This window comes from Mastacembelus armatus, chromosome 15 (assembly GCF_900324485.2).
Source record: "Mastacembelus armatus chromosome 15, fMasArm1.2, whole genome shotgun sequence".
Lineage (NCBI taxonomy): Eukaryota > Metazoa > Chordata > Actinopteri > Synbranchiformes > Mastacembelidae > Mastacembelus > Mastacembelus armatus.
Genome location: NC_046647.1, coordinates 15,505,956 through 15,569,385, shown reverse-complemented (window position 1 = coordinate 15,569,385; position 63,430 = coordinate 15,505,956). Strand labels below are relative to the sequence as shown.

Genomic DNA, 63,430 nt, shown 5'->3' with positions numbered 1-63,430 from the left:
AGCCTTTAGGGGGATATTGAAAAGAAAATTTAAGGTTAGATTTAAGGAAAACCTAAAGTGAGTTTAAGGTAAATTTAAGGAGAAATTTAAAGGAAAATTTAAGGGAAAACTAAGCTGAGTTTGAGATAAATTTAAGGGGAACTTAAGGGGAAATTTAAAGGAAAATTTAAGAGAACGTTATGGTGAGTTTAGGACAAATTCAAGGGGAAATTTAAGAGGAAAGTATAAAGAAAATTTAAAGGCAAATATAGGAAAATTCAGGTGAGTTTAAGGTAAATTCAAGGGGAAATTTAAGAAAAATTAACGTAAGTTAGGTAAATTTAGGGGGAAACGAAAATTTAAGGTCAACTTTAAAGAAAAACTGAGGTGAGTAAGATAAACTTAGGGGGAAATTCAAAGGAAAACTTGAGAGAAAAGTAAGGTGAGTTTAAGGTAGATTTAAGGGGAACCTAAGGGAAAATTTAAAGGAAAATTAAAAAGGAAATTGAGGTGAGTTTATGGTAATTCAAGGGGAAATTTAAGGGCAAATTTAAGAGAAAATTAAGGTAAGTTAAGGGGAACTTAAAGGAAAATTTAAGGGAAAACCAAGGTGAGTTTAAGGTAAATTTAAGGTGAAATTTAAAGGAAAATTTAAGGGAAAACTAAGCTGAGTTTGTGATAAATTTAAGGGGAACTTTAAGAGAAAATTAAGGTGAGTAAAGTAAATTTAGGGGGATATTGAAAAGAAAATATGAGGTTAGATTTAAGGAAAACCTAAAGTGAGTTTAAGGTAAATTTTAGGAGAAATTTAAAGGAAAATTTAAGGGAAAACTAAGCTGAGTTTGTGATAAATTTAAGGGGAACTTTAAGAGAAAATTAAGGTGAATACCATAAATTTAGGGTGAAATTTAAAAGGAAATTTAAGGTTAAATTTAAAGAAAACCTAGGTGAGTTTAAGGTAGATTTAAGGGGAACCTAAGCAAAAATTTAAAGGAAAATTAAAGAGGAAATTGAGGTGAGTTTAAGGTAAATTTAAGGGGAAATTTAAGGGAAAATTAAGGTTAATTTTAAGGTGAACTTGTGTTAAATTAACGGAAAACCTAAGGTGAGTTGAAGGTAAATTTAGGGTGAAATTTAAAGGCAAATTTAAGAGAAAATTAAGGTGAGTGTAAGGTATTTTTAAGGAAATTGTAAGGGAAAATTAAGGTGTGTTTAAGGAAATTTTAAGGGAAAATTTAAAGTGAGTGTAAGGTAAATGTAAGAGGAAATTTAAGGGCAAATTTAAGATAAACCTAAGGTGAGTTTAAGGTATATTTAGGGTGAAAATTTAAGGGCAATTTTAAGGGAAAATTAAGGTGAGTGTAAGGTAAATTTAAGAGGAAATTTTAAGGAAAACTTAAGGGAAAATTAAGGTGAGTGTAAGGTAAATTTAAGAGGAACTTAAAGGGAAATTTAAAGGAGAATTTGAAAGAAAGTTAAGGTGAGTTTAGGACAAATTGAAGGGAAAATTTAAGAAAAAAATAAGTTGAGTTTAAAGTAAATTTAGGAAAATTAAAATGTAAGGTAATTTTAAGGGAAAATGTAATTTTAAGGGAAAATTAAAATGTAAGGTAATTTTAAGAAAATTTAAGGGAAAATTTAAAGTATATATGTGAAAACATATGGGAAAATTAAGGTGAGTTTAAATTTAGGAAATTTAAAAGAAAATATAAGGGGAAATTAAGGTGAATTTAATTAATTAAAAAAAATTACCTTCAGTTAAGTTTAATTTAAATTTTAATCTTTTAAAAGATATAGGTCCGATCTGTACAAAAAAATTGTAGCACCTGTACAAAAGCATAATATTTGAAAATATTTTCATTTTTGTGTAGTTTGGGTCACTTTAGGAAAAGTCATCAAATGTAAGGCTAAAAGAATGACATTTAGGGTATTTTCTATTGCTGTCTAATGTCAAAATGGGTCAAATTTGACCTGAACACTATGTAAGGGTTAAAGAGGCAGCACAACCTTCACAGTGAGATCAGCTCAAAGAAAAACAACACAAACATGAGAAAGTTTTTAACTGTGACAAACTAATTATGTCAAACAAATGTATAGCGCTTTTTACTGCATTACAGCATTTTCTGTTGTACTGTAACTTTTTTAGGACCAATTAACTTACTTAGATAAGTTACACTTTGTTCCCTTTATAGAAACCAGAATGTACAAGAAATGCTCCTGGCACAAAACATTACGAACAAGTTTAAAAGTCATTGCATTGTTTAACAGTTAAACTGATTCTAAAATGAAATATATTGCTGCTGCAATAACTATCCATTTGCTGATTCAGATTGGACAGATTTGTGTATAACCTGTTTTAAAGTAGGGTTAACAGTTATTATGAAAGTATTCTATTTGTTATGGCATATACTGTATAGCACATTGAGTGGCAAAGACAGGCTTGATGAAATACACAGATCTGGAACTAGAAGCCTTCCTTCATCTCTTCGATATTGCAAGCTTTCATTTGATGAGAATCTGGTGATAAGATTTACTGATTGTACAGAGCTTAATGAATCCGTGTCCCTCACTGTCTTACTCAGATAAGCTATTTCCACATAGTTAAAGTAAACTTCACAAACACAAGTCCAAAGAACAGAAACAGGAGCATATTTTGAAATATTATTACACATTACTTCTGTTCTGCTGTTTGATATTTTCATATTTGAGCAGACGCAGCTGTAACCAGCTAAAGCAAATGCCTTTTACTTCTTCCATTATGGATGTACACTATTTACATACAAAGAACAATGTCCTTGCAAAAATACAAGTATTTTCAGTCAAAAAGTGTCCCTTTTTCAAGAAGCAAGTATAAATCTGTACAGTCTCCTCAGAGATTAGGCAGCACAGTGTGAACTGGTCCATCCATGCATGGGTAGCAAAACACTCGAGACCATTCATTGTGACCGTGGTTTCATAGCTTGCTGGAAGTAACTGCCAAAGAAGATGTATTGCTTTCGAGTCGGTCATAGACTCTCAACATTAAAACACATGGGGCGCTTCATCAGAGAGCTTGATGTCTGTGTGAGATGGCAGGTAGCCTGGTAAAGGAGAAGAGAAGAAAGAGACAGAGCAGGAATTTTATGTAGCTATTTGCATATGGGTGTATTTTTGCAGGCGAAGACATTTATCTTGGATGGGTCGATTGTTTAGCTATGGGTAGAGGTAAATCAACTAGAACCTCATAGATATTTCTTGATGAAAATGCTTTCACCACTCTGCTACTTTCCCAATGCACTAATTATTTTATTGGGTCAAATAATTCACCTAGACATTCTCATCACTTTAGCTCAACTTGATTGTGCTTCACTTACCTATGAATACTAATACCTTGCCATGACAAACAGGTTGGCAAATCCATAAATAAACAGCACATAATAATAATAACTGTATTTTGGCCTCTCATATGATAATACAGGGGGAGGAAAAGTAGAATCACCACTTAACAATGAGTGAATATCAAGTATCTCCATCACTGAGCTTTAACTTCACTGTTCCTCTTTGCTAGTTTTTTTTTCCACTATACAGTCTCAACTTTAGCCACAACTTTCTTTACAGCAAAGTGTCACCTCACTCAGTTTTCTAAGACAGATTCTCACTTAACCCCTATGGCAGGGGTGCCCACCCTATGTTCCTCGATGACCACTGCCCTATTTGTTTTCCAGCTATACCTACTCTACCCACTGCCGATGGACCACGTTCTGATTGGCTGAACATATCTGATCCAGGTAGTCAGCAGCAGGTAGGGCACCTCTGCCCCTAGTCAGATGTGGCAAAGGTGCCCTACCTCTGACTAGGTAGTTAGTTTTAGTTCTACGTGCGGCCACAATTTAAACAGTAAGTGTTGTCTGTGGTGCTCACATTAAAGGAATTGATTTTAAAAATTTCACAGATCTAACAGGCTTTCCAGAAATCACATTCCCAGTTAAGGTCCAGTCACATTAGCCTCCCTGAACTGAGCTCCAAAAGGTCTCAGTTTAAGTGCTAATAAGCAGAATAATCATCAGATATAAGTTAATGATGCAAGTTGCAGTGTAGTTTTATACTGAATATGTTAATTGTGCATTGCTTGTTTTTTGCTGGTTTCTAACTCTGTGTACAAGTTAAAATAGCATACAGTCTAATGCAGTAAATCCTCGCTTCATGGATGTTATGATATTCAGTATTTTTCAAACTGTTTTATGGAGGTGTGGATTCAACTGTCTATCCTCTTGGACAAGGTAGTTTGTGGAAGCCAGCCATCATTGATATAAATGGGGTGGACAGAATGATAGAAACACCTGACAGACTGCAACTGAGTGTGTTTATGTGCAAAGCCTCAAATGACTATCAGGAGGACAAAACCTAAAATTATCCTGATAATGGGATTTTTTCCCCCATATCCAGTGCTTTCTCCCAGTAACTGGTTAATTTAAATGTTTGCGAGGTGAATAGCCAACTTGGTGTACCTGTCAGCTAGAATAATGACTACATTTCAATACACACAGTGCATCACAGAGTAATGGAAGAAACTGTTCCAGGAAGAGACGGTTGTTTTGAATTTTCTAAATATGATTTCCCCACCCCAATTCTGTTACCGCAACTAATGAAATTCCACCCGCCTCCACTGTGTTGGTGTGGCAGTTGAAACTTGGGCAAACAAAACCACTAGCACTGAATGTTTTTTGTCATTTGAGGGAATTGACCCTTTAAGTAAATCTGCAGTTTTTAATGACACCAACGTTTTGGTCGCTTTGGAAGCTGCTACTTTTGTTTTTAGGAAGAAATAAACACACTAGTACCTCTGCTTTTTGAGTCCAACTGTACATCTACATGATCCAGTGAGGTCTGCTTGTCTCCCTCAGGGTTTGGGACAGCTATGGAGGCCACTGTTGGGATGACCTCTTGTTCTTTGTCTGGTTGCTCTGCTGTGTATGTGTTGATGCCTGGGATTTTCCTGCAGATTGTGCAGAGGAAAAAAGAAATGCGATTTTTAAAAAAAAGCCAGTTAATATAGAGACCTCCCATCAGGTCCGTTTCTCTAATGCTTTCATGAAGCATAATGTGTTGCACACTATTTTTAACTGTTAAGGATGGGAGAGGACTGCTTGAAAGCTGAAAACTAGGGCATTTTGCATTCCACTGGGCATTACTCTCACATTCATATTGTTCACCTCAGTTTTCAATCAATTTTTCATCCCCTTAGATGCACCCACAATTGTGCTTAAAACTAACATCTTGCATTCCTAATTTCAGATTCTCCCCCTGTGATTTTACGCTGCAGCTGCTGTGGTGACATTTTAGAAAGTTGATTTCTTAATGTAGAAATTATCCTGATAATTAAAGTGAAATCACTTTTCACTTCATAATGAGTACAATTCTACAAACCACCAAGGAAGTAAACCTGTGATGGGCACTTGGATTACCTGCTGCAGAGGATGCTATTTACTGTATGTCCCTCACTGTATAATATATGTTGTCTCAGGACTTATCTTCTCAACCTTTCCTGCCATTCTGCAGAATATGCCTCACCTTGAATGGCTGTGTTTAGCATTTCCGAAAGGTCAACCCTCACATTGTCAGATAGATGAATATTGATAACTGCAGGACTCTGACACCCATTCAGCACTCTGGGAGAATTGATTAGACTGTCATTCCCTGTAATATTCTGCAGATTGAGACAGAGGGGAATTGTCTTATTCCTTGAGCTATTATTGTGTCGTGGACGTCCATAACTCACAGATATATGGAGTCTGAATACTTCTGGAAAGTTTTAGGAGTTCAGCGATGAGGTGCTTGCTTGTAGTTAATAGGGCTGACTCTAAATAGGGCCATTATGCAAACACACATACAAAAAAATGACATTAACTTCTATCTTATCGTAGGTATTTGCAGCGACAACAGTCTGAAAATGTGGGGATTCATTTTCACACATCCTTCCTAACAAAGCTCCTTAACAGACTCCTCTACAGTATAGTGGTTATAATATCTGATACACGATACCTTTTAAATTTATATATTACAAAGATGGCCAAGCCCATCAGGACGACTGACACAAGCATGATGACTGCAGTGCTGCTGTGGCCACTGTCGCTGCTGTCCACAAGAGGAGCTTTAAAGGAGAAAGAATAAGAGAGAAAGGCAGTGCACATGAGAACAAATGCTTTTTTTTTAATGTTATATGAATGTGAATTACATAACAGGTCCTATAAAATAACACTGGAGAATGAGGGCTTTCTTGCTTTACTGACAGAATGTGAGAGTTATGAAAAGAAAATATCCAATCAACACTGTAATCTCCTTTAGTTCACCAGGATCATTCACTCATGATCAATACTTCTTTCCAGTATTATATATTAATGCTAATGTATTCCAGGGTATTCCAGACCTCAAATAAGAGACAACCACCTGAAATGCATCTCTTAGATAGGTGTATGGCAGACACATCAGACTCACCTGGAGACAGCCGTGTGGAGTACACATTCACTTGCACCCCCGGTTTGAGTGTGAACTGGATGAGGTCTTGGTTCAGAGCACTTAGCAGAACCTGAGAAAGCTATGAGGAGGAGTGACAGAGCAGAGAAGACTGTTAGCAGTGGCTGCACAGCAATATTCCAGTCATCAATATTTCAACGACAGTCATTTCATCCAACAGCTTGAATTATGAATCAGAATTTTTGCTTCCTTCTAAAGAGGAGCAAATGTTGATGTGACACATAGAAAACCAAACCCTCCGCACTGAAACCTGGCAGGTTTTTAATGGCAGTGGAAATCCTATCAGGTAAAAGGGCATTCTGTTTATGATGTGGCAGTGACATTTATAAAAAAAAAACAAATCTTTTGCTTTTTCTACAACAAAGGGGAATTTCTGTGGTATACTCTACCTATTTTCAAGAAAACACGATCTAAAAGTTCAGTGAGGCAAAGCTACTGGAAGTCAAAGTATGTACTAATATCATAAAATTGCAGTTTTAATTTTTCTCCCTGAAGTGCCTCAATTTCCCCTGCTTTTCACACCTAGATGAAGCAGTCATTTAACAAGAGACCAAAATGCCTTCCCAGAGCCCATTTGAGTCCTTAGCCATGCCTCACTAATTCCATCTAGTTCTTTCTAAAATCTTTCCACTGGTTAAAATTAGACTGCTCTACACAGTATGAATAATTACTTTTTGTTCTAGTGGCATATCAGGGTCAGTAAATCTATTACACATTTTAATAAGCTGCTCCACACATGCACTCGCCACACGTGCATATGTGTGGGTACACACTCACTCGGTGCATCCACGTTGCAAGTCATTCACTGGAGATGAGAAGAGTGAACTGAAGATTTATTACCCTATTGTCTGTGAGGTTCTGCCAGGTAATCAGACAGGCTTTAGATAAATACATCTCTTTAATTCCCAATCCAGGCCGCCTGCCCCAGTTTGTCTCCTTTCTCGCTAGTGCCAATTATATGATGCATCAATGTAATTAAATACCTATTAACTTAGTTCAAGACTGACTGTGAGCCAGCAAAATTATGTTTACTTGTAATACATTGAGGTCCCATTCGTTATGATGAATAAATGAGTTTTTCTAGCTGTGCTTTAAAAAAAAAAGCCCTGCATTATTGTTTTGTTTACATATTAATCTGCCTTCTGTAAAATAAAATGATAAAAACTCACTTTTCAAGATCCAGAAATATTATTTTACTGCAAAAAAACAAAACAAAAAAAACAAACAAATCAATAAAATATGGTAGATCGAAATGATTATGGTTTATGCTTGTACTGTACAAGTCTAAGTTGGTGGCAGCGGGTCTGTAACATACTGAGATGCTTGTGAGCACACTATAATATCAGTTCTCTAAAGGATGCTGGTTCACTGCTTTAACGTGGGAAGACATTGCCCTCTAGTGTTCATATTCTGTATTACTCTTTCTGACAGCTCGAAAGTACATGTGTGGAAACATTATATCGTGTAGCTATTAAAATATAAAGACAGCGCATTTCAAAAAGCTGGAGCTGCTGTGAAACAATAGTGCAATCAGGGTTGAAAAAAGAAAACAAACACAAATTAAGTTTGTATTGTATGGTTAGACCATTATAAAATCATGAATGCAGTAAAATTAAGACGTAGTTATGTGATTGAATGACTCCACAGGAAATCTGGGGTTTATTCTACAACCTGGTAACTGTGTGGAGGACGTCATATGGAGTTGTAGAAGATGAGATGCTTCCTAAGTGCTACAGAAAACATATTTTTCTTCTTCTCTTTATTTTTACTAAATGAACCACACCAGTTTTACATCTTTTACCCCAATTACCACAAAAATGCAGTCTTCATTACTGCTGACCTTTTCCAAAAAACAATATAGCATTTCCCTACCTTCCATGCAGTCAGTGATGTCCATTCATTTCTCTGCAGTATGAAAATACATTTGCAGACTTTAAACTTGGCTGACTTTGGCAATCCATCACAATGAGGATCATGTCTGTATTTATTTTTGTCAAAGTTAACCTTATTGTTGCATGGCAATGGGGTGCAGACTTTCCAAATGAAGTTGCACTTAAAACTATGTTACTATGCAATGACAATGTACTGTAACTCAGGCTAAAGAAATGCAGACATGATGCCCATTTTGATGTATTCCTCCACCCAAACCCAGTCCATAAGTTGATTTTCATACCAGAGTAAAATTAGGGAAAACAAAGAAAGGAACTGGAAGGTTGGGAAATGTATGTCTCAAATGTATTTAAAATATGAAATCAACTGCAAAGGCTCAGTGATAATGGAAAGTACATTGGATTTTTAGTCTTTTGTATAAAATAATGGTATTCCAAATAGAAAAATGAAAAGAGAAAATGAAAACCAAAAATAGTGTAGCTCTGTTGAGCGCATATTAAATACAGTGAACATATTTTAAGTCCTATACACAGGAAAACAGTGCATTTAAGATGTAACTCTCAATTGCATATAACCTTGAAGAATTCTTTATCTCTCTTCAGATCAGACTTTAGTAAAGATTTTAGTAAATATATTAGTAATATTATAGTAAATACATTAAACATTCCAAGGATATATGTAGGAAAAAACAAATTAAAAACAAGCATCTAATTTTATTATACAATGCAACACAAATCGGTGTCAAGTCAATCAGAAATGGGAGAAACAATCAGAGATAAATGAGGATGATTGCAATTATATATTGGAATGCAAAGCTGAAATTCATATGAGTTTCTCAGGGATAAAACAAATGCCGGAGGCAGAGTGGATTTGTCCCTTAACTTTTTCATATTGGAATGAGATTACAAAAGATATATTAAAAACTGACTGCTTCTGTTACATGATACCTGCATGAAATCTTGGCTAATTTGTCACAATTTACTTTGGGCTATGAGCAAGAAAGCTGTCACACAGCTTGAACTGATAAACAATAGTTGTATCACATAGTAAAATGTATATTCTCAGGGACCTTCTCTTTAAAAGCAGTCTCTTGACTGCCTCAGCTAACTTTGGTGTAGTTTTAATCATCACAGTAAACCACATTACACTGAGCATCTGCCAGGGGCCATTAAAATAATTTGATGAGACATTACCTGATCAAGGTGCGCCCACTTTTCATCTGTGGCTCCATTTCTTGATTTCTTGACTGGTACGATGAAAACCTCTGCTGTAGTAGGTAAACCTGGTAGCACTGTGACCAGGAGCTGATCCTCACTGATTCCAGTGACCTTTAATGATAACCAAACCTCATTAGAAAGCTTTTTAATTGACACAGTTTGGTGGACATTCTACACTTTGGCCCTGAAAGATGATCTCTTGGGCTCACCTTTATTAATGAGTAAATACTCTTGGCTTTCTGCTTCAATGTATCATTTGCCTAAGTACCAGTCACTGTCAACATATAATGCACGGATCACCTGAAACAAGTAAGTTCAAGTTGACAACCTTTGGTAAAGGCCAGGGTTGTTAGTGCATTTATGCCATAACCAGAGGTCTGCTGTCAGTTTCCTGGTGTAAACCATGGTAATATCTGACAAGACAGAAGGTCAAATTGAATGTTTCATACTGAGGGGATCTGTAGGATACATACATATATATATATATATATATATATAGCTCACTTTGCAGATCTTTTGCATAACCTGTTTTGTTTGACATCCCTACAGCCTCTGGAAAGGAAAGCCTGAGGCACTTAATTACAATTAGGCTCTTGTTTCTTGAGATTTTGGGTCCTCTTGAGGCAGTGGTTTTCAGCTCTTTAGAAAGCAAATGGCAACTGTCATAGAAGCACTTTTACTGCCCTTTAGTGTTCTGACAAGTTCAGCTTAAAGCTTGCAGTGATAGTAATGATTTCAGGCCATGTCAGCATGAAGAGGCTAACAACTAATTACACAGCAAGTGAGGTTAAAGCCACCGCAAGTAGTGAAGTGCAACACTTGACACGAGGCCACATGCATATAATACAAATGCGACTTAACCTAGAATGAGCATGTTATTGGCTCAGTACATAGGGACCTGATTTTTTTCTCTCTCAGATAGTGCACAGCTACTAGTTGCCCAAAACTGAATGAAAACTTCTGGTGTTTAATTCATTAATTAATAGGCTTTATAATAAAGAACTGACCTGAACCATGGAGCTCTTCACCACTCTGCCGATGTCTTCTCTCCACTCAGCCACCCCAGGGTTCAGCTCATCCAAATTAGAAGAGAAGGCTAAAACATGTGATTGGAAATAATCTGAAAAAAATCAGAAATAAAATTAGCTATTGCACTTCAAATAACGATACACTTAATTTATCTAATAAACCCAACTGTTGTTATGGGGCTCCCTGCACAGTCAGTTATGTACCCTACTTGAAAATTTAGAGTATTTTTAACAGTTAAGAAGAATGAAAATATTTACATTAAGGAAAGATTTAATGCATGAAGGTAGATGTTTTTTATCCTTGCATTATGTTACCAACTGCTGTCAAAACAAGAGCATGAAACTTAGCTGAGCTTTTAGCCACATCTCATGGCCTTCACCAGCAACTGCAGTTTGCACCATCATTCAGCAGAAATCTCAAGACCCAAATATTAAACTAAACCATTCTTATTACATCTCAGCAAACTCAATCCATTGATGAAGGCAGAAAGATGTGGCTAGCAAAACCAACTGTGAGATCCTGTCATGCAAACTTTTTGTCAGAAAACTTCACAGGTTTGAAAATCTAAAAAAAAAAATTACTCTTAATTTACATAAAACACTGACTCCACAGATTTTGCAGTACTATTTGGAGAGTTTGTTTATTAAGTGTGATGAGTCAAGTAAAATGAGAAAATATAGTTCACCATAAACTGCCACTGTCATTTGGTCCTGATGGACAGTATTTCCAACTGAAGCTTGAACAGTGATACTGTGAGTTCCCTCCTTGGAGAAAGTGACAGACATTGCTCCATCCAGGGTCACAACAGGCTACGAGGCAAAAAGGGACAAAGAAGAAGATTGTATTGTGATTTGTGAGCCTCTCATGTTATTCACTAAATAGGTAGCAGATGATAGAGAATGAAAAAATGAGACTCACCTCTGTTTTGTTATCAAACCACCAGTAATAGGTGACTGTTCCCACATTACTGGGGTGCAACACTGTCGTGAGGTTTACTGCTTTGTTCTTGATGACCACGGGAGGAGCCGAAAGCTGTATCTGTTCAAGTTGACCTTTAGAGAAATAACACATACACACACACCACCTTTTGTAAAAATGTGAAAGCGTGGCTAAATATACTGCTTACATGATGCTCACGATCGCGGCCCAAGCCACACATATGCAACGATTGTAACACAATGTGCATATGGACAGACAGTGGAGAAATTGATTGCACTGCAGGAGTGGTTTGACAAATTTCTGTGGACGTTTAATGCTTTACACTACGACGACAATGTAACCAGTGGACTCCATTATAATGAGCTAAATCCAACCTGACCACCGCTGGTCCTCTCTCAGTGATCAAACAACAAAGAGGCATCGTTTATGCCTGCATGAGGTGAGTGGCACTAAAAAAGTTTAGATGTAGATTTTGAATAGTCTCCCTTTTCAAAGAGGAGTTGCAAGCATATTGGCCCAAGTGTTTCACATTCATTTTTCTTTTTAAAGATAGACAAGTTAAAGTACTTTGGCAGTTTGATGGCTGTCTATGATTAACAATAACAACGATCAAGACAGTAGCTTATGGTGTAGAAACTAACTAAAATGAAGTTAATTCCAAACAATTTCACTATATCATAATCTTAATAAATAAACTCTGTCAACCAGTCAATCACCATCCAATTTTCTTTACTAACACGTCAAATGATCTTGCAGCAATTCTTTTTTTTGACTCACATGAAACGTGCAGGTAGAGTGTCACCCTCTCAAAGCCCAGAGCATTACTTGCTGTAGCAGAAACCTGGTAGATGCCAACTTTGCTGTAGATATGTTTGACTCCGTCATCGATAGAGCTTATGTTAACATATGATATGGTGGTCCCATCACCGAAGTCCACTGTTATGCTTGTTGTGGAGCTGAGACCCTTCAAAAAGATAACAAGATACTGTCACTCACACTGCAGCCTCAGTTGTTTTTCAGTGTCCTTGCTGAAACCTAACAGAGTGCACTTGCCATAAAATGTACAAAAACAAGGTCAGGTGGTAAGTTATGTCACCGCATATTTATTTGATAATGTGTTGCTCCAGCCTCTGTGCTATGTTTGACAGCAGTTAGATTAACTGATAACACACAAAACAAAAAATACAGCCTACTCCCTATAAAACACAACATTGTTGAGTTGTTTAAGTGAAGTCAGCACCTCTTCCAGAAAGACCAAAAAGGTGACATTCCTCTCCAATGTTGCTACCAATGTTCCCTCACTGGTGAAGAGCTGCAGGCCCCTGGGGGCCTGACTGGGACACTTTTGACGCCTGGGGCTGTACCTTAGCAGAGTTCCCTCAGTGCAGTTATTTGACAAAGCCCGGCGATATCTGGAATTCATTAAAAGTTCCCAAAAAGACACAAACGAGTTTTAGAGCATACATATACTGTCCTGTGTAACCACAGGACACACACACAAACACACAGGAAAACATTTGTATGAGGTATATTCAAAAAATACGTGTGCATGTTTAGAATTTTTAATCTATTTTTATGTTACAAACCTTTCATAAACAGTGCATAGTGTACACACATAAAAGCAGGTGGTTTCAAGAAATCTAGGTTTAAATGTAAATAACTCCCTTTTCTTGTGTCAATATAAGTGAATCAGGTGTACCCCGTGGTGTTGAGGAAGCTGTCCCCTGCGATGCAATCTCTAGATGCAGCTGAAGGAACAAACCAAAAAGCTGGAGAGCAGCTCCCGTCAATCTGCCTCTCAAATCCATAGTCACTGTTTTAGAACGAACAACAAAAACAAAAAATGATACACGGGGGTTTTATCGAGACTCGTTATCATTTATTTAAAATTTAAAGTATAATTTACACCGTAAGTGCATGTCTACTGTGAACAGAGTGTGTTTTAGGCTAGAGAAAAGTTTTGACAGCACAGCAGCTCAGAGTATTTGAGATCTGATGTTTTATGTATCAAACCTCTGAAGCAGAAAAAGAATGTTTACACAAATTATAATTATACCTAGGCAAAGTCAGAGGGATCTGTCATATTTCATCATGATCAGGGAAACATATTCTCAGGAGCCAGAGATGGAAAGTTTAATAAGTCTTTCAGTAGTACAGTGGTGTTAAGCTTGTAATACAATATCAGCACTGTTCAGAAAGATGAAATAAAATATGTAACAGTGATGTACAAGATATTCTGACTTGAAGCAAAACTTGTAAGACATAAAAAGTAGCATTCAATAGACTGTAGAGTGAACCATTAGCGTTGTTCATTATGTAAACCTATGCAAGTGCAATAGATATATTTATTATTTTACCTTTAATTTACCAGGAAGTCCACTGAGATCAACAATCTCTTTTGCAAAAGAGACCCAGCCGAGGTAGCAGCCATGCAATCAACATTCATTGTAACATATATAAGTAGAAAGATGCAGCAATGAACTGTTGTCATATATTTGAGTACTGGGCTTCCATATTATTGTTAATGGGTCAGATAACATTGGTTTCGTACCATGACCCAAGATTCTGTGAATTGTGCGCAGCTCTCTGGGCTATCGCTATGGGTCATATCCCCTCTTCGCGCCTGCGCACTGAAGAGAATTCGTTTACGCCCACCTGAGGTGGGGTTAGGGTCCTGCAAATAGAAAAGCACAAAGGAATACGGGGGAGGCCCATGAGGCCGCCGCAAAAATGTCTTCCACTGACAAACCGCGCAGGGCAGCCGTGGAGGATGACACTCCTCTAGTGGAGTGTGCACAGATGCCGACCGGAGGGTCCCTGCCCAACGCGAAGTAAACCTGTGCAATGGTGTCACATAGGCAGTGAGACAAACGTTCTGCAGAGAGGGGGGAGACCCCCAGCGCGCACCGGGCAGAAAAGATGTGAAGCAGCTTCCTCTGCGGTCGCGTGGGGACGTTGAAGAAGCCCTCCAGCGGGATCACTCTAGATCTGAAAGAACTAGTGACGCATTTGGGCATGTATGCAGGGTTAGGACGAGGGGAGGTACTGGGTCGAGCCTCAGTCGGATAAACCAGCGCTGAAACAGCTTTGTATACAATAGGCCGAGCGGCACCACCGGATGAGCCTCTGCCATTATCCCCCTGAAGGCGCATCACCGATCGAGCCGTGATGCGTCTGCGTGGAGCAAAGTGACGCAGTAGGGATGAGAGAGTCGGACCCTCATTTGTAATGAGTTCAGTTCCACCCCGAGATACACTATTATTAGCTAGCTAACCTAAAGAGCTCAAATGACCCGCTAGTTCCGCCATCTGCTGCCACGACTCCTCCGGGGAGTGGGCCAGCAGAAAACAGGTCGTGGAGGTAAGAACACTTCCCTGTCTCCGAAGGGGCTCCAGTGCCATCTTGACGCACTTCGAGAAAGTGCGAGGAGCCAGCGAGTACCCGAATGGCAGGCGGTTGTACTGGTAGCTGGTCCCCTGGAAACGGAAGCGCAAGAATTCCCTGTGTTGAGGAATGATGGAGACATGGGAACACGCGTCCTTCAGATCTATTGATGTGAATCAGTCGCGTCGGTGAACGCATCGCAGGAGCTGGAAATCTCCTGACCTGCATTGATTTGTTGAGTGTCTGACTCGCTATCCGCGGGGCCCAGAGGGGCCAAACGAGACAGCTGTGTGCTGATTAGCGTGAGGGCTGAACTGTGGGGGAAATGTGTGTGAAACAGCCACGGCTGCCTTATGACTGGCAGGAGTTGGCTGAGCTATGGAGGAATATTTGCCATTCAGGGGGATGTAAACATGCTTATTTTCCTCAGAACCCTAAACATGACATATACATTCCTCAGACCTTAGAACACCACAACATTCCCCGCGCAGAACATTCACTGTTTGCGGGGACGTTCGGGTGCCGGGGTAGACCAGGAGCAGTCTAGCTTAGGGGCCTTGGGAGGCTGCCGAGGAGCAGGAGGCATCTGAACTGAGAGGCCAAACTTTGTTCCAGTGCCGGGACCGTGGGAAAACCCCCTACCTAGATCAGCCACCTGCGTGATGGGGGAGAAGGTCGACACCGGAGCTTTTAGCTTGGCTGGCTCCGACGCTGCCGTGGAGAGGTAAGCGGAGATGACAGGTGATCGAGGCCAAACAGGTACAGGGCGTGGCGCCTGTCGCTGGTTGTACCGGCTGAAGTGGTCATCCTGAAGTGGTTGGACCAGCTCAGGAGGTACGGGGAGCTTACACCTGTTAGCCGCCGTCGTGATAATGCCCGGGAGCTAAGCCACGGCCGGTAGAGGCGTAGAAGAGGCCGTCGTAGGTCGCTCAGCTAGCATGCTAGCGGCAGACATGTGCATCTGCTCCCTGGAGGGGGAGGGGGCGGGGAGCCGTCCGGCGAGTGGCATAGCTAGGAAGCAGAGTCTTCTGACTCTGGGTCCAAGGCTAATTCCAGGATTGGTTCGAACTCGTCATCCCGGCCGCGGGTTTCCTCGGCGCGGAGGACAGAGCAGAAGGAGGAGGCCTCTCCTCGGTCTGCCAGCACTCTTTGGCTGCAAGAACAGAAAATTCTGCTCTCTGGCATAGTGCCTCGAGGGGCAGCCGCTTGCAGAACGCGCAGTTCGCCCTTGGAGTGAGGGCTCTGCCGGCGTGTTCCGCTCCCATGCAGCCCACGCAGCTGGGGTGCAGGTCGTCCTCGAAGATGTAGCCAGTACCACACTCGTCGCAGATTCTGGTGACGTCGCAGTCTGCCAAAGTCATGTCGTCGAAGAGCTTGTTGTCAGTGCTTAGGCTGAAGAAAAGAAAGGGAAGAGCTCGCCCGAACCGCCGCCTTATATCTGGCTCCCAGATATAAGCAGCTCCTGCGGACGTGTGGACACCCCAGGTGGGCGTAAACGAATTCTCTTAAGTGCGCATAGCGTGACCTATAGCGATAGCCCAGAGGGCTGCGCACCAATGACACAGAACTTATGTTAGTATACTTAATGTTCTTTTTTTTTAAATTATGTTGTTCAAATCGATTTAGTTAGTAAAACTAGTAAATATGGTTTATTTTACCTTTTGTAAGATTTGCCTGAGGTAAAGTAGGGCCACAAGGTTTTATCTACATTTATCTATTTCTCTGTAATTCTACACATATTTTCTGTATTGTGATATAACACAAATCAGAAAAATGTTTTTAATACTGGAATATTGATTAAAACTGCTACTGTAGTGTACATAAAGATGACTGTTGCTACAAAATTATTAATACATAAGAAAGAAAACAACAGATAGTATATTTTTTTTTCATGATAGCAACAAACTTGCTTCCTAAGTTAACAAATATACAACAGCAATAAAAATAACAAGTTGTGAATTATAAAATACAAGTCTTCAGATACTGTTCTTGTTGTGCCTTAGGTTTGCTTCATAGAGTCTGCCTCTGGAGATTGATAAAGTGTTGTGCATTGGATTTAATGAAGTGAAAAGAGTAGCTGCAGAGCAGGGAACTCACCACTCAAAATCAGCTTCTGTGCACGGGCAGGAGTCTGACATCTGGGAAATATACTGATCTCTGGCCTTGACACATCGAACGTTTGCTCTCAGTTTTTGAAAGATTCTCTTCATTCCCATGATACACACTTCACCCTGTGATGAATAATGCATCATAAACATTTCAGAGGTTCTTTTTCTTTTTTTTGTCTTTTTACCATCATGCTTTTATTGTGTGACTGAATTAAATGGGTTCACTTGAGTTTAATCAACAGCTGAATGTTCATCTTATAAAAACAGTGAAGTAGCAGCAAGATTCTCTTGCCTCATTGTGTAACTGCCATGTCAGATAATCTTCAGATGTGCACCGATGTTGGAAAATGGACCGGAAGTCAATTTTGACAAGTTGCCACTCAGATCGGTGACTGAAATGACCAAATATTCTGCACAAACAAACAAAGTAAGTCATAAAACAGTCAAAAACATTTGGTATATTGGGCAGATACAAGACAAAAACTTATAACTCCACTTTGGCTACATTAAAGGAATTTAAGAAGATTTATGTACACGTCTGAATGTTCATCAGAATAATGTATAATTATTTAGTGCAATTAACAAACCAGAAACACATAATCTCATTATAGTTCCTTCATATCTTACGTCATTATGAGGGTATCTTCTCCAGGCTCCCCCAGCACCCCATCAACATAGAGCGGAGAGGAGGTGAAGCTATATTTGTCCCAGTTTCTGCCCTCATCAAAACTCAGCCTGAGGAAGAGAACAATGGTTGGATCACATACAGACCAGCCACAAATAGAGTAGAACTCAGTTAGAAGGGACTAAGCAGGAAACCAGTTTCACTCCTTGTTTTGAAGATTGCGTATAGCATCTAAAAAGATGCTGAACATCCTTGGAGAGCCTTACCAAATGTGTCTAATTGGCAGAGGTGTGTGTCGAATGGCCACCAGAGATCCTCCTTGATTCAAGAAAAACACGCTGTACTCTTCCTGAAAAACCTGCAGACAAGAGTAGCTTCACTTTATTGCACCAGAGAAAAAGCCTGTATATGCAACATAAGGGACATGCATGTTTACACCTACACACAAAACAAGTAGAAACCACAACTGTTCTTTACACAAGAGTCTCAGTTGTGTGAACAAACAAAAGCATCAAGCAAGTGTTGCTCTCTTTGTTGATTTCTGGAGACTTGAGCTGATGGCAAAAACTCCTTTTGATTTAGTTGCACAGATCAGAGATGCACAAAGCTTGCACAAGGCTGGGTTTCAAACCTCAATTCCTCACTTGTTTGCAGTTGTGAGTGCAAAGCAAGAACTTAAGGTTGCCACTGAACTCACAGGGCAGTCTCTTTTTTTTTTCAGATACTGCATGATTCATATATTTTTCCTATATTTTTTTCTGCATTATCGTGTGGGAAAGTTCAAGGGAAACATTTATCACAAAAGCTATAAATGTAGTTATCTCTATTATGATAAAAATGAATTTGAAAAACATGAGCATACTCAGCCAAGAAATGTATTTAAAATCAAGAAAATCAACCATTACACATTTAAAATTTAGCTCTAGTTTGACATTGAACTATACTATACCTCTTTCCAGGTGTTTCCAGCATCTGATGTGATGAAAATGCTGACATTAGTACTTGTCAGCTCAGGTCCAACTACACCTGAACACACAGGAAGAAAAACACTTTTAATCTATTTCAACAATTACACAGACAAATCATTATGGTTCTTTTTTTGAAACCAATATTTTTATGGCAATCCGCATTAAAAGGTTTTGTTGAGTTTTGTTACTCTTTCCATTTATGTATTATGACACAGATGTGCAGGAAAGATTGGTTTCATTTCACTTTGTAGACAGTTCTGTGAAAGACAGAACTAAAGAACAGATTTTACTGGGACCAGCATTAAGGCTGAGCGTAAACAACAGCATAGATGTGCAAATCAAAGTACAAATCAAACAATCTCCTCACCTGATGCTATTATAATCCCTGGGGCTGAGTCTTTGCTGACAATGTTTCCTGAGGTGTAAGGATTCTCTGCCACATGAAGGTGCAGATGTAAAGAACAGTATGGCTGAGAAACATAAAGATAATTAGTGTGCTGAAAAACCTGGTTCATACACAACAGAAGCCATTATAAAAACTGCCCTGAATTAACTGTGAATCTATAATTAGTAGTTAATTAGGTTGATTGTTAAATATGAAAAAAACATTTAGTAAGGATTACTCAGTGATGTAAATTACATAATAAGGTCTTAAAGAATATGTACCACAGTTTTGGCAAAGATATCTGGAATAAGAATCTGAACATGAAAAAAAAAAACAATGGACATGTTTTTGCAATATAAACTATTACATAGATATTATCACACTCCAAGTCTCAGTAGAATGAAAAAGGTGATATATGATGGAAGTTCAAAATGAAAATATCATTTTACCCCGAGTTTATGCTTACCCAAATACCAAATATATCAAAACAGGTATTTTTACTTATTTCAGCTGATATTATTACAGTTTCCAGAGGCCCTTTAAGGCATTGGAAAATAGCAAAAGGTCAAGATTTAAATTTACTGGGTAGAGTCCAGTGGTAGAGATAGCATCTTATGAGTCTATGCACAGTAGATTAAAGGGCAGTTTGGAAGATGTAGTATGTTCGTGAGATCTTTTTTTTTTTTTCCAGATTGTTTCATTTGTGTCTTGCAGTTTTATCTTTCTAGGATAGGTCTGCTACTATTGTTTGTGCTCCTTACATGTATTCTAATTATTTGAGGGTTTTTCTGCACCATGTCTTCTACTAATGTCTTCTCCTATGACCAAGACATGTAACAAACCTTTCCTTTTAAACACTTTTAACCAAACAGATTATCTGTTGTGTATTGAATAATGAACAGTAACACAACTGAGTAAATTAAATAATCTTTCAAAAATATAAATACAGTATCAGTAGTACTGTACTCTGAGTACTAAAAGTAGTGTACTAAAAAACATTCCAATAGTGACAATGTGTGTTGTATGTTACGTTGTACAGTGCAACAATACAAAGGATTACGAATAATAATAATAGAACATTAATCTACTATTTTTAGATTTTTGAATTTGCTTTTAAATTATTTAAAAGGTCTTTTTAGTCGCTGACATATATCTGAGCTGTGTTGATGTGTTACAGATATAGTTGCAGACTTTAAGCATGGTATGGTATGATTTAGTGTAGTTTTTCTCTTACTTTTTCTGCTTTTTTTTTGAGTAGATAATGGAAATCCAAATAACCAAATGTATTGCTTGTCAGTGGCCCACTTACTTGCTCACAATAGACCTTGTTTCCCTGGAGATCGGTTGTTGGAGCCTGAAGAAGACGCCAGTCTCTCCCCTTGTTGTATGTGATATAAGTTTTCACTTGGTTCTCGACAACTTTATTTGACAGGAACACCCCTTTTATCCCAGCAACCTGCAAACATAAAAGACGAGAGTGGTAGGAGGAAAAATAACAAAAAAAAAAAAAAAGAGGGAAAAAGAAACCGTAAATAATTCAAACTTAAACAAGGCTGAAGGCCTATTCCGGGGAGTAAGAGACATCTGATAGTGATAGTTTTTCTGACAGGGAGCACAATTTTTGCCCATCTGTAGGACTCTGCAGAACCAAAACAACATCTGGCACAGCCTTAAGATATTTCATCCTCTTTGTAGTTATATGCACACAGATGCAAACTTATGTGCAGCTATCCCTTGAATTCACATCTAGAGAGCACTTTTTTTTGTCAAAGGAAGAAAGGAGATTTCCTCTTCTACTAGTCAATTCATTGCAGTTAAATATTTCTGGGCATCAAAAGTACGTGGAGTCAGTCAGCAGTGAGCATAACCACCGCTGATGGCCATGTTAGGTATGTGTTTGTAACAGCAGGATGCTTTTACTGCTGGCTGCAGATGAGGATAATCCAAAGTGATGCATACATGTGCAGTCACTGCAACCTCGCAGTACATCTGTCAACACAGATCTAACATGTTCAGGGCACAAGTTCACCCTGCAATTTCACCTACATTATGACTATGCGCTGCAAGTGACACTGTGTTTTCTAAACTTTCTGTATAGAGTGTACACTATCCAAAGACTAAACCTACTCAGTGTTTTTTGTGCAAGAATAATGTCATATGCGAAACATAATAAAAGCAGCCAGGAAGCAGATACGAGAGAGACACTGCAGAATAAAACACAATGTACCAACATCTGTTCCATTATGGTGAGGGCATCCAAGACATTTCAGTGCACTTAAGTGTACATCTGAGTACACTTAAAGAAAGCACAGCAGAAAATCAAGAATAACTAACTCTAAGGAAAGTTTTAAGCTGTCTTTTGGTACTTCACTTGTCAAAGTCAGATTTGCTTTGTTTAAAAAGTTTCCAAACCGGGAATTTAAATTTGTATAGTGCTTTTAGATACACAAAGCGATTGGGCCCTTTCTGTTTGCATGTTTTCCCCATGCCACCTTGTGTTTTTGCTCATACTGAAAAGAAAGTGATGTTTGGTCAAGTGAAGTAAGAGACAGTATGTGTGAATGTAAAGCTGACGTGTTGATCTGTCTTGGATTAGCATTCTGTGCCTGACCAATGCACTGTGAAATAGGCTCGTGTTCATGATAATGACAAGAAGGTATAAAAATGGATTGATGGATTAAGGTACAGCATGAGATACTTTTCTGAGCAGCTATTGGACTGTTGGTGGTTTTTTTGTTACTGATAAATTTGTAAAATATTTCTGATAAGTTAGTTCATTTAATATTTGAAAAGGGTGTAAAAAGATACTTCTTTCAATTTCTTCATTTGTCTGACAAACACTTTAAAACCCAAGGTTAGATAGATTTTGTGCAAAAAGTATAAAGTCTGGGTTAAAAGAAAATAACTTTGCATGTTCACATAATCGCATCTGATTATGCAAACCTATGACAGACAACAAAACAACAAAAAACAGATGACTGCCCACCCGGACAGCACTTAGTACCTCATACAGGTCTATCATGATGTTGCCCTCTGGTCCTCCACTGCTCACAACGTTCTCCAGCATCAGGGTGAAGAAAAGCCCTCTGGACTCAGACATGTACAGGTTGTAGGAATCATTCTGGTGCCAGTCCTGAATTGCTGCCACCACCTGGTTATCATCTGTGCTGATTATCTGCAGGTCCTAAATATATGAAATTCCTGAGTAGATGTCTTTGTGTGGTCTACTGGACCAGCCAAAGTTTTAAGAATTGATTTAAAGAAATTCATTCAGCAAAACTGCATAATAGGGGCCACGGAGCTTGAGCAGCAAGCCAGCAATTCATCACTTCTTGACATTATTCAGTCAGGATCGGCAACGATTAGACCTCAAGCGTGTCATGCCATGCACTAAAAATGAAAACAGGCTCCATTTCCTTTACTGAATCCCTTAACCAGATAGAAGAAAGGTAGGGAATGCATGTCCTTCTCAAAGAAACTTTGGCACTATACACACTGGATGGACAGATTGATCGAAGCAACACTGTGGGCTTTAAATCTCTCTTGTTGTTTGACATGGTCTCTAAAAACATGAAGCCACTAATTGCCGTGCATTTAGACACTGCAGAGCACCATTTAGTACAAATGCAAATGAACTGCTCTGCTTGTAAAAATTCCAGACTCATTTTTAAAGTAAATATCTGTTGATGCAGATGGAAGACTAGGCATGGGTCATAAATTACCACACAATCTATAAATACAATTATGAACACAAACAGAATTTGTCAGGAAACACTATGACTAACTGGGAACAGCCTTACTTAAAACATTTGGAAAAGTAGCCAAGAGTAAATCATCATGGCACCAGAAAGTAGCTGTCTTACCTTTGGCAAAGTGTACTTGGGAAGTTTCATTGGGTAGAAAGTGTTTCTTTTATAGGACACATAATGGACAGACTGGGCACCTACTGGCACCTAGAAGAGCAATGTAGTGTGATTTGCAGTTCATCACATTTCAAGTGAATATTCATAAACTTCACTGTGTACACTTATTGCCAACAGTATGTATCAAACAACTTAAACCACCATCAAATCTCTGGGATTGTTATTAATTGACAATGTTGTGAATTATGATGAAGTAGAGCTGTAGTATAATACACAACATAGTGTTTTCAATTTTATGCCATCCTTTCCCAGGATAATAGCCCTTTTTAGTTAATGAAAAACATGACTGTACATTAAGATGCAATTGAATGCAGTGATTTTACAGCTTTTAATTGATTTTTAATGAAGCCAGACCTTGCAATAAAAACCCACCTGGATGAAAACGTATTCATCCTGAACCACCAGGGAATTAGGGATGATAAATCCAGGGAAAGGCTTGCCCTTGTTTCCATCAGAGCAATTCTGAAGTTTACAAGTTATATACTGTGACCCTGTGGGTAAGCAAGAAATGAGCACTGAAAATATAACAGAGAGAAAAACAAACAGCCTTCTGCATTCCACAAACAGCCTTCTGCATTCCACAATCAAGGTTTAGCATTGCTTATGCTAATGGTATTAACTGAGCCATAGAGCCAAATTTTGGAGGCCAGTGCTTATTCTCATTAATATAGTAGATAAAGTAGAGAGAGCTGTCCCAGTGTGTTAGCATCAGCCAAATGAGGAGATCTCCCCATGGAGAGGGCATTAACACAAAGGCCCTTATAGTAGTGCAGCCTCTCTACACTGTGGCCACGTAAAGAGCCATGCCATAGCATGGTGCTTGAAAATGAATTAGCCTAATCATACAAAGAGTTTTCATGCAGCCAGTTCAAAAGCAGACAAGAGTTTTAGTATGAGCATGGGAAAAAACTAACGTTTTTTTTCAAAATGTATTGAAACATGCAACATGTCATTTGACATAAGGTTTCATTTCAGTAACGATCAAAGCACAAAAAGACATTAAACAAATGGTGCAACTGGGAAAATATATAGAATATTGAATATTTTTGCAGTTATTTTTACTTGTAACATGATATTATTACTCACGTCCATCAGAGATGCTGATCTCCAGGTGGATCATTCCTTGCTCTTTATCCAAACCAAGTTTTGACCTGTAACATCATGACAAACACTTAAGACACCTGTCATTTATACTTTAAAACTAAAGTTTAACTTATGTTTAATTAGTAATATTTAATTAATAATAGGTTTAATTATGACACTGTGCTTTACTGACATCCTATACCTCCATCTGTCTCAGTGGTTCCTAACCTATTCAAAACATCAGTTTCCCTACTTACATTTGGTTTTGACTTTTTATTTTACTAGCATCAGAATCATTGTCTACAAATCTTTTTAGTTTTTACTTTAAGGAGATGGTTACACCAACTCTTTGCAGGTTCAAACTTACCCTAGTTATTATGCAAGTGTTTAGTAAGTAAGTAAAAGATTTACACACTATTATAAAAATATTTACTTAAATATCAGTTGTTACTAAAAGTGACACCCAGTATCTGTCAGGAGTAACAAATGCATAGTCAAGTAAACAGATTTAATTAGTCAGAGAAATTAATTTTATATCTTTTTTCTTTTATTATCTTTCCTTTTTAGAGGGAACTTTGCTTTTGATTCCTATTTACAGTTCACAGTAATATTTTTCCGGTATCAGAAGTGCAACGTTTGTGGGTTTACATTAGTTTGTAAGGGGACATTCAATAGAAAAACTTAATCTAACCACTGGCCTGTCAGACATTTGACCCATGCTGAGTTTTATGGGTAAGGTGTACTTTGCCATTTCATTTACTTTCAATAGAGATTCTTCATGATAGCTGTAAAGTGCAGAGCGACATGAGTGACCACTTGTTGTATTAATAGCAGCTGTTGTGACAGAAGATGGGTTGCTTCTCATTTTCCATACCATGTCTGAACTATAATATAAAAAGACCCCATCCTGCTTTCCTCAGCACTCTGTAATTGCCTCACAGCTCCATCTCTTTTAATGGACTTTCTGTCAAATACTTCATCCAATTCTATCAGTGAACAGCAGCCCTTGCTCTTAAATAAACCCCTGCAATGTTACACTCTGCTCCCCCATAACTAACTCACACCGCTGTGGCTGCCCAGCGAAGGTGCCTGTTAACATGTTTTTGTAAATCATGTTTGTCAGATTTTCTAGATAAGGTGAGGAGTGCAGAAGGTGATGAAAGTAATTCTTACATAGTTAATCTCTGGTGCTGAGGGGAGTGTTTTTTTCAGCCAGGTTTTAGATGACTTATTTCCTTGAAGACAAAACTATGTGCTTTCTTAGTATACTGACTCAAATAATGATTACAAATAAAAAGAATATAGACCTCACTTGTGAATATGCCTGAAGAGCAGCTCATTAGAAAGATCTTCAGTAAGAATATTTGCATGAACATTCATAGGGTTAGTGTAGTGAAACCTTTACTTGGGATGAGTTATTGATTTAATTAAAAAAACAGATTGCAGTGTAATGTTTGTGATGTTCATTGTAAATTCTACAAATCTAAAATAATCAGAATTTAAATTACAGACAATATCTCTTAGTGCACAGTTGAGAACAGGTACATTTCTATTAGCTACACAAACAGAAAGCTTTCATTTCCCTGAAGAGAAAAGGCTTTTTTTACCGTACGTCATTTAGATGAGATTGGGAATGAAGCCCATTTTGTGTTTTATTGTTAATTGTACAATGATGATATGATTTTGTCCAATTCTGATTAGTTCTTCTGAATGGATGACTATAAAAACCTTGACTTTCTTTGTGGCAGATTTTATTTAAAGAGCTTGGGACAGGAGTTCTTTGTTTGTTATGTTATATAGTACATTGTTATATCTAAGAATCTAGGTTCTTGTCTAACAAATACTTCACTACCGCAATTACATTTTTGTTATCTTATAAGCTCATGCAATCTAGAAATTTGTACGGATATGACAAAACTGTGGACTAAATGAAAACTCCAGCAGTGACTCACTAATTTACATTATTGAGGATTTATTTCATGTGGATGTTTGATTATAATGCTGCAAACAAGGTGTCCCAACATTTATCACTGGTGTTTTGTTATACATATGGAGGAATAAATGGGCCACCATTGGAGAATAATTACTCTTCAACCTCCAGAATGAGTGTCATACATCTACCTTCCTTTGAGGATAGAAATATCCACCTCATTAAATAACACTTAGTCTTTGTGATTTGTTTTGTCTAATATCTACTTAGTCATCACCTCATGCCTAAAGTGATTTTTATTTGAAGCAATATTATTAACATGTTGCTCATTGTATTTCCCAAACCAATGCAAACACACAAATATCTCTCCACTGTAGGTCACTCCAGCTTCCCTGATTAATCCATGATTTTTAATGCAATGGAAAAGAACAGGAAACCTATTTTGGAGCCAACAACCATAAAAACTCTTATAAATTTAATCATTTATTGTTGGCCATAATCTTAGAACCAACACCCAACAGCTAATAATGCTGAAACACTCACGGTGAGACCCAGAAGGTCTCTGCCACATGATCAGGCTGATTTTTATACACCATGGATGAAATAAAATAAATGAAAACTGATGGATAATGTTTAAATATGATTTGATTTGTAACAGACAACACCCAACACTGTCCCAGCAATATTTCATGAGCAGACTGCACTCAAAGGATCAAATATCAATCTGACGTGTAAACTAGAGGCTTGGTACATTATAAAAAAATAAAAGAAAATATAGGCCTAAATTATTTATCTTCAAGATCTGCCTGTGTAAAAACCTAGCTTGGTTTGACACTGAATAATAACATCTGCACTGAAAACTGTAGTTAGTAATAATTTTTTAAATTCGGATTTAACTTTAAAAAAACATGAGGTCATATCTTGTAAAACAGAATACAAAACCTCTACTTGGGTTCCATAGGTTTCACGTGTCTATGAATTGTTTCAGCGAAGAGTGATTTCCACTCTGCGCCTCTCAGAGGTTCTTTCCTCTCTCGTTAATCATCTCACAAGCCCTCAGATTTATGGTGCGATCCCAGCAAAGGACCCAGCCCACAGGGAAAGTCTGGACTGAACAACCTAACTAGAGTGTATACAGTGTAAAATATTTGACTATTTAAATGAATGAATTAAACAATTTTTGATACTTTAAATACATGTTGTTAATGATACTTATGTACATTTAATTAAGCAGATACTTAGATGCAGGAAATTAATTAATACCTATTACCTAAGAGACTCTAAGTGCAGGGTTTTTACTAGGTTCAAATCTGACCTGATGATACTGCTATTGAATAAATGAGATGCTGACAGATCGAAGATAATCAATATAAATATATTTTTAAATTATTTAAATATATGCATTGTAACATAATAATAAAGTGAATACAATTTAATTAATGTTAGTAGTTCAGTGTTTGTATGTTAGCCATATTATCCATATCCAGATTAACATATGATGCAGTGTTGTAGCATTTCTCTCCCAGAAAGACCAAAGTTGATCTCACCAGTAGAATCTGTTGGGGACGACGCTGTCATGCACAAGTTGCCATCTCCTCCCAAACTCAACAGAGACATAGAGCTGAAAATGAGAGGAATCCATAAACCAAATGAGTTTCAGTCACAAAAACAAGTTTCCCTATCTGAATATCCATGAGAATGACTTCCAAATTCATGACCAAATGTATTATCAAATGCTTCAAGTTTATGGCATCACTATGTTGATGATCTAAATATTGTACTATTAAGTGCACATTTTATGTGAAAACGGAGGAATGATGAGAAATGATATTGTGAAGTCAGGTTTTCACAATACAAGGTGCTTTGAAAGAGAATCCATAGTAGATTTTCATGTTAGAATCAAAGTGATTCCCTCTTACAGTAACTCATCTGGATTTTGGTCTGACTGCCAATAATAAAACAACTTATTTAACCATCATTATCTTTTTCCTAGAAGGTATTACACAATTTTGCCTTGCAAAGCTAGACTTGGACCAAACATTCAGAAGGCCTGTCATCTTGCTATAATGATTGAGCAGCAAGCATCTAAGGTTGGGAGCTTTACAAGGATAAGCAACATCACTTTGACTCGTCTGAAAGCTTACAACTTCCAATCAATAAATGTAAAATAAAACCAAACTAAGATTAATTTCATTCTAGCTCAATAAAAAAGAGAAAAAACAGATAAAACCTATGTTTACAAAGACATACCCAAAGGCCTGAAGGCAAACTTCCCTAGAGTGTCTTTATTTTGACCCACTGATATCTCACAACTAAGCTTTCATCTTCCTCACTGCACCATTTATCTCACTTTTCAGACCTTGACTTTTGTTCTCTGTGAAATCAAGTCTTCCAATAGCAGGCTGGGAGGCCGAGTTTGATGTCTGTGGTGTTGACTAAAGCAGACAGCAGGGTTCTCACGCAGGAGTAATGAAGGGTGTATGCTCATGCTCACAGTTGTGTGTGTGTGAGAGCTTGTGGATTATTTGGGTGTGGTATTTTGTAACATTTCCCCCTGCTGTCTGGCAAACATCCATTCAAAGTCAGAATCTGCAACCAGCTCACTTGTTTAGTGAGCAGGTGAGCAACTGCCTCTGTTCTGTCAACAGCAACCTTGGTTTAAGTGGCAGATGTCTGTGCTTGTGAAGACTATGTCCTGAAAGTTAGCCACTGTTATCAAAATGAATGCTCCCATCCATGACAGCAACTATTATCTTTGCTAAGACCCAATAGGCTTATAACTAACAGAACAAAAATCTGGCAGAGCCCTCACACGGAGCTGACACAAGCATGATAAGCAGCAAGTAAACCATACACAACAGCCCTTATTTCCATCCAAAGATATTTTTTTTCTGTCATATTTTCAGTTTTTATTTTAGGCATTTCATGCCATCTGACAGCTACACACTACCTTTTGGTCGTGGCTGTAAGCCAGGATCCAGTCTTCCTGCTCGGGGTGAAAAAGCAGGCTGAGAATATCAAAAGCTAAGCTGTGTTTCTGATAGGATGCCCCTTCGTCAAGGCTAATAAGCAGGCTGCTCTCCACCTCTGAGTCGGTCAGTAACATGATCTGAGGAGAAACAAGAAAAGAGACAGGGGAATCAGTGGCCCACCTTGACCAAATGCATTCCACAGGGATTAAATATTCTTGTGAAATGTACTGCTGACGATCTGATGAATAGGGCAGTCTCCTAAAGGCTGTTATGTATTGACAACAATAAGACTTTCTTAAAAACAGGAAGGATGTTTTATAACATGCATGTGGAAACTTACCTTCCTTTTGTTGTTTGGACTCACATACAAGTAGCTCAATATTGTTTTTGGCCCAACTTTCTCGTTAAGTTTCTCATATGTTGTCCCATAATCAGTTGACCTAAAATGCAATTATAGGACAAATTAAACAGGTTGGTGTGGAGAGTAAAAGAGAATGGGGCAACATCTACGAGTTAAGATGCTGATGGTATCATTAAGCATATCAAGGAAGCAGAAAATTGCAACAGCAGACGTCATGTGGCAATTTGCTAGATGAATGGAGATTTTTTTAATTATCAAAATAAGATTATCCTGTGCAGCATGGTAAAAATGTAATTTAAATGTCTGTGATTTTCATGTTTTAAACCTCAAATGGAGGATTGGAGGACAGGTTTGCATGTTGGATGAAATAAAAGCTTGACAACAGAAGCATAATTGAAATTTTTTCAAAACCTGGGATATAATCAGAAAAATTGACTGTCCTCCAAAACAAATATGGCCCCACTTTGCTGAATTGGATTTGGATTTTATTCATTGTCACCAAAATAGATATTGGTCTCAGTTGCTTTCAGAAACACGTACGTAGCCATGAAAGGGTTTTATACTGCATAATATAAAACATATTTGTGGATTTCTGGATTTTTGCATTTTTATAGGATCTTTTATATGGCCTTGTTTTTAATGTGTGAAGAGAATTTGGGAAACATGTAGTCAATATTTAACCCTTGTATATTAATGACATTGGCTTTACATCCTCATTGTTTGCAATCCCACAGAACCCAATTATATTACAAATGTTACATCTATTTGTTTTACTGTAGTGACAATATTCCAATATATATACATATGTAATACAACATCAGACAGGCAATCTTACCTCCATAAAGAACTTTCTGTTACTCTGCCAGAGTTGAAATCATAGTATTTAGTCAACATGAGGATCACCTACAAAACAGAACCAACAGATTATTAGCTTGGAAGGAGGTTTAAAAATAGAAACAATATAAAGTCACACGGTGAAACAATAGAGCAGAGCTGTCCATGCTTGTCATTTAAACCATGGCTTTATTAAAAACCAAACAAAAGTACAACGATATATTGACCTAGTGCCCCCACTAAACCTTGTGCATATTTGAGAATAAGCTGATCACATATATGCCAAAATTGTTTTTAAGACCCAATAGCTCACCGCCAAATGCGATTGCTGGTGAGCTATGACTAAATGAATAAATATGTCAACACTATAATTCATTCCAATCACTGAAAGACAGACCTTGTAAATATCACGGACACATTTTTGAAGAGGATCATAAAAATGTGTCAGTTGTATGTGGTCTAGAATACACAGGTCTTTAATGGGCATTTCTACTTAATTTAAGCAGACACTCTATTCTACAGAAAATATCTGAACCTAAATCGAACCCTATGTGTTTTGTAGATGCATGTAATTCATGAGAGCGGCATGGTGCAGCAGTGGTTAGCACTGTCACCTCACAGCAAGACGGTTCTGGGTTTGACTCCCATTTGAACCTGGGGCCTTTCTGTATGGAGTCAGTATGTTCTCCCATTGTATTTGTGGATTTTTTTCAGCTACAGTAGAGGATTCCTCCCAGAATCCAAACACATACAGATTGGGGTTAGGTTAAATTGCCTCTAAGTGTGAATGTGAGTGTTTGTATGTTTCTAGGTATCATCCCTGTGATAGACTAGTGATCTGTCCACGGTGTACCTCGCCTCTTGCCCAATGTCAGCTGGGAATGGCTCCAGCTCTACGAGACCCTGGATGTGCCAGGATAAACGGTAGATAATGGATGGATATAATTAATGGGACATAATGTTATGTTGACATGCTTGTCTTTTTTCCTTAGTGATGCAATAAAACAAGGAAAGAAACATTATCATTGCTGCTGTGCAAAAGAACACATTTGTCTACAATGAGCTGTGTGTCTTTATAAAATCTCACCAATCGTTTACACAAAAACGACGGTTCACATTGTGTCCTTCACCTTTTACACAAATGAATCACTCAAGCAAACACCGTGCTGCACAGTGCAATCATAAAATCTGCAGACCATATTGCTCTCTTGGGATGCCTCTCTAGGCATCTTGTTCAGTTTTCATAGCTATCTTCTAATTATCAATTGTTATGAGTGTTTCGGGCACCATTCCCTATAATAAGTAAGAACTCCACCATGTAAACAAGAAATTTCACCTTCATTTTTAATATCCTGCTTGCACAGTTGTAGAAATCAGAAAAAGGCAGTCCTCCTCATGATGCCAGATAAAACGACTCAAACAAACTGCCTCAGTGAAACACACACTATCCAAACAGGAGGCACTTCCACGTCACTTAGCCAACTTCAGCATTTAGGTGTACAGCAATTTTACAAACACAACATTTTTTTATGAATTAATCAATAAAAACTGTGCTGACATAGTTTTGCTGATTCAACACCAAAAAAACAATAATAGTAACTCAGATTTATGAATACAATGCACCATTCTTCAAATACTCCATCCTAAATATAGGCTTACTACAATCTGACTCTCCTAATTGATATTTCCTGTATCAATGAAAAGAATATGCAAAGCAATGAAATCTAATAAAGAATCTCATTTTATTGCTGGTTCAATGCAAACGCAAAACCAGGATTGCAACTAATGGGTATTTTCATGATTTATTTTTTGGTCTATAAAACATCTAAAAATGGAAACTGCTTAACACAATTTCCCAGAGCCTAAGACAATATCTTTAAATTTCAGTTTGTCTGACAAAACCCTCTTTATGTATCTAATAATTAATTGGTTGTTGTTTCAGCTCTATTAACATTCATAACTATTAACTATTTACTATTCATAACTATTCAAAGACAGCTTGCATGTCCTGTATGTTTATCATTATGCTCATTTGCTTTTCCTGTATCTTTACCTATATGAAATATACACTTATATATTGTCACTGTTAAATCGTGTTCCACACTATAACACCATACGTTTCTATAGAACCCTATGCTGTCAATAATTCCATGAATTTAAATGACTGTTTTAGATTATTTTGTCCATTTGAGAATAAGCTGACAAAGAAAACACTGAGTCCGCTGTTACTTTGGCTGAATGTAAGAAATCATTTATAGTTATGAGATAATTTACTAAGATTTTTATATCTTGTCCAACCAATTGTCCAGACTAAGGTTGCAGAAATTTATGGTCTTCCAGTAAAATGGGCTTTATACCTTCCAAAAGTCATACTCCTGTGGACACTGTTATACACAATAAAGCAACCCAAAGCAGTCTGAATTAGGACAAATTATACCTCCTTTTGTATGGCAATTAACTTTATGCATTGACTTGGGAAGGATCCAGGAACACAGTCAGATGTAATTTGTATCCACCTTAATGCCAGCTAGAAGATTTTCCTACGTTCTGAGAGAAGTTGAAAGTATAAGATGAAGCTCCATGGCTGCACTTATTGTATCAATACAGAGATACAATATTCACTTTGGAGATCTTTCTGTGAAACAGGTGTTTGAAGTTCAGCATGTCCCACAAGCCATTAAACTGCCATTTGAAATCACTGGACAAAGGGTCTTTTAATGATTACACCATACACTAGATAATGGTGTAATTTAACCCGCTTAAATAACAATGCCATATGTATTAGCATATCTTCCCCTTTGAATTTCAACAAAGGTGTCACATTTAATGTCAGTTGACATGTAGTGCATAGCCTATTAGGTGTCAGTACCACCAATATATCTCCAAACTGGATTACTTGACATCCAAGAGCAAGCAAATTGATTTCTCAACCTCTAATCCTTTGCAAATCTTAAGCCTTGGGGGTAAATGGAATGGGATGAATTCGATCATTATGTAAGAATGAATGGAGGTTTAATGGCGACTTAAAGGGCTTAGGGTGCAGAGATTACCGGTGTGAAATAAGGGGTTGTATGAAGAGGCACACGGTGGGGCAGCGGTGTCTGCTATCGAAGGATAAACACCTGAGACAAATGAAAGGACTGACAGTGTACACATTACAATTCATTCCCACTTGCACTAACCCGCTGATCCAACCTTATCAGCTGTTGAAATTAAGTTGCCACATCAATAAAACTGTCATCACATTTAGCCACAGCAATTAAACAGATGGATGATTCCATAAAAGCAAATGTTGCGGGATTTACTGACTGGAATATTAATAATAAAGACAAATATCACACATAAAAAAGTAGACGTGACCAATGTGTTTGCCTGCCTTTTGCCCAACGCATTTTGGATTCCAGTTTCCCTTTGACCCTGAACGGAAATGAGGGGAAACTGATAACAGTCATAGGAAAATACAGTAAACTTTACATGTACTACACATTTACAGAGTGGGTTCAAATAAATTTCAAATAATAATGATAATTTAAAAAATATTTTCTTACTTTAGAGTTGTGCCTTGGAAATACTGTAGATTTTATTTTTCCTGGTTCTCTAAGATTTCTGCCTACACCCCAATACAATGGAGATGAATAAAACTTAAATGAAAATTCAACAGCAATATGCCCTTATATTATCTGATTGTTTGATCCATCTGGAGACTGCACAGCAAGCTGTAAAAACAAAACTGACATACTGCCATAATAGATTGTATATATATAGATATACAATCTATATCTATATATATATATAGATATATATATATATGCGATTACAAATACGGTAAGAAGCAAGAGTTATTTACATGATATGGAGCAACATTATTATTCATTTGGTGTTGTGATTATGTCCACCTGATGGCTGTAAGTTCAATATTCACTGTCCTTTTAGCTGAGTTGTGCACTCCAATCTCTCAGAGGGAAATATCTGGTTCTTTATCTGTTAAATGCTCCACTATGTTTGCCAGTTAGTCATTAACTGTGTCTGTCTGATGGTTGGTGCTGAGCTGGAAGCATAGAGTGATTATGTAGAGCTTTTTCACTAGTAACAGCTGGTAGCAACATTATGACAGTGGTGAGACTGAATAAAAACGTTAAAGTTGCGGGCCATAAAACCAAAACAATGAGCTAAAACAAATTTCTTCATAGAGCTGAGGGGAGCTGTAGAATAATATAACTCTCCATGCATTCAGTACTGTGAGCAACATCTTTTACATTCAAATAGTAAAGTGATCCACTGTTAAAAAAAAAAAAAAAAAATGAAACCAGCTTTAAATATGAATAATCAAATTTCACCCCTTCAAAGGGCATCAAGATTTTGTACAATGATAATATCCAAATTAGTTACAGCGGGTAACAATGTCACAACTGACACGATCTAACTGGGAGGGGAAAGGGTGAGAAGGTACAAGATATTAACACCACAGAAGTGTTAACAATGTGGCACCGAATGTCTTTCAAGGGATAAAAAAAAAAACAGCTTAGAAATCAAATTTAAAGACTCAAGGGGTCTGTATAACATCAAGTACGAAACTTAACTTGAAAAACCATCACATTAAACAGCATCATTTAACACTTTTAATAAAGAAATAATTGTTTATTTCTATTACATTGTTTATGGCCCTGCAACTCTACAGCAACAAAAGCCTGCAGGAAAACACATCCACGTATACTTCAATACCACCTCAGTAAGACACGTAATGTACAGAGGCTTTTGTCTGCCACATCAATTTATATCACTTCATTAACAAAGGCAACATTTCCTCATAGACCAGATGTTGTGATGAAGGTAGATTGTTTGAAGTCAGAGCTCTTGGCTCTCTCTGTTGGATAGCAGGTCACAGCAATCATAAATTATGAAGTAACTTCACAATATCACTTTGTGCAAAATAAACTATTGGTGTCTCGATAAAACCTGATATACAAATACAAGGAGGATGGAAATCAGAGCTATGAAGTTTGGGGAATGAGTATAAAACACCTTACATAATTTTAAAGTATTAATACGACAATAAGGTTGTAAAACATGGAGTTCTTGAATTAATAAAGTTCTGCTTTACCATGACTGATGGAAGCATTCAGTGACCTTGGCAGAAGGTAATACTATTCATTTGTGAACATCAAATAACCAGAATTTTAAATGCAGAGAGTAGATACTCTACTCTACATTAGTGCTACAGCTTTCAAGCACAACAGCAAGTGTCTGAATTTATTGAATCCCTCCTGTCAAGACAACAACCCTGTGTGGAAGTAGCAGCTTGGTTGATAAGTCATCTGAAACGGCTTCTTTCTTTGGGTTTAAACTCTCGCATCATTTGCTTCTTCACATAAATGAAAGCCCAGGCTAGTTCTGAAGGCAGGCTACAGTGGTCTGCTGAGCTTGGAAGCTTCAGCACACACAAGGAGGTGGTCTGATCAATGGATTCAAGATTAGACAGCAAGTGGGTAGGTTTTTAACCAATCCACAAAGCTGTTCCCACTTTGCAAATATGTTTTTTTTTAAAAATCCCTTCGACTCTTCAGCACACTTCAATTTAAAGTGCTGAGTATTCTTGTAAAAAATTGGTTCCATGTTGACAAGCTAAAAGCTCTCTGGACTCTTAAATAAAACACATTTCCTCTGCAGTAAATAAACTAAAACAGCTGATTTGATAAATATCCTGGGGAAAGAGTTCTCTCATCCATATGTCTTATCATCAATTGTAGACTCACCAACAGTGTTTGAAACCTCCTCTCTGCCAAAATGCATCACTATAAATCTAAAAATGAACTTCAGTGAGTGAATCAAAGTTATGGTTTTGGATGTGAGTCTTTTCTTGCAGCAGCCAGATGGTGTAATTCATATGAAGAAGTAATGAAGGTGGCCAATGTAAAATAACAGTGTTCGAACCATAAAATGAGGAGGCAATTGAGCACTGGCCAAAAATAAAAAAAACTGTCGACTACAGTGACCAAATGGAAGTGTTTTGATTTCATAGGTGGAGTGATGACGAACTGACTCTTAATCTAACTGCACCACTCACCTAAGAAAAACAAAATACAATTAGAAGATACAGAGGAAAATTTAACGTTGAATGTCAAGACATCTCACTTAAAAACAATAAAGATTATTCTGAAGCTTTTGCAGATTATACATAACAAAAATATAGACCTGCACAGCGAAGACAGAGAAGCAGACAAAAAAGTGTTTGACAGGAAAAAAAAAAAGAAAAAAAGCTAAGCACTCATTATGCACTGTTTCAGCCAAATTAATTTTATCCTAGTCCAGAATAAAATCTTTGCCTGATTTTTATGGAATTTCTGCTCTGTTAGACAGCACTCATTTGAGAAGAAAGGAAACCCAGGAGGGTAACACAGCTTGCCGATAAAAAAACCGCACTCTGCAGGGTTTCAAGGCAGTAGAAAACCTCACCACAGGAAGGCCTGGTGGCTTGGCAGAGCTGAACTCAACCTGCCAGTAGTTTCTGTGCGGTGTTCAGCTTGAAAAAGCAGTCTCTCTCTGTTTATCCATGCAATGCAGGCTAAGGCACATTCACAATTTAAAAAAAAAAAGTCATCTGTTGTCTTAGGTTTAGTCATGGTGTTACAATTCTTATCCTTATGTATTTCATGAATTTATTTATGTTTCTTTAGCAAAGAGTGTGACGTTCCCTCCTTGAAACGATGCTACAGCTACACCCCACCACAGCCTGTCCATCACAACCATCACAGAGAGAGGAGAGCTGGTGGAGGTCCACAACACAGGGTCGCTTGAGCATGTCAACATGCTATATGCACATATGTTTTACACCTTACTTTTACTGTAGCTATTTTGTATACCTCAGTATTTATGTCAATACCAATATTTTTCTTAAACTGCTTTCATTGCTAAATTCTATCTGACATTAATATTAAAATTGTATATAACTTACATTTATCTCAAAGTCCATCTTACAGTGAACCCATATTAGTTCTCATGTTGGAAAGTTAAATTAAAGTTAACTTCACATTTACTTTTCTTGACTGAACAGTTTTTGGCATACAGTCTTTTCACTTCTGTTGCATCATTGACAGAGTTAAGGTAAATTCCTGTAGCTGACACCTTAAAATGAGCTACACTTCTATTTTCTTCCATCCTGAAATAGGCCTCACACTGTTTGATCTTTAACTGATCATTATTATTATTATATTTTTGATTATTATTATTATTTGTCTGAGGCTCATTTGCCTCAGACAAATGATGCTTTGTGCACACAAACTTAAATGTCTCTGGATAATTACAGAAATAATGATATCACATTTGTCTTTGTAGGGCCAAGCATTATCGTTCATGGACTATTTGTAATCAAAGAATAGCAGCCTCTTGCTTTCAACAAGACAATGGAGATTAATAATTGATCAAAACTGAATGATTTGAGTATAACAGGAGAGATGTTTGCTTTGTGTAGACAGGAGATGCACTAATCAGGCAGACTGAAGTCAAGACCATGAAAGATAACAGATATTCCAGCAATGGCCAGATATTTATGTTTTTCAAGGACATGCAGACAAACCCTGAAGTGGAATATGAGTATGCCACTGAATAGCTATTTTACTTTTCAGTGACTCAAATAAGCAACCAAGAATTCGGATGGAACTATAGACTGAGTACAGTACGTGGCTACTCTCTAGTTGCAGAGGCAGATCAGACAATAGAGCTCAATGAACACATGAGGAGAAGCTACATACCAGGTTATCAAGCACACAGTCTCTGAAGAGGAGGAGGCCCTCTACTAGAAAATGGAGGAGCTGGAAATACTACAGAGCATGTAATGAGTACCCATGAGCGGGACATAAACATTCAGTGGCTGTCAGATGGAAGAGGTTTTTCGAGAATTGAGCAGATGTTCCTTGAGGTTGTTCAAGGCAAAGAAAAAGGTCGTTCCCAGCAGTAGAAAGCTCTTTACCAAAGATAAAGAAACTCGACAAATGCTTGAGACACATAAGGTTTTGGATACCCAGGAGCTGTCCACTCAGCTTTAGGGAGAAAAAAGGGCTCTTTGGCCGGGAAAAGGAGAAACCTAAAGAAAAAGTAACCTAAGATAAATGCTCATCTACTCAAGAGCAATTAAGCTAAAGCTCAAAGCCAAAAGATGCATACAAAGTCTCTCCACCAGCAACTTGATATTTTAGGACAAAAACACATGGAAGAAGAAGGAAAAAAAGATTATGCACATTTCAAACTCTGACTACTTCATGCTTGTGATCTCAGTTAGGACTCAAATGTGTCCTTTAGTAAAATAGCTATCACCTGTGATACCTTTTTACATAATTCAACATGCTTTTTAGCATTGTTTGTTATGTGAAGAATTTTAAGTGAATATTATTGTATGCAAGGCATTTAAAACAGCTGCATAGAGTGCAAACAAAATAGGACAGATGTGTCCAAGGTCACAGCCTATCCCAGAATGCACTGGGCAGGCCTGTTTGATGGTCTCACAGGGCTAACACAGAATGACAACCACATTCACACCTAGAGGCAATTCAGACTTTCTGATTCACCTTACTTTGTACTGAGGAAACTAGAGCACCTGAATAAATCCATTCAAACACCAGGGACATAGTTTTACAAAAAGATAAAAAGTTTGGATCAATTGAAACTAACACAACATTCATTCCGATTAACTTAAACGCAACCCACGTAGACTAATCCTAAAATCTGATGCATAATTTATTTTTTCATATATGGAAGCAAATGTTACTCTAAAGTTGAGCAGACAGTGTACAATGTCTGAATGAAACCCTAAGATGGTTGCATGCTGACTCATTTTAAATTTGGACCTAATTGCTGTTGCTGTTAAATGTTCAGTTAGAGGCCTGATTAATTAACCATATAACAAACTATGTGGCTGTTAGTCAATTAGATGAACATCTAGCATGTCTGAAATTTTGGTCAGCTGTATGGTCTGATTTCCCACATGGCTGCTGTCAGAAGATTCATTATAAAGTGTGGAGAGCTGTTTTTAAAATGAGTGGAGTAGTATTTTAGAAGTTGGGCTACAGCAGTCTTGATTGAGACTACTGTGATTTAAATAAAACTGAAGTTTGCTGCAGAACAGACCTCCTGTGATTCTATGTTATTTGTTTTTGTCTTACTTTCTGTTCTGGGAGAATTGTACAAAGTTATGCTGCTGCAGATGTTTGAATAACTTTATTGGAAATGTCAATGGGCGAAACCTACTGTGGGTTTTGTGTTTATATTCATTGTGAGCCCACCTCGTGATCAGCTGCACAGTGTGAACAGAGGAGTCGCACATTTGGGTTACATGATTAATGGCTGAGCGAAGCCAGCTAGCTGTCTCCATTTTGCATTAGCAAACACAACAAAAGCCTGGTGTACGGACAAAGCAACAGGGCAGACAACAACATTTTACACATTAGGCTACTGCTGAAGTTTAAGACTCTATAAAAGACTGCTTTTATACTCTGAGAATTCTGTACTTGAACAGATAAATACACATTGAATATTTTAAGTTTTTTTCCTAGTTTCTTCAAACTGTAGTTTGAATTTAATATAAAAAGTGAAAAACCTAATGCAAACCCCCAAAAAATCAAATATGTTTCGCTGCACACTAACAACCTGCAGACATTTAAGTCCTTACATTTCCTGCTGTAAAACATGTGCTCTTAGGTGGCTGCTCATAAAGGCCCAGTGGGTCTTTGATAAACATCCCCTGCCACACGAGTTGAAAGAAAATATTCATCTGCCTTACTTCTAAAGGTAAGCCATTGAAGGCTTAGCAGCATGAATGCAATATTTGGAGGTACATTAGTCAGTGCTGAATCAACATTCAAAACATTTTCTTATACACTTATTTCTTCAAAATAATAGCATATTAATTTATTCATTTATTGGAATTTATTTTATTGTAATCATATCCTTGAAACAGTTACTGCATGTAAATAGTCAAAACCCAGTAAAAGGACACTTAGTATTGAAATACTACATGTCACATGAAATAACCACCTGAATCAGAGCGGCAGAGCAGCACATGGACCACAAACTCTTCCATTTTCTTTGTTTTTCATGTTAAATGAAATAACATTGCAGCTTATAGTGTTCAAACCTTAATATTTGGACATATAATAACAAGCTAAGATATTTAGTTTCAGCTGTAGATTCATGGCAAAATCTGGAACTGGAAACTAAAGTCAGTCAACAAGCTCTGCTACTGACATGTTGGTCTAATACTAAATAATAAGATTTCATAATTACAGAAACATGCATCATTAGTTGCATAGTATAGACGTAAAAAGAACTGAGATGTGACCAGTCTGAAAACTTATGTATGATAAATCAACATGCGAGGACAGTTGTTAAGATGAGAACAGTACTTTCCCACACAAACTGAGTCACAGTAAGCTGCCAGACATATTATATATACAGAACAATTCTCTATAGTTGGTCTATTTTACATTTACTCTCCCTTCCATAGCTGTGTGTGACTACGGCTGGCTTAGAATTCTTTTTGATTTTCTGATACCAAGGGAATTTGATTACAGTCATTGAGCTGTAACTATGTGAACAAAGATGCTTAACGTGGAAAAGGTAAGTTACCTAATTTTGAGTTAAATTACTTTTTTTAAATAGATTTCTAAAAAAGTACATCATCTGGAAAATCTGTGACCTTCTTCTGTGACCACATGGGCTGCGCCTACACTGGGAGAGAGGGAGTGGTAAGCTGCAAAAGTGTGAACACATTCACACACAGCATAGGTCTATATTGTGAGTAGGCAGGATGAGACGCCGTGCCATCAAGGCAAAATTCAAAGCAAGACTAGAACAAGAGCTGAAAAAGGATATAAGGATATTAAATTTTGTGGATACTGACTTTTTTTTTTTTTAAATGCATGTTTGTACTACTTGCTGAGCCTTATAAGTAGCACTGGCACTGGCAGGCCTGCAGTACAGCACCAGTACACCAGTATACACAGCATGAAATTCGCATTCTGCAATGTACTGTATACAAATGTCATGAGTCTGACATTTTCAGTGATGTGCTGATTTGCTTTATTGCTAATTTGATGAGAAGGCAGATACCACTCTCATGCCTGTACCCTAAATATAAAACTAAAGCTAGCGAATGGTTAGCTTATAGCTTAGCATATAAACTAACAGGGAAGCAGCTAAGAAAACTAAGAAATAGTTCCAGCATTTAGCTTCTCCATTAATATATGTATACATATATACATATATATATGATTTCTGCTTTGACTGTTATGATTCACCTCGTGATGTGTTGGTCCTGTTGAATGTGTTTTAATCTCTGTATGAGAAATCACAACAAAACATTTGTTTTAGTTAAGTAGAAGGAAAATGTACTGGTTCTATGCTGTTCTACTCTACATGGTGTCCTTAGATGATGCTGTGAAAACTTCCATAAAATCCATAGCTATGCCAATCACACACAATTATAAAGATCTGTAGAGCTAAATGATACAATTGGCTTAAACTCACATCCAGTCTGCACATAATAAATGGGCCTAGATGAGTAATAACTTTCTAAAACACAGTGAAAGACAAAAAAAAGATTGTATAACTGCAACAATTCATTAGTGACTTTTAAGCAAATTATGTTTTCTATTTCCAGCGTCTGAAATTATTGATGCTTTTCTTTGTCAACCATGATAGTAAACTGAATATCTTTGGATTTATGACTACTGCTCAGGCAAAACAGGACATCTGAAGATGTTCACTTGGCCTGTGGAAAATGATAACAGATATTTTATGCACAAAATCAATAAACAATAAAAAAAATATATACAGATAAATCAATAATGAAAAATGAAAACTGTTCCAGCCTTGTAGGACTAAGTATTTTTTTTAGCCCTAAGTCCAAAATAGATACTTTGTCCAAGAATCCTGGAGCTCCACTTCAGATCTTTTATTTTAGAAATACTGCCAGAGTGCAGCTTCAGCCAACAAAATGTTGAAAAACAAATACACACTTACATCTCAAGTAGGATATACTACTACAAATTCCACTGTTCTACAAATAACTCAAATTCTGCTGCTGCAAGAAGACAGTATAAAAGTGTGGTTTTAGATAAACTGTACATTGCTCTGCATGTCTTTTGGACCTAATCCCTTGGCTCGTATATAAACCTCCAAATGTCTCAAGGTGAGCTTATCTCGCAGGCTGTTATTTTAAGTACCCTCTGTTCACTCACACCCTCCATTTTGGCATTATTATATATATGACATTATTATATTTACACCAATATGCTACATATTGACTCACTTGTATATGACAAAGCTTAACGCCTGCTTAACTTATATGAAGAACATCACATCACTGAGCTGTATAGGCTACTTAACCTTTTGTAGCATTTGTGTATGCTTGAGCAAGGCTAATAATGCCTCAGCAAGACCATATGTAGGTTTATTAATGTGATTAAGACACTAAATATATGCTTATAGCCAGCTGACAAAATCAGTGACTGGACAGGGGCAGCAAAATATGCCTTTGTGTGGGTGCCTGTGCCTGTGAGCCAGAGAAAAGATGGTATGAACAAACAAAGTAAAAGACACAATTCCCTTAAAACTTCATTCTCCAGCCTCCCTGCCAAATGAGCCAATATGAACAGCAGCACATATAGGGTGTGTGTGTTTGTGTGGGAGAGAAGCAGGGTAGACACCAAAGACTGATTCTCTCAAACTCTGCAACCTTTCAATAATCTCCGGCTTATTCTTAATTACGTATCATATGCTCAGTCATTCTCAGTCAAAACTAAATCTTAAAATTACTCAATTTCCCACACAACACTTGTGAGTGAACACAGACCACACTGCGTCAAAAGAGGTCCGTGCGTAAATCTGGAGCGCATTGACAACTTACACTACTGTTCTGTCCGGACCAGTGCACCATCGCCTGGTTATGAGCCGTGTCCCCGGTGAGCGCAAACGTCGAACTTGTGAGCTGTAAGTCCTCCTGGTCAGAAAACGAAGCATCCTCCCCGCCCTCAGGTCTGAGTCCGGACCAGGTCGCTGCGCTCCTTCGCGCTCGTCTCCAACTGGCCACATCCTTGTCCTCGTTTGCCTTCACATCATCCTGGGCCCCATTTTCCCTATAAAAGCTGTTATTTTTCCCATGTCCGTTGCTATGGTCGGTTGCATTTCGGGAGGAGGCGGCAGACGTGCGAGAAAGCACTTTCGGGTGGCAAAGTTTTTGCTGACCGTTCGCCGCGTCCTTCTGGACACAGCTTGTGTTTTCCCTCGGTAACCGTGGCTCTACTTTGGACGAACTTTCTTCGCTCGTGATTAATTCCGCAGCGTGGTGAGCTTCGTCCTTGCCGGCGGTGGATATGACGCCCGGTGACCCCTCGGTCAGTCCAGCAAATTCTTCAGCTGGTGCCTCTCCAAAAGTAGTCAAATCCAACACCGACAGTTCGCGGGGATATGCTGTGATTTGCAGCAGATGGCACGAGGGAATGCACCTCACCTCCGCTTGTGTTCCGCCCAGGATGGAAGTTAGGGTGAAGAGCCAAATCCACTCGGAGAAAATGATAAAAATGTAAGAACCGAGGCGCATCTCCATTCTATGTTAATTCCGACTTCAGGTGTGTTAAAAACATATCATTTGTACTCTTGAGCGTTTCTCGGTCATCACAGTCCATAAAGTGGAGTCCGTGAATGCACTGTGAGGAGGTGCAGCAGCGCGCAGACGAGGGTTCCCAAGTACTGATGCAAACGATGCATCAGAGGAGGAGCTGGAGGCTGAATCTTTCAGGAGAGGGGAGAGGGGTCCATACCCTCGCATCGTCATCTCCAACTGGATCATAAAAAAACAGCAACTGGACGTAACTAATCAAGTTATAGCTCTGTAGCAGCACATGCTCCCCTAGAGATTTTATATCTGTTTTTGCTCAGTGTGCCAGATAGTATGCCACTGTGCAGTATGTGAGCGGATCATGGCACATTGTACCTGAAGAGTCTGAAAGGTCTGGAGATGTTAGGGTGGCTGGGGGAATGTCTAGAAACATGATTGGGTCTGCCTCTGCTGGTGTTTATATGGAAATGTTCCTGACAGAGGCTTTATGGAAGATACAATGAGGCTTTGCATTTTCCATTAACACAGGCTTAGGTAATCAATTAACAGGATTGCTTGTGTTCACTGTCAATTATGCCAGGCAGGTAATGATTCTGTTGTGGCCTGCCTGCAATAAGGCTTGGAAATTGTTTCACTTAGACTGCCCTCCTGTATTATCTATTCAACACAGCTGAATGGAGAAAATGCGTATTCTCCAAAATGTAGTTTCTGTGTTTTGTGCCCTTTTCTAAGGTTAATGGAGGGTCATCTTACAGAAAATAATGAGAAGGCTTCAAAAGAGATGAGCAAGTATCATTTTTATTCTATCACTCTGCTCTCTCTGCCGTTGTATAGGTGCTGACAAGTATGCAGGTGCCATGGCAGTAATCGAGAAGCCATTATTGCCATGCAATGCGGACACCCTAGAATATATTGTTATATTTCTCTATACTTTGGGCTTTGTTCCAGTCAGCTAATGGTAAGCCATTAGGAGAACTAGAGCCTGTCCAACCCCGTGATTAGATTCTATTTCTAGGCAACATTTAGTCAATAGGATGAGGATGTTGTTGACTGGTGACTGATGCCGAAGAGACTCTCTATATTGAGCTGTGTTCTCCCCATTGCTCCGAGCTGCGACGTGATCCTGTTCCACATACGGGTCAACTGCACAGAGATGTCTTTCATTGGCAGCCATTAGTGATGCAGTGAGCAAGAGCTGTCTCAATCTGTTTCAGTTAGCCCACACCAGACAAGGGGAAACCAGTCTATAATGCAGATTGATGGCTGACTGAGAATTTCAATCATGGAGAACATTGGCTAAAAAGCTTAAGTCTTGACTGTAATGCAAACCTGAAGCACAGTCGAACTACTAGTGTAGACCTCCAAACCTAATGCCACTGTGTACAACTTCTCACATGCATTTTTTACTTGCTATGGTTTTGTCAGGTATACATCTGCAGTGACATTGTGGAGTGATCATAATGGATTTTTGTCAGACCTGTCTACTTAATTTAAACATGGATGGTTGTGCACATGCTGCTGAGTTTGGGTACAGGTTGTTTTGGCAATTTGTCTTTTATCTTGCATGGATTCTTTTTTATATAACCGATTAAACTACTTATTATTTTCTCTATTAACCAATTCATTGTTTAAATGTTAGAAAATACTGGAAAAGGCTCATCACAATATCCTAGAGACTAAAGAGATATTTTCAAATTACTTGGTTTATCTGAAAAAACAGCCCCAAAACCAAAGATAACAGATTCAGTCTACACTGATCAGAGAAAAGCAGAAAATGTCACAACTAAAAAGTCTGAACCAATGTTTGGCATCTTTGCTTGAAAAAATGGCTTTAACAATTCCAATCTAAATAGCTGCAGACTAATTCACTCTCAACTGACTAATCAGGAATTCAACTAATCTTTTAAACTCTAGATTAAAGTGTCACTACTGTTGTCATCAATAACATAGATTCCTCTTCAATGTTGTGTAAATGTCATTCAGTGTTGTGTAGATTATTAAGATATTAAACTGAGGATTTACGAATCCTGTTACAGGTAACATGTAGCACGGGCAACCATGTACAAGCAGGCTGTCTTTCTGAGCTATAAAGATGCATTAAAAGTGCATGGAAAATTATGAATATTTTATGTGAAAATTTTTTCTGACTTGGCGGACTTTAAATTTCACTTTGCAAGGTGACAGATTTCAGGACTGATGTTGTATAACACATTTGTGTGCACAACATGGCAGCTGAGTGGAATCATTGTCTTTCGACAGACAAGATTGCTGTTTTGCCGCCTGTCACACAGACTGAATACAAACTGCGTTATGCTCCCTGAGCTCATACTTCAATGAAGGGAACTTGTGAGAAGACAGTGTGAAAAGCACACAAAGGAACAAAACATCAGAGATCCATGTTAGTGGATTATTCTTTTTTTAATTAAATTGAATTCAGAGGCATAAGAAAAGATGACCGTATAACCCATCTTTGAAATTAGACCTTTTCTATGATGTCTGGTTCACTTTCACAACAGTCCTGATTACTCTGTTCGTCACACTCATGACATTAGTCATGCACACTACATTCTGCTCCAGCTGAAAAGAAAGCATCTACCTTCAGTGCTGCCAATTGTGTAATTGTGTAAGCAGCAATGTGTGTATATGACAAAAGCCACACAGAGCGGCCAAAAAACAGCGGTCTCTTTTTTCAGCACGGAACAATTATGTACACCGAATGCACTTCTTAAAAAACAGAAATAGAAAAAAGTGTGGCACTCGTGTGCACATGTTACAGATCCAGTCGTGCTAAGTCAGGTGTAGAGGTAGAAATAGCTCAATTTAATGATGGCTGTCTGAGAGATCCTCTGCAATTAGTGCACAACACACCTCTGGGGCACCAGGAGAGAAAATCGCCTTTTCATATAATGATTTCAATTACAATATTGAGAGATATGGTGAAATGCAATACAGGCAGCAGGTTAAGTGCTCTGACCTCAATGAAATGCTGCAGGCTGCATCCATTTGATACCAAAAATCCTTAAGCTGCTTATGAAATATGTGATATACAGTAAAGTTTGTAGTCTGATATGTTGTCAGAGAAGTGGTGAGAAGTTGCTGCTCACAGAAAAGTATAAAATGTGAAAATCACCAAAATATATACCACCAAAAATATACTATATGTATATTTTCTACTGCTGTCATTCTCTACATTATTTTGTACTTATTTTTATCATACATTATATGTGTCTTTAATGCACTGACCTTCCAAATGAGGTTTGATTCAAAGCCATAATTTATTCAGCACAGATTTTGTAATCAGTGGGGTGGTTTTCCCCATTATAGTAGACTGCTTCTTGACTATTACATTAATCTTTATTCTTCCTTTTTATTTTCTTAACCTTCACCATTCAGAACTTGCCTCAGTGCAGCAAAAGACAACAGCAGCAGCTTAATGTGATCACAAAGTTATATTAATCCATGTTTAATAAAAAAAAAACACACACACTCCTTGATGAGATACAAATCAAGATTTTGCCCTACAGTGTAAACTCTTTTCCTCATTGTACTCCTACCAAAAAGCCAAGATGCATGACCTTACTTAATCTACAAATGTCTGAGGTCTGTACACTTTAATGCCAGATCTGCTTGTAAGCTTTAGAAAATAAACTTAACTTCTAGCCTACAGTACAAGTACAGACAAATCCAATTGTGAACTAATAAGAATCCAGCAGTTTGCAATAAGCACTCTCAACTGATTAACATATCTTTGTCATAATAATGTGATAGATTATACATTTTCACACATTCTCAATGCATTAATTTTTCTGCTTATACATATTTATGTTACATTATAAGTTTTCACATTATCCAACATGAACAATAGTTTGAAAAACCAAAAAATACTTGAAGCAATGCTGGCCAAAAAGCACTTAGCACTGAGGAACAAATATAGCAGATTGTTGCATAAGGTATTCATTATTCACTGCATCAGTGCTTGGATATTGAAAATATGTTTACACGTCTGTCTGCCAGTGTAACCAACCAGCTCACTCAAGACTCGCTTAGAGCTACTGGATATTTTTAGCTTAAACTATACTGCAAACACAGTTGTACAGCTATGCTATTTGTGATGACTGCTGTCGTTGTGCTTGACCGTGAAGATATTTGGATGTAGGCTATAGATATTCTGTGTAAGACTAATCTTGTAGATAACATAATGAAAAGTTTAAGTAAACTAGAAAGATGCATAGGTTAAATTCAATGATTTTCTAGACTGCAATAAATGGGCAAAAAAATATTTCATGTCCATGGTATAATATAAACTTATTTAAAAACTAAATGTCAATACTTTTTTACTTCTGGAAATCAATGTGCTTAATTCATTCATTTTTACTTTAATGGCGTGCTACAAACTGACATGAAGGTGCTTGCCATCACCTGTGGTACTGGAGTATGCAACTTCATTACACGACAGGGTTGTTCATGAAATTGACATGTTTTGCATTGCTGACCCACCCCACCCAGTTGCACACAAACCAATCAGCATGTCCCTACTGACAACCTAAAATGGTAGACCCATCAAACTAGTCCAGGGACAGCCAACTCTGGCCCTTGAGGGCCACTGCCCACTTGTTCTCCAATTTTCCCTGTCCTACCCACTGCTGATTTCCTGGAACAGGTGTGTTCTGTCAATCAAAAGGGGCCGATACCATCTTGGATGAGAATAGAATGGGGGAAGACGAAGTGAATTGGTATATTCTATCTTCTGCAAACACAGTAGATCCAGGTAATCAGCAGTGGGTAAAGCAGGGATAGTTGGAAAACAAGCAGAGCAGTAGTCCTTGAGGAAAATGAGTTGGTCCCCGCCACTGAGGGATTGACAACAGGTTTTATAATCAGAGCCATTCATGATTAAACTGATATGTAAAACCTTAATCTGGGTAGTATTAATGTTTATCATGATCAATAAACATTTTAGGCACATTTTCAGTTTTGTGCTTCATTTTATTTTCGAGACATATGGAGCCATTAAGTCCTGATTGAGCTGTTAACTTACTCATGTCAACCTAAAATACAGCATATACACTATAAATGCTGAAGGAACAATAATGTGAAATGTATTTAGAATATGAAGTCAAAAAGACTAAATCTGTTTTTTCCTGTTTAAAACCTCACCAACTAAAGGACTGGGAGTAAAGAAAACATACAAAATGAAACAGAGTACTATCTTTACATTGATATCATAAAAATGTATGGGCTATAGAAGGTTTAAGAACCATACAGTTTAAATTTTAAAAATGGGCATAAAACATAGACGGAAATGCACGTAGTCATGAAGTAGATCTAAATGGTTAAAGCTGTTGATACCTGCTGTGACCATCAGGCTTGAATAAAGGCATCATGGAGATTTGAGCCCACATGCACCTTCCATTAAAATAAAACTGCATTTCTCTTTAATTAATATCCCACTGGTCTGCACAGTTATATTGATATTTCCTGGCATTATATCCCAGCCTAAAATCCTGTCTCAATAGGAAATGCATCACTGTTGTAGTAAAGTTACATGTTCTTAAAATTTGGGGGTTTTTGGACATGTACATTAAAGTTAGATGAAGTTAGTTGTGCATTTGCGCTTTCTCTGTGTGAGTGCACATATTAGTTTAACAAAGTTTGATTCTGTGTCCCAGATAAAAGCTAGGAAAAGTTAATGTGTGGGAAGATGCTTCTAGACACAAGGCAAAGTTCACTGTAGGATAACACATTCGCATAGGTTTGCAGATAATGGCCTCAAGTCTTATTGTTCTTCATAAAAATGGACACCTTGGGGAATGATGTTAAGGTGATTCATCCTTTATTAGATTAACAAATTTGATTCCTGAGGGATGTCTTCAGGTGGTCAGAGCAAGCCATGAAAGTGGAAAAAGAAAAAAACTTAGTTGAAAAAGTCCTGGCTTTTTGAGAAATGTTGAAGTGCTAGCACAATGGGTCTGCAGTTCTCCTGAAGAATCCTGTAATTAAAACTTTTAGAAGTCTATCATGTCCATTTAAAAGCATTGTAGTAGTGACAAAAATCTGGGTACTGAAGAGTTTCTAATTAAGGAGAGGAGTTGTCTATTTTTGAAACTGGAAAAACAGAAATCTTTGAAAGCTTCATGGCCACACATATTGAACTGGATAAACATTAGAGGATTTAAGCGATATAGAGGACAAACCAAAACAACCTTCAACCTGAGCAAATCAAATGATTTTTAACACAGAGGAGTTTACAGCTGCAGAGCCACAACCATATCTATAACAATTTCATATCTATCACCGGAGTAACTGATGCAAGTACACAAACTGATATCATGTATCAAATTTTTTTTTCAGCTGTGGCTGGGCCTTTTTATGCAGTTTTTATTTGCCATATTTTCTACTTCTTTTTCAGCTTCACATTTTTCAGTCTCCACCTATTCATCTATATACAAATTAATTCATACAGTTCATCCCATGCAATAATATACTGTTCATTGTAATTTATTATAGTGTGTTACTGAATACATCCCAATTTATCATTTGTTTATGCTTAGGAAAACCATTATTAAAATGTTGAAATATAAATCCCTTTTGTGATATGACAATGCTTTCAAGGTTTAGGGAAATATAGTTTTGGATAAAATGTAGAATTTGTTGATGTTAGTAAAACAATGGTTTAAGTTTACATGACTGTCTTGTTAAGTTCAGAAATGCATAATGATTGTTATGGTTAAGAGAACAATGGTACCTAATACGCTTAGCTAAGTTAACCTACTGCTGGCTGTAGCTTCATATTTACCAACCAGGTGTTAAGCTCCAAAATTTCATTTTTCCCTCTAAACCAAGTTTAAACACCCTACTGTGCCAGCTTAGCTTTAGCTGTTTTCATGTTTCTCCTTGCAAAGCAATTGTCTTTTATTCCCTGTTTCCTTAACCTAATTAGTCACAGAAAGACATGGTAAAATAGGTGATTTTTTGTTGTTTAGAATGCAAATACAAACTTCAGGACACAGATCACTAGCTTCACGTGATAGCAAGTAACCACTAATGAGGTCAGCACAGCCATTCCTTACTTAACGAAAGGGCATGGCAAACTTAAAAACACTGTACTGTGCACAATAACGAGGCAGCCAGGAGGCAGTGGGAACTCCCACACAGTGCATCAGTAATTCACAAAGTGAAATATTTTATCCTGCAGAAGACCCCTCTTATTTTCAGGAATGTCATGTTTGAGTCATAAGAAGGAGCTGGTGAGATGCATCCTTCCAGACATCAATTATTAACTAAAGCTTATATCACAACCTCAAAGATCAAAAAAGCTAGTTTGTAAAATACTAGGGGGTATCTCATATATTTAGCACAGGCAGAGAAACACAAACCTAAGACAGAAAGGTTAGGCGTTTGAAATCTGACACAAGCTCACGAGTCTTTGTAATTTCTCTGACAGGTACATGATATGGCAGAGGAACACTGTAGGGTATATGAGTCTATCTTTGTACTTCTCTATCAGAGGCAGAGGATTTTGCACCATCATTGAATAGGGTTCCTGTGAAAATGAATATTTTATAATATTGCTACCAGGCTATGATTGGTAGCGTAAGAGTAGATTTGCATTCGAAACTGCCTGTTGTGCAAAAACTTCATCATCATTACCAACTTCAGATAAGTCTTCATGTAACTATCAGTATTATTATTGTCTCCTCAGAGGCTAAAAAACACAATGAAGGTAAAAAAATATTTACAGTTGGTTAAAAGTCCCCCACTCATTAGAGCCATATTTAGCACTGGGAAGACTAGATTTCACCATATGCCTTAATTCATTCTGCTGCTACTAGTGATGATGAGAAAGATTTTCCGTTCCTTGTGGGTGTTTCCATTACTGATGAGACTCTTTGCCATAGCACTTTTTATTGTATATTTCCGGCTGACAAAAGATATCTATTTTTAGAATATTTTTTATGCTCTGAGCGGACTTGTGCTTGATTTTTTGGAAAGCTACCAATTAGTATTTAGATATCTAAGAGTTAAGGTAGTACTCCTGTCCTGTACTGCACTATTACAAAACAAAGACATTAGAGGTGAAATGAATAATGTAGAGTCATTTCTCAGTAAGTAGTCTGGACACCTGCCTCAAGGGGGGCTGCGTCACTCTCCAAGCCCCTGTAACCCATATTTGTTTGAGTAGGTTTTAACAGCACATCGAAGAGCAGAGATTTCCAATACAAAGAGCTTGCAAATTTAAAACATATGATTCATCTTTGTTCTTGTGCTATGATGCGTAAATTTGATACAATATTCACACAACATACCTCTGAAATGACTGGAAATGTATTTATATATCATTTTGGTTGCAGTCCCAGATATTGAAATTGCTTTGTAACACAATGCAGGTGAAGTAAAGCCTATGAATTTGTATCTGATAGAAAGTATAAAGAAAAAATAGCCTTGCTGGCTCTGCATTCCTAAGCCTATTCCATCCTGATCCAAAGAACCTGTCACTCTCCACCTAGTGACACAAACAAAGTGGAACCACCTCAAGTACTCGATGTTGATTTGCATTTTGTATCAAGTTTCTTGGTCTGATGCCAGCGCAAGCATAAAAAGCTCTGCTCCCCAGATATGGAGGCCCTGATTGAAACTGTAGGCAGAGTGAGGCTCTTTCAGTGTGCTCTCTATATAGAGAGCTTATTAGTTGGAGAGACCTGTGTGCATTGTTCCAAGTCTGCAGTGTCAGCGAGGCAGCCACTCATCACTCCACACAATCCAGATTCCTGCACATCTGGTCTACAAGCTGCAGGGTGACCTGCATGCACACACAAAAACATGTACACTCAGATGCAAATGTTGGCATAGAAACATACATAAACATTCACCGCTGCACAAAGAGTACCCTGACATCTGAATGCACGTTATCTCCTGGCTAAGCATGCATGCATTGTGTAGACAGAACTCTGAGGATGATCAGCACTGAAATGTAAAAAGCTGTACACATTTTCTTCCCCACACATGCACACTCCTCCACCCCAGCACTGGCCTGTGATTTACTGGCCATTTTACACACAGCTGAGGTGGACACCTTCACTGCTGACCCTGCACAGCAGCTCAGGGATACAGGTACAGCATTTGGCAGTACTTCCCCAAGAATCCCCAAGCACAGAAGGCAACTGTGCTGTCAATCGTCACTTATGAAGGTTTTTAATTCAGTGGCTTGAAGGTCTAAAATTCTCCTTTCATATAGGTCACATCACTGCTATTCCCAGTTCTCATAGCTGGTCTGTACTGCAGCATGCTTGAACTCTAGCAGCAACTGTGTGTGCTCATATTTACAATGCTTTGGCATCGAGAATCTGTAGGAGGAAGTCAGCAGCGTACAGGTAACTGTCATGAATGGCATATGAAAAGAGAGAAAGTGAAATAAATCTATTCCACAGCAAGGGAGAGGGCATACCTCTATTGAGAACATATCAGCATGCACTATATTGACTACATCATTTCCAAGACATACTGAGCTACACACGTAGAGGAAAAACTGAGGAAACAGAGAACAATAGTATAGAAAGCCAGATATTGACTCTCTGTATCAGTATAAAAGAAATATACTCACTGGACCCACAGATGCCATTTTAAAGACAAAATCAATCAATGAAGTTCATTGATGCAGCTTTCACATGATGGCACTCTGAGAGACCAGCCATTTAAGATTAAAGCCACCATTAGAAATCAAAACCTCCGTGTCTTTATGCTTCCGTTGCCAAGGGCAAGATTTGAGAGTGGCTGCCTCACAGCATGACCCAGGAGGAGTGATGAGGGCACCTTCATGATTCAGACGTGGTGGGAGTGAAAAAAAAAACGTTTCCTTTGACAAACATTTAGAAAATACTAGTTTTATTATTCCTAGCCTTGTGAAATCTGCATCATTTCTTGTTGCTTATTTCACCTCCTGTGTCGTAAAGCATATTCCAGTTTGCTAATGCTAACGTTAAGCTAGCTCTAACACTGACATTAAGATGTTAACATTAAGCTGGTGCTAACGCTAACTTTAAGCTAGTGATAGTTTAGTATATTGCTGTTCTGAGTCCAGTTATTGTAGCCTCTTATTGCTCCGTAAAGCTGAAGTATGATTACATCTTGTTTCAAGCAAAAGCAAATTTTGGAAAACAGGGTTATCCACCTTCTTGCTGAAGAGCGAAACACTTGTCTATGCGCCAAACAAGATGCTAAGTAACCGCTAGCATCTAGCTAACATTTATCTTAGCACAAACCATGGGTGTAACGAGCAGCTAGCCTGTCTCATTCAAAGTTAATAAAATCCACCTCCAAGCACCTCTAAAGCTTAACGATGTGTTGTTTTTCAGAGTATGGTTTTGATTTTGTACAAACCGCTTGACATTTACTGAACATACGTGAGTTGTATTATTCCCCAACTGATGTCGTACTTACATTTTAAGACCTTCTCCCGTCTATTATTCACCAACAATGTCTAAGAAAAGGAAGCGTGTGTTCCTGCCTGCTTTTTTGGCAGACTGTGCTTCAGTGGAATTAATAACTGGAAGACATGCACAATAATTCATGCTATATGTCATGGAGCTGGGAACAAGGTGTATCGAGCTCCTGCTGTTTTGTTAATGGAATAAAAAAAACAAGTATAATGAATATATGTAACTGTAAACACCTAATATGACACATTCGTGATATGTGTGAAATTATTACATTTTCATCCACGCATTGCTTATTATCACTTGTTACACATTCCACATAAAATATAACAAACAGAATGCAGCAATAGAGAATGAACAAAACAACTCTCAGATTTCTTTTTTTAGTCTCCACATTTTAAACTTTCTTTCTAATTTTGGCTAAGCTGTGCAGGTCTCCAACCATCTTACAACAGACAGGTGCGATTTGCGACTGGTCTCCATTATCTGGCAGCAGACAGCAATTTTCAGATGGGGTGTTTAAGCAGCTTGGACAGATGTGCTGTAAGGATTAGACCACCTTTGATCCACACATATCCAATCAATCATCACAATGCTTCATGTAGTTTTGTGGATTGTTATCAGGCCTAATAGTATCTTTGTTAGACACTGACAGCAACTTCAGATAAGCTTTAAGAACTGTAAGTTGTATTCCCTGGCTGTCACAACACCTCTTCAGAAAACTGCTAATTGGGAAGACTGAGCCTATTCTCAGTAGCCAAGGAATGAAAAAAAAGAAAGATAAAGAAAAGAAGAAAAGCGTGAGACTTCAACGTCCCAGGCTCGACTGTCATAGCACAACATACCGCTGCTCCTCTGAGATTCGCCTCTGTGAAAAGCGCACACAAAGACTTGCAGATTCCTCAGTCGAGGTGTGAGAAGACAGTTGTCAAGGCCACCCGAAATGTATTCACAAACCTTATGCAGGTTCAAATTAATCTGTACTAGGAGTCGAACTGTGACGTCAATAGGCTCTCTATTTATGGACGCATCAGTATTCAGTGTTGAGGTGATGTAAGTGATACTTTATTTAACTGCATGACCTCATCATTATCCAGCTTCTCTCCCTTTACTTTGTTGTGAAAGACTGAAATAAGAAACATGTCACAAATGAGGTAGCAGCATCTCACATGGGAGACTATCAGAGTTCAGTAGCAGCTCAGAACATTTTTGATGTGAAAGCATTGGAAATATAGCTGGCATCAAAGCTACACATCTGGGGCAAATTTGATGAATTTTAGTGTTACAGGCATGGTCTATACATTTGTGGACACAAACTATACAGAGGTTCCTGTGACCTAAGTCTTTAGATGTAACTCAAAACAATAATGTGACAAAGATACATCTGTTACCATTTGGTTCTGAATTCAAATAACTAATTTCATCTGACATCCAGACAGGACTCTTCAGAGACCTGTTAGCTGAAAGTTTTTGCAGAAGGCTGCATTGACTGTAGCTAGGTCTGACTTTGAAGAAGCACTTTGCCCCTGCAGTCAAAACACTAGTATTTTTTAGTATTTGCAGCAAATTTACACCATGTGAGGGATTTGTAAAGTTAGCATTTAATACATTTTCTTACATCTAGTTCAAACAACAATTGAACAAAGAACACTCATGAGGTTATTGGAGACTTGCCATCTTAGCTCATATGTTTTATAAATTGAGATGCAAGGTCTAGAAAGGGATACCCTCAGAATGCACCAGGAAATATTTCCATTTTTAGGTACGGAGGGAATGTTTTTAAACTTGTAATGCGAAATGAAATAATTAAAGACAACATCTCTGAACTTTCCATTCTGAAAGGAGCTGAAACTTTTATGAGCACCATCCAGATTTTTGAAGCCTGACGTAGGAAGTCAGTGCCTTCTCTGTGGCACACTTTTCTGACTTTATTAATAAAATATGACAAGCACATGGGTATGCTTAAGCAAGAAAAAATGTCTAGGTTGTTCTACAATAGTTTCAAATAAATCTTTATTGACACTTTAAAAGCATCTGTGAGTATACTGTCCTGATGTAAAGAACTCAATCAAAAGTGAAGTTTCTTAAGGTCCTGATCTCCTTTTTTTGCAAATTAGAACCCTAATGATGCTTTAATTGCACTGTGGTGCAGTCAAGATTGATTAATTTGTTTGTTAGCTTCCAGGCCCATTGTGGTTTTGATAAAACATGAGTAAGCCATTAATTCTGTACATAAAGGTATCAGTCACAGCAGCTGTCACACACAGTCATGACGGACAACAACAGCTCTAACATGATGCTCATTTAGTGCTCTTTGCAAACCAAATTACAAAATCTAGGTTTCCATTTGTGTGTGAATTCTACCTGGGTAACATCAATGAGGCCGTATCATTTTCAAAATTGTCTACATTATATTCATTTGTGATTGGTCTCTTTAGTTAAAATATATTTAAAAAAAATCTTTTCATTCTGCATTGTCAAGTTGATATGTTTTATCCAAAAAGTGTAAGAATATATGATTAGTTCCTAGCTATAGTGACACTGTAGATGAAAACTGTAGACTAAAGATGTGAAAAGGGAAAACCTGTCAAAACGTCAGCATTTTAGCATTGTCATTATGATCATGATAGCAAGTTGACGATAGCATCTAGATCAAAGCTTCACTGTGCGGTTTAGCCTCCCAGAGCTGCTAGCAGCTGCTGACTGTTAGTATACACCATTATTCATGCTTTTTAGATGGCTGAATAGCATTAGAAATAAGTTCTCACACCTTACCAACATTAGATTTGCTGGGGGGGGTCTTTCAACCATTCATGTAACTTTCTAAAACCCATGATCCAACATACATACCATGTTCATGCAATTATTAGTCGTGCAGATGTGAGAAATAAACCAGGTTTTGAGCTTTTTTCTCTAGTGCTTGCTGCTTAAATAACATCATACAAACTAGTTCTAACTGAATATAGCCTACTCCAGACCTAGTAAGATAAGATAAAATAAGATAGTCTTTATTCATCCCTGAAGGGAAATTCAGGTAACTACTCCATTTGTACTCCACTTTGTTCTATTTTAAGGGATTTTTTCCACCTTTAACCTAAAGGGGTATGCAGTGTTTGAGCACCACTACAACTCTTAGTGCCTGTGTCATTTTTTTGTGATTGCAAGAAACAGCAAGAAACGACCCACCTAATTAAAGATGAATGAATCAGAGGGGGAAAAAAAAAATCGATGGTTACAACAATGGAATATCTTTAGCTTGGTCCATGCAGTGACATCAGGGGAATCACAGTCTGCAGCGAGCTGATGAAATCGTTAAAATGATTGAAGCTTGTCTTCGAAAAGCTACAGTTCAAATCCCAGGACAGTTGGCTAACATGAATCAGAGCCAACATACTGAAGTCATGACCTTAATTCTTTCATTTAACCATGTTCTTCTTTGATAATGACAATGAAAAGCAAGACCACTAGGTGTGGCATCCAACCCTGGGCTATATTTCATGAACCAAAAGGACTTTAATTTCCATCTATTGCATTAATTATAGTGAATTATAGGCAAAGATCCCCTGAGGATTCTACACAATCTTTTTTTAAACCTTTCCCTTTTCCAGTAAGCACAAGGAAAGTGCAGTAAGAGATCATGTATAAAAGGTGGGGCAAATATAAGTTTTTATTCAATTCTACAGCAGGTTTCTAAAGAGAGAATTATGAATTAATGAAAAGAAAGAGAGCAGCCCACAGTGTCAATGAAAGCTTGGATTAGCTAATAAGGTTAAGAGTCCAAGCAAATATATTAACAATAAATAAACCAAAATCCACCAAAGGAGAAGACAGAAAAGCTGTAATTTGTGTCAGCTGTAATTTCTTTTAGATTACTCCAAAACTTTCAAGAATGTCAAGCAAAGTGGTTGTATACATCAGCAATTAAAGCGACTTAAAGAGACTGCAGTATAGGAAGATAATATAAGCCATATTTACACTGATAATGCGCATAAGTGAAAATCAGAGGCTGACCCTAAAGTTATTTGAATTATACCTGTATGGGCCATATCTTTAGCAAATGTGATTACAATTTCTGAATTAACAAGAGTTTTCAGCCTGAACCATAATCATTAGAGGCAAAGTTATGAGATCATCCTCTAGAAACCATGAATGGCTACTGATTTTCATAACAATCCATCAAAGGGCCAAAGTGGTGGTGTGAACGACTTTGCCATCTACAGAGACATTGTTAAATATTACAATGCAGTGCAAGATATAAATAAGTACCCCCACATTTAATTTAAGTGGTCCAGAAAAAATTTAAGCCTTGATTAAATAGAACTGAGAGGTGGAGCAGACCTAAAGTTTTCTGGGGGTTTGTTTCAGAAATATAATCTTTACAGAAACTGAAGGCTATTTCTCTGTTTATGTTTGTCTTCTGGCAGAAAGGAAACCTGTCCCAGGTGATCTGTTAGGGCCTGATGGTTCATTCTGCAGCAGAAAATCAGAAATACTGTATTTTAGCCATAAACTGTTCAGTGCTCTACAAAGCCATAAGTAGTATTTTAAAACCACTTCTTTGACACTAAGGAAGTCCAGTTTACAATTTATCACTTTTTGTTGACTACATGAATTCTGTGCATTCCTAAATTTAGTGTAAAACGAACAGCCATACATAACTGTAGAGACTGTCTGAACTGTCACAACACAGATCCAAATATCCATGACTGTCATGTCTACATGGCCTGACTGTTTCAGCTGTGCATACAGCTGTGACAGGGTTTCGTTATATGTTGCCAGGCTGAAAACTGAAAGGACATAAAAAGCTTTTTGCTGTTGTCTTGAAATACAATATTTAAAACAGTCATGTGCACAAATACACTTCTAATGTTCAGAATTTCTGACAGATATGATTGAGCATTGTTTGATAATGCATCTGGCAAATCTATTTACAGCATGTATTTTAACTCACAAAAAAACTACATAGTACTACAGAGTACATTTTACCACAGCAATAATAACCAGTTTTTATCCTGTATCCTTTACATCATGTTTTACATCACAGTTCAGCTGCATCAACAATTGCTTTGTGAATAACGAAAACACCCAGAACGCTTATATTGAATGGGTTCACACTTGATTTAACAATCCTTCCGATGTAAGAAAAAAAATCATTAAGCCTATTTTCTCTCATTTCCTCTTGAGTGTGTGCAACACTGTGCTGCCAAAAATGAAATGCATCTGGAAATCTAAGGTGTCAGCTGTGTCTAAAGTGAAGTTTGAACTTTGGAGTGTGTTTGCTGCCTATCTCAGTGATGACCCCATTCTCTAGCCTAAAAAGTATTTGATTCCCTCTCAGCTTTTATCTTTAAAGATGCATAGGCAACAGCAGTACACAAGTCGGATTGAATTCAATTACACAGACCTCCTCACCACCAGTGGAGCTCCTGTAGGTCAGGACATGAGCAGGAGGTCCTTCACCAACTTCTTCAAATCCAATGAATTGTAAATTAAAACTAAAAATCTCCCCTCTGCTTCTTGTGTTGTAGACATTTTCCGCAAAGTACCAGTTTGCCTTGGTAGAGCCACAAATATGGTATAGTATGGTGGTATATTCTAGTATTGGTCATGTTAAAACAGAAACTGGGAAACCGTAACAAAGGCAAACTTGGCTCCAATAAGCTTAATGTTTTCCTTGCTTGATACCCAGCGATGAAAAATGTTGCCATAATTATGCCTTCTTGAATAAGGAGTCTGATGGGAGGTGAAAAAACACAGCAATAAATTAAGGTTAGATAAGCCATTTATGTCTGTGCCCCCCCCAGTAAATGCAACCCAGAGCAAATTGGTTCTGCTACAGTAACATTATGTCTTCTTGCAGTGAAAAGCCTGAAGTAGTCAATGATCGCATCAAAGACTGCTCAGGGATCAAGTTCAAGTGCAAACTGAACTTGCTGCTGCTGCACGTGTAGCTAAACAGCCTGAACACTCTCCTTAAAGAGAAGAAGTCAAATGGACTCAGATCTTTTACTAATTGTCTCTGTTGGAACACCAAATCTAAAAAGGCAATTTGTGTATTTAAATCTTGGGAGCTGAGAGCACACTCTGCTGCGAACAAGTCTGAAATATTCTTTGTCTATCAAATGAAACCTTGTGGAAAACTGTTTTTGATCTTTCAGATAGGAATCCAAATGACCAGGCATGGCAAGTGAAAGAAACAGTGTAACAAATATTTCGGTTCCTTTGAAAAAGCCCAGGAAGATCAAACAAATAATCAAGCACCCTAGGGATACTAAAAAGGTAACAAATAATGCTGTCTGTAAGAAAGCCTGCTTTACACACCCTTACAATAAATTCAGCATTTTTAAAAATTGTATTATTTTTTTAAATGTAAAAGTTCATACAGCCAACTTATATGGCAGATCAAAGTATTACAGCACTCAGTGGAGTGATCATCCACATCATCTCAGTCATTAAAAGTCAGTGAAAGTAACTTTTAATGACATGTTCCTTTGTTATTCTACTAGGAATGACTAGAAAATAATTATGTTTTAAAAGCCAATGTCAGAGAACATCCACTGACCTAGAAAATATTAAAGGTTTCTGAGTATGTGTTAAATATTCATCTCAAATAAGCTCTCATATTACAGACATTAACAAGGTTATGTCTTTGCCTCTTAGTTATTGTGTTATACCAGCTATCTCAAAATGTACAAATGGATTTCTATGATATTAGCTGGACAGGTAGGCCTTGAGCCAAAGAACAATTGATTATATTTTGGTAGAGCTCCAGATGTGGGATTTCCACCATTGGCCAGTTATTGTGTCTAATCCATATCCATGAATGAAGAAACTTGACTCCAAATGCTAAGGGTGTGTTTTGCAGGGTTGAAGAATCAATTTAACATGACGTGATACAAATGATGCCTTTCAATGTAATTGTTGGTGGCAGGATTTGGTGAAGCAGTGCAGTCTGCAAGTCCCTTTCGGTTTGGTACTATTAAATCTGATGCCTGTGAATCTGGGCTTCAGCCAGGTTTGCAGATATACAAGACAAGAAAATGATGATCACAGGAGGCGATATACGTTTAATGCTTTTCATTTTAATGAAGTTTGCTTTCCTTTCTTTACCCCTGTCTCCCGATTCTTTGCAGAAGTAGTAATTGCCTTACAGGGATTCTTAGGCAGTGCAGCACTCAGTGAGACACTGTCTCAGATATCTATCTGTTCCTGGGGTAATTAAGGTTTGGAGTCACCTCAGGAGATTTTGTGACTCTTCAAACTAGCTGGCTTTGGCAATCTGTGGCACTTTGTGGGGGTTAATATATGTATGTGGGACTGTGTTCATGGGACTGTGTATGTGCATGCTTTGTGAATGTGGGCAATTTAAGGGTGGCTCCTAATGTGAAGTGTGTGAGCTTTTGCAGAGTTCAATGACAGGTCAATCCAAAATGCTACAGTTAGGAGAAGTACCTTATGTCCTCATGAATTAACCTATCTGAGTCCATTGGTTTGTTTGAGATAATTGCTTACAGAAAGTGGCTATTTTTGTCTTTATTGTGGTGCTGCAGGGGGAAATTAAGCTATATGTGCCACAGCCATTAGGCTACACTTGGTCATATTAGGAGTGAGTCCTCTACCACTCAACTATTGATGCAGTAGTGCTGTTTGCACACATAACATCAAATCTGTGAAATTTTCCCCCTTTTATCAAGATACTTTGAAGCTAAACATCATATACACAGTAACCTAATAGAGAACGAACGCTAGTAAGTTATGATAATATCAAAAAAGAGTTATAGCTAATATATAACTAAAGAAGCAGTCCATCCCAGTTGCCTGGAGTGCAACCACAACAACAGCTAATTGCTCTGTGCATGAGACTGCCTCTTCAAGTACTTGGGAATTTGGTTTGACAGCACACTGTCCTTCTTCCAACATTAAGTGGAACCTCAGTTGGGGCTTTGCCTTTTAGATCAGAGCTATTTTTCTTTCCTTCTGTGGCGAATGGAGCAGCCACTGAGCTCTAGTTAGAAGGCATAAAGAGCCAAGAGAGGTCCGGCCAGTCAGTGACGGGAGTCTGATCAACATTTTCATCCTATCTCTTTGTTTCAGTCAAAGGAGCTGGTGTTGCAAATGACCAGCAAAAATCTTGGCAAGTGCTTGAATGACAAGAGCACAACTCTGGAATGGCACACTGCAAAGACTCTTGAACACAAAGACCGCAGCCCTGTAGCCCCAAGTGAAATGCTTTGATTTATTTACAAACTGTTGGAGTCTGTGATAAGTAACAGCAGCCGAGTGATGCCTGCACATATTGTTGCCAAAATAACAGCAACTCAAAAAAGAACTAGCTCACATTTCCAGCATTTCTTTCTGAGAAAAAGCATCTCATTTATCCCAGACTATCTGTGTCACTGACATGAGATGATAATCCTTCTATTGCTAGATTAAGGTGATGCCTTACACATATCAAGCTTTCAAAGGGTTCTGTGATTGTTTACGTGTTTTTAAGTGATACTCAGCTTTGATGCCAGGGCGTCTGACAAATCAGGCACTAGCACAAATGCTTTTCTCTGTAACATTTCTGCAGAAAAATCACTTCACCTGCATCACTCTTTTGACTGCTATTATCATCATTGTTAGAAACTACTACATTACACTTTGTTGTCAGTGATGACAGCCCATTTAAACACCACTAATATTCTAGCTTCTTCTCGGAGGGAAAGTCTCTTTTTTACCTACTGATTTGTGGGATTCAGAATCGAGCATTAGCCCTATATCTTAACAGAAAAATAATTTGATCCAATCTTACGTTATTGAAAATTTCAGCTCAGCACTGCTCATTGTTTTGATACAAGGATTTCAAGGTCATTCGTGGAGTTTATGCATCAGTATCTGTCAGATAAAACTAAGTTATTTTTGTCATTCGTGTCACATCTGTTACATCAACATAGCTGACATGTTCCTTCACATAGTGAGTGATATCCTGTTGTAGCCAATTTTTGTGATCATGTCACCCCTTTTCTCCTGGACCTGAAAAAGATCTTTCATATATATTGGAGCCATGTATATGCTTTAAATACCCATGAATCTGTTGTTCAGTTAAAGGTCAGCGGGGGGAAAGCCATTTGCTATAAAAACGTTGCTGTGGAGACAATTCTCCAAAATAGGATCACAAGACATTTTAAAACGTCCCTACAAAATATAGTTATACTGACTTCTTTAATCACTAATATGTATGATTTATTGTTTGGAGCTTATTTGAA

The 63,430-nt window shown here is 37.8% G+C and overlaps 1 protein-coding gene across 1 annotated transcript; it reads right to left on the bottom strand.

Annotated features, from left to right (window-relative positions):
• Positions 1 to 3,000: 3,000 nt before the first annotated feature.
• On the bottom strand, positions 3,001 to 43,749 carry LOC113131946 (VPS10 domain-containing receptor SorCS1-like). The gene is made up of 27 exons (XM_026309730.1): positions 43,039 to 43,749; positions 30,142 to 30,209; positions 29,286 to 29,385; positions 28,924 to 29,082; positions 27,521 to 27,594; positions 24,047 to 24,111; positions 23,333 to 23,451; positions 22,901 to 22,990; positions 22,042 to 22,221; positions 20,347 to 20,493; positions 19,020 to 19,122; positions 18,634 to 18,710; positions 17,951 to 18,042; positions 17,687 to 17,794; positions 17,352 to 17,469; positions 17,049 to 17,182; positions 13,267 to 13,380; positions 12,808 to 12,979; positions 12,345 to 12,531; positions 11,547 to 11,680; positions 11,314 to 11,437; positions 10,607 to 10,719; positions 9,576 to 9,710; positions 6,454 to 6,553; positions 6,001 to 6,109; positions 4,800 to 4,954; positions 3,001 to 3,059 (listed from the first exon to the last, which is right to left on the bottom strand). The coding sequence occupies exons 1-27, from the start codon at positions 43,735 to 43,737 to the stop codon at positions 3,001 to 3,003; spliced, it is 3,735 nt and encodes a 1,244-aa protein (XP_026165515.1). The 5' UTR covers positions 43,738 to 43,749.
• Positions 43,750 to 63,430: the final 19,681 nt, after the last annotated feature.

Coding starts and splice junctions, on each gene's coding strand:
- LOC113131946 (XM_026309730.1), bottom strand. CDS start 43,737: ATGGAGATGCGCCTCGGTTCTTACATTTTTATCATTTTCTCCGAGTGG. Junction 30,210..43,038: donor GGTCCGGACAGAACAGTAGT/GTAAGTTGTCAA, acceptor TCTGTTTTGTAG/GTGATCCTCATGTTGACTAA. Junction 6,554..9,575: donor AGTGGGCGCACCTTGATCAG/GTAATGTCTCAT, acceptor TCCTCCTCATAG/CTTTCTCAGGTTCTGCTAAG.